A 60,948-nucleotide genomic window follows, 5' to 3' on the forward strand; every position below is an offset into this window, starting at 1 on the left:
ATAAATATAGTTAGTATTTAGTATTTCCACCTTTGGCAGAAATAACTGCCTCAATTCTTTTTGGCATACTTAAAATGCACTGTTTTATCATGTTTTTTATTTCTTCGTCTTCTGACCAAATTTTTTGAATATTTTTTTTTAGACAGTCTTCTGTCGGATTTGGAAATGAGTATACCTTATTTTTTAACATGCTCCATACGTTTTCCATAGGATTAAGGTCCGGAGAATTTCCAGGTCAGGGGAGCAAAGGCAGATTTTTGTTAGACAAAAATTTTATTATTGATTTAGCCCGGTGGCAAGGTGCCCCATCCTGCATGAAGGTGTATGGACCTTCTGTTGGGTCGAGTGTATGGTAGAAGGGCAATAAAATTCGTTCGAGGACCTGCTTATGGGAATTTTGGTTCATTGTTCCTTCCACGAAAAACAACGGCCCAGGTAAATTGTTAATAATACATGACCATATCATTGTTGCAGGGGGGTGTTTGATAACTTTTACCACACATGCCTCATTGTAACGTTCCATTGGTGTTCTCCTGACGAATCGACGGCTCTCTGTCACGGCTTCTAACCGGCACTCATCACTAAAGATGACCTGAAAAATAATGAAAATTTAAGTTTAATTCAAATATATAAGTTTATTTACTAAAATGATATGTTGAAAATTAAATTTAAATAAATACCTTTTTCCAATCATCCACCGAGTAATTTCGATGTAGCCTGGCCCATTTTAATCGATCCGCTTTCATTCGTGGTGTCAATTTTGGTACTTTTACAGGGCGCCTGCATTTCAGATTTACTTCGCAAAGACGTCGCCTCAGTGTTGATACCGATATATTTAAACCCTCTTCTTCCGATTTTATTTTTAATGTTTTTGCTGATGCACTACGGTTTTCTAAGGCACTTTGAACGATTTTTCGATCAGTCCTCGGTGTTGTTTTTCTAATCCTACGACAGTTCTTTCGCCGATTGCTGGTGGCGGGTGACTGATTTTTTATTGATTTTGAAATTCTGTCCACTGTTTGACGAGAAACGTTTTCTTGTTTTGAAATTTCTCTATTAGATAGTATTCCTAATTTCAGTATCACTATAACACTAGACTTTTTTTCCTCAGAAATGTCTTTACTTTTTCCCATTTTGCCTTTTCAAAAAAAACACTTGTGTTTGCAAAAAAAATTTATACTTTATGAACTAAAATTAAAAATTAAGTTTTTTTCACAAGACACGATAACTATATAACCTCTCTGAACAAAACAACAACCAGAACTCAAGAAACTTCACTAATAAATGAGATAGGACTATTTTTTGAACTTTCAACTCTCAGTCTACCTGTGCTAATTAGGGACCTTTCTCAGAAAAAGGGTTTGAAATTTTGTAAAGGCTTAAAAAATCCAGGTATATTTTACATATTATTGAAGGTAATACACATGACATTAGATGTCAATAGAAAACTTAAAGTATTTATGTAAAATAAATATAATAATCCAAAAGATTTCAGAGTATTCAAAAAAATAATGGGTGGCCCTAATTCATTGAGTAGATACTGTATATATATATATATATATATATATATATATAATATATTGAATAAATATCAGAGTGAAAAAATAACTTATATTTATTAAACCCACCTGGGAATCGAACCCGTGACCTCCAGAACGGTAGCCGAGCATGCTGACCATTACACTACAGAGGCGGACAAAGAAGAAGACACTGCAGAATAAAATAAGTTTCTTGACAAAATATGAAGTAAGCAAATGACGCAATTGAAAGCAGGATGTTCTAACTACGCACGCCAAATGGCACGGTATCCTAAAAAAGAGTCCACTGTAAAAACGATTGACCTTTAGACGCTCATACGCCGCGTGCAATAAGGATAGCGCCCTGCGCGAGCATTTTTGTGAAATAATGGCGTGTCTTGCTACCTACGCGCAGCTGTTATAAAATTAATTTTACCTCTAAAATTAGTCGTCCTATTTAGGTCAAATAAAAAGCGTTCTCAAAATAAAGGATTGTTTATAATTTACCGTAATAAAGCAGCTTGCTTTTGTTACGGTTTGCCTAATAAAACAACGCATCTACCGCGAGCCAACCTTGTAATGCAGGTATAAACACTAATATTACGTTTCTTGAATGTTTTTCGCAGATACTTTGTGGCACATTTTATAAACTTTATAAAATTAATCAACTTTGTTTTCACCGCTGAAAAACAGTGAAAAAAGTGGTGAAAACAAAGTTGATTAATTTTATGATAATAAAACCCTTATCCGCACCCCAATGATGCATAGGGCACTGCGTCATATAAACGCAGTGTTATCTTGATCGTTTGCACATGAAGGAAAGGTGATCAGCCCTCCGTTTCAGGTACCAGTCCAGGGTAATAATATTGAATAAATATTACAGTGAAAAATCACTTATATTTATTTTACCCCCCTTGGGAATCGAACCCGGGACCTCCAGAACGGTAGCCGAGTGTGCTGACCATTACACTACGGAGGCGGACAAAATTTTATAAAGTTTAAAAAAACTAATATTACGCATCGTGATTAAAATATTTATCAGAACCAAAAATGAAATAATGGATCGGTATCTCAAAAACATTATTTCCGTAAGCTAATATTCATATTTTGAATACTATTGTCATAAATCAATGTAATCCAATAGCGAAATGCATCGCAATCACCGGTCCTGTATGGGACCGATGGGCAATGAACGACGCAAATTCGCGGTCCTGTAAAGGACCACTGGGCGGCTAAAGGTTAATTGGACAATTTTTAACAGAGAAAATGACGCAGTTGAAAGCAGGACGTTCAAACTACGCACGCCAAATGGCACAGTATCCTAAAAAACAGTCCACTGTTAGCTTTTATGATTACAACACGTCAATTCATGGTATTGACATCATTCTCTCAATAGGATGTGGTATGTTTCGTTTCAAATTTTCAAAAAGATAATTGTAAGATATGTATTGTATATAACCTTAGCATTATTATATACACATAGTATTTTTTCTACGTTTGATAAACAACCTAATTTGTAAATTATATATATAATAAAAAATAATATCTGCAAATGCAGACTTCGATAAACCGAGAGACTTCAATCGGTTAGTCCATATCGCTCACTCCTTTCAAAAACGTCATATATCAAAAATCGTCAATTTTCAGTTGTGCATGTTTTTGGAATACCCAAAAATTGTACTATATCCCAGCAAAAGCGGCATATTTTTAACTTAATATTTACCCGCTACAGGGCAGAAAGTGTTGTTTTTGCATTTTGAAGAAAAGGTATTGTTTAATTATTTTTTTAAATATACTTAATATTTTTTAAATGGAGAAAAAACATTCTGGTTTTACCTAACAAGATCTGTTGCACAGTTAAAAGTTCAATAAGTGGATTGATATTTATTTTCAATACATTTCATTATATTTTTAAACCTTAAAAACGATCCTCCTGAAAAATCAAGTTTTTTGATTTATGACGTTGTTGAAAGGAGTGAGCGATTTGCGTTTTGATTCACAAGCAATGCGTTGAGATCATTAACCCTTTGACTGATGAGGTGTTAAACAGGGATGTGTAATGTCACCGTGGCTTAAATTAGATTAAACATCTATACATGGAATATCCGTGTATGGTGTCAAATGTGTCTCATCTAGGTTTGGTATCTCTAGAGGTGTTAAACAGGGTTGTGTAATGTCACCGTGGCTGTTTGACCTAAAGAATTAAACCCTTATCCACACCCAATGGTGCATAGGGCACTGCATCATATAAACGCAGTGTTATCTTGATCGTTGACACATGAAGGAAAGGTGATCAGCCCTCCGCTTCAGGTACCAGTCCTTTAATAAAATATTGTGAAAAAATCACTAATATTTATTTGACCCCTCCCCCAATGGGGATCGAACCGGGGACCTCCAGTACGGTAGCCGAGCGTGCTGACTGTTACACTACGGAGGTGGACGAGTCTACCAAGTTCTAACTCCAATTATCCAAATGGATTGGAACGAATGAGTGAGGAAAGAACGGTTTTTTTTTATGGAGTTATATTATTTTGTTGACATCTCAACATAGATGAAGAAGAATATGGAAGTCTGGCATTTACGGGGCTTAAATTATTAAGATTAAAATCCAGGATTCGGACCTCGCATGCAAATATAAGAGATTCTGCTCAACGAAAAGAGCTTCTTCGTCTCACCAATAGATGTCACTAGTGAAAATTCTAGTGATTCTTGTACAATGTTTCAAAATTGGATCACATATATATAGAACTTGTAATTTTTTTTTTAAATATTCAAGCACTATCTACCCCCTGATTGCAAACAGATTTATATGGTATCAAACGTTTTGACCAATATCACTAGTCTGTTTTTGGTTAGTTGTAAGATATTGCTTTTTAGCAATCAGCCCGCCGATGTACTTATTTCTTTTCTGTACATGAAGTTTAAACAAATAAACTTCTAAGAATTTGAGTAGTGTGGTTGTCAATCATGGGTAGAATTGGTGAATTTTACACGTATGTAAAATGATCACTTAAACCAGCCTATATGACAGTCGTAAGCCCTGTAAATACCCAGACTTCCATATTCTTCTTCATCTTTGATGAGATGTCAAAAGAAACTCAGTTTGAGCTGTTTCTCGGTCAGGGTGCCCATACCAGGCATGGGCAAATCCGCAAAGGCCTATTTTTTTTCCCATTCACAATATTACCGGCAAATTGGGCAAAGGGTTAATGTAAGAACGCATTGATTGCTTCGTGCAGTTGTATGGTATCGCTATCACGTGTAAAGAATATAATATTATACTAAGTATTTTGTACTAATGTCCTAGAATGTAACGTGTATTTTGAGAACTTCACATTTTGTTTTAATTTTTCATCACGAATGTACGCGATGAATGCCGTCGAAAATTCAATGCAATACTTTTGTTTATAATGTATATATCGCTCACTCCTTTCAAGAACGTCATAAATCAAAAAACTTGATTTTTCAGGAGAACGTTTTCAAAGTTTAAAAATAAAATACAATGTATTAAAAATAAATATGAAGCCATTTATTGAACTTTTTACTGTGAAACAGATCTAACTAACTAACTAACCATCACGCCGCTTCCCCGCAGGGGTAGGCAGAGAGAATCGAACGCCACACCACTCTGTCTTTGCGAACATTCTTTGCCTCTTCTACATTCATGCATCTCCTCATACATACCCGACGATTATTACGACTCCTGACCCGGCCGCTTTCAAGTATTTGACATACCTGATTGTGCCAAGTTTTCCTCGGTCGTCCTCTGCTTCTTTTTCCAACTACATTCGCTCCATAAATTTGTTTAACCGTTCTTTCTTCACTTATACGCTCCATATGTCCAAACCATCTCAACACACCTTTCTTAATTTTATCGATAATGCTTATCTCAGTCTTACATTCTTTCCTTATTTCATCATTCGAACATCTATCAAACATCGTTTTGCCACACATTCGTCTGAGGGATCGCATTTCGACTGCATTCAGTCTGCTTTCATCCTTCTTTTGCCAACTCCATGCTTCGCTTCCATACATAAGGGTTGGAACCAGAACTCCATTGTGTACTGCCAGATTTAGTATATTTCAAAAAATAATTAAAATTCTTCTAAATGCAAAAACAACACTTTCTGCCCTGTAGCGGGTAAATATTAAGTTAAAAATATGCCTCTTTTGCTGGGATATAGTACATTTTATGGGCATTCCGAAAACATGAACAACTGAAAATTGACAATTTTTGATTTATGACGTTCTCGAAAGGAGTGAGCGATATTATGTCGAAACAGCATTTTGAGTGTGTCCAAATCCTTCACAAATCTTGGCCCATCCACGTGGGAGTTATTTTTATCTCAACATGGAAAAAGAAGAATATAAAATTTATTTATTGATTTGGCGTTTAATTTGTAGGCCTCCATTTTATTTTATGTATTAATTTTAAATCTAACACTGATTTTTTGAGTCTAATAAGTTGTATTTTATTGTTTAAAACTAGACATTTGTTTGAAAATGCCGTAACTAGGCGAAACAAGTGTCACATAAATTTACTTTTATGCGTTTTATGTATTTACAACATTTTGAGTGTGTCCAAATACTTGTTCACAAAATCTGGATTATCTCCAATTACAGGAGTTATTTTCATATTATTTTTTGACATCTCATCAAAGATGAAGAAGAATATGGAAGTCTGGGCATTTACGGGGCTGACGACCGTCATAGGCTGGTTTAAGTGATCACTTTACACATTCACCAATTCTACTATTATTATTATTTTATTTATTATAGTGTGGTTGTCAATAATGGGTAGAATTGGTGAATGTTACACGTGTGTAAAGTGATCACTTAAACCAGCCTATGACGGTCGTCAGCCCCGTAAATGCCCGACTTCAATATTCTTCTTCATCTTAGATGAGATGTCAAAAAATAATGTTTTATTTATAAAATACAGCTTAGTAGACTCAAAAAATCAGTGTTTGATTTAACATTTAATACATAATAGGATATGAAAGTTTGGGCATTCACGGGGCTTACGACCTGTTCAATTGATCATGTGTATCACTCAGCATTCTACCCATGATTGACAACCACAATACTCAAAATTTTCTCACATTTGAAAGAATGTGTCAATATTATATACAACATTTTGAGTGTGTCCAAATACCTGTTCACAAATCTGGATTATCTCCAATTACAGGAGTTAGTTTCATATTATTTTTGACATCTCATCAAAGATGAAGAACAATATGGAAGTCTGGGCATTTACGGGGCCATGTTACATGTGTGTAAAGTGATTTATTAGACCAGCCTATGACGGTCGTCAGCGCCGTAAATGCCCAGACTTCCATATTCTTCTTCATCTTTGATGAGATGTCAAAAATAATAATGATGAAATGTTTTAAAAGTTCGAAAAAATTGTGTAGTGTGGTTGTCAATCGTGGGTGGAATGGTGAATGTCACACACTAAGGTGATCACTTAAATCAGCCTATGGCTTGCCGTAGGCTTAGTCACAGCTTAGGACAAGGTAAAAACCCAGAATTCCATGTTCTTTATCTGTTTTGAGATGCCAATGTATCACATTGAGGTTTGAATATATGAATATTACGTGAATGTTGAGAGATTGGTTGAAAAAATAAAGTGGCAATTAGGGATATTTTAAGTAAAAAGAGAGGGAGCTCAAATATAGAGGAAAAGGAAAAATATTGGAGGAATGCAAAATGACAGAATTTTAATCTAAGATGACGCCAAAGGCGTGTGTTGAAGGAAGAAGAGTGAAAAATGAAGGTTTTTGTACTAAAAGATGGAGATTTAGAGATGTGGAGAATGTACTGTTAATTGAAAGTAAGGATAATGCAAAATGAAGGAAATTGAATGAGAAAATAAGTCAATTTGAATCGAGGTAATGTGAAACAAGGAATCTTAAGTCGGGATGTAATTTGAAGTATTTTAAGCTGAGTAGGATGTAACACAAGGAATCTTAAACTAAGCGGAATGTAATTTGAGAGGATTTAAGCCAAGCGGAATGTAAAACGAGGGAAATTAAGCCAAGTGAAATGTAAAGCGATGGAACTTAAACTAGAATGTAATTTGAGGGAATTTAAGTTTAAACAAGGGATTTTAAACTAAGTAAAATGTAATTTGAGGGGATTTAAGACAAGTGGAAAGTAAAACAAGGGAAATTAAAACAAATGGAATGGAATTTGAGGGGATTTGAACGCGAGGCAATGTAAAAACGAGGGAATTGAAACAAGCCTCTCGATAAAAGCAAACACCACATGTACCAAAATGTATATATTGTTGGCTGAATGATAATTAGTGTCTGTATGATTCCACAGCAATTGAGTATGTAGCTCTATCGAGTATGTGAACATACACAAGTGCCCACTGTAACTGTATCCGCAACGGCTTTATCTGTTCACTGCCTATTACATTATGAATAAATGCATTTAATACCAAAAACTGTGACTTTTATTGCACCTGACTTTCAATTATTTATCATACACTGACCTTTTTCTATGTTTTACAGTGAAATAATATCTAATAAAGGATTTTAGTCAAATTGGACGTTTAATGAATCAAATTGGATATTAAAGAAACCATATTTAGTGTTTTACAAATTTGGACGTTTCACAAATCATTTTGTACTTTGAAAATCAAATTGGACGTTTAACAACTCAAATTGAATGTTAAAAGTCAAATTGAACATTTCAGAAATCAAAATAGACGTTAAAAGTAAAAATAAACGTTATAAGTCAAATTAGACATTTTAAAAAATCAAAATTGAAGTTAAAAAACAAATTGGACGTTTAACAAATCAAATTAGACGTGAAAAGTCAAATTGGACGTGCAACATATCAAATTGCACGTTTAAAGTCAAATTTGACGTTGAACAAATCAAATTGGACATTTAAAATCAAATTGGACGTTACAAGCCAAATTAAACGTTTAACAAACCAAATTGGACGTTAAAGGTCACATTAAACGTTCAAAAAATTAAATTGGACGTTAAAACTTAATTTGGCGTTTAACAAATCAAATTGGACACAACATCAAATTGGACGTTTAATGAATCAAATTGGAATTTAAAGAAACCGTATTGTTTTTAGTGTTTTACAAATCAATTTGGACGTTTCACAAATCATTTTGGACATTGAAAATCAAATTGGACGTTTAGCAACTCAAATTGAATGTTAAAAGTCAAATTGAACAATTCAGAAATCAAAATAGACATTAAAAATAAAAATGGACGTTATAAGTCAAATAAGACATTTAAAAAAATCAAAATTGCAGTTAAAAATCAAATTGGAAATTTAACTAATCAAATTAGACGTAAAAAGTCAAATTGGACATGCAACAAATCAAATTGCACGTTTAAAGTCACATTTGACGTTGAACAAATTGGACATTTAAAATCAAATTGGACAATTAAGAAATCAAATTGGACGGTACAAGTCAAATTTAACGTTTAACAAACCAAATTGGACTTAAAGGTCACATTAAACGTTTAACAAATCAAATTGGACGTTTAAACCAATTTGGTTTTTAACAAATCAAATTGGACATTTAACATCAAATTGGAAGTTTAATAAATGAAATTAGACGTTAAGTCATATTGGACGTTTAACAAATCAAATTGGACTATGAAAGTCATATTGGACGGCTTACAAATCTAAATTGGAGGTTAAAAAAACAATCAAAATGTATTAGGTAAATATTCCAATTTGTTTTGAAAATATTCAATTTTAATTGATAGGCGTACAATTAGGTAAAACGTCCAATTTGTATTGTGAAGAGTCCAATTTTAATTGTTAGGTGTCCAATTTGGTATGTATAGCGTCCATTTTTTGGAAAAGTTTAATTTGATATGTAAGCGTCCAATTATGTATATTACACATACAATTTGTTAAGGCAATTAGGCCTAAATTGATTAGGGCGTCCAATTTATATTAAAAAAGTCTAATTTGGTTTTAAAAAAGTTCTATTTGCAACATTTTTGAGTGTGTCCAAATACTTGTTCACAAAATCTGGATTATCTCCAATTACAGGAGTTATTTTCATATTATTTTTTGACATCTCATCTTTGATGAGATGTCAAAAAATAATATGAAAATAACTCCTGTAATTGGAGATAATCCAGATTTTGTGAACAAGTATTTGGACACACTCAAAATGTTGTTAATATGTATATATTATAACATGGAGAAGAAATTCTGAAAAAAGTACAGACTTCAAGGTTGATAACAATATATGAAATAAATCTATACTAACAAAAGCATTTGCTAACATGTGAAGCCGCGGAATCGGAGAAAACATGGCATAGTTTGCATTATAAATACTGCAAATACGAATTTTCCAAAGAAAATGATGAATGAAAATATGAATTATATCGGCTGTTATAAACACTTCACGAGTCTAACACAATCCTTTATAGGTTGAGGATATAAAATTAGATATTCCTCCCGCCTGACAATGATCCATTGGCACAAGATAATATATATTTTACAACTTTTACAATTTTTTGACAACTCAGTTCAATTCGATTTGCGATGCGTCCAATAGGTAAGTATAATGTCCAATTTAGTATGTTAAATGTACAATTTGACGTGAACAACCTGTACCGACATCAAATGATTAGAAACTGACCTTTTTCCATGCTTATGGGCGTTTGTGCACTACACGGAATTTGACCATCCGGCAGTCCGGTTTTGAAAAATGAAAACGTCTACGACAGTTTAGCGTGATCGAATTTACGCTCAACGTGTTCACGCGCCGATCAAGAGCTCCGATCCGAAGAAAGATGGACAAAAGCACAAGCCAATCCAAGCCAATCATCGTTTTAAAACACTAACTGACGTGCCGGACGATAAAATTCCGTGTAATTCTGTGTAGTGCACAAACACCCTAACAGTGTTAATATCAAACACAATCTAAAACATACCTTTTTGGTCCTTTGGTTCCTTTGAACTTTGAATATTGACCATCCCTAAGAATCAAACCCGAGGCCTCGGGTTTGATTCTTAGGGAGTAGTATTCTTAGCAAGTGCGGTAGCTTAATGGTCCAGGAATAAGGGTTTGAAGAATGACATATCTTTATGTACTATAGAAAAAATGAGTATTTTATTAAAAGAAATAAAAGGAAATTTTCAACTATAAATATTTTATTAAATTAAAATAATTTCATAACATTTTAAAATCAACCATTAAAAATACCATCTGTTGGTAATCATCAAATGTCAGTTGAAAGATATTTCTTTTAAATTGGTTGTATAACTGTGTTTTTCTTAGCAGGGCAGAGTATTACACGCTCTTACTGCACTTTAATAGCTGCAAGGCAATATGGATTTTCAATCGTAAAAATTGGAAAAGGATATTTTGACCATTTTTAATTTAAATAATAAATTTTAGCATGGTTATAAAAATTAATTGAATACACTGATGAATGTAACTACTATTGACTTGTTTATTGATTTTTAAATCAAACACAGTTTTTTTGAGTCTACTAAGTTGTATTTTATTAAAAAACACATAAAAATTAATATTGTGACAATTGTTTCGCCTAGTTATGGCATTCGTTTGAAAATGCCACAACTGTCACTATTTTTTATGTGTTTTTTAATAAAATACTTAGTATACTCATAAAATATGTGTATTTAAAAATTAATATATAAATTAAAATGGAATTCTACAAATTAAATGCCAAATAAATAAATAAAATAAAAGAATTAAATTGTTTTAGTAATGTTTGGACGGATAACATAAGATTTTTACTATTATCAAATATAAAATACATTTTTAATTGGAAAGATTATTGACCACTGTTTGTTTCAACCACAATTGTTGTCATCAAAAGGTGTTTTTAAGTCTTGTATTTTCACCCGTTGATCTGAGAACATCTGTAGTTCTCAAAACTAGTCGTCTTTGCACAAATAAACTCCAAAAAAGTGGTATTATACAAGCGCATTATTATTTTATATACTTTAAATGTTTTATGGTATATCAAGGCACATAATTTCATGGAAGTCCTTACTTTTTCTAGTTTTTTAAGTCAGTCTATTAATTTACACATAATATCCATTGCATACAGTCAATTTAGTTTTAAAAGTAAAATATATGTGCATTAGTGGTATCGCGACTTATGAACATTCATATATGTATATATGTATGTGGGTATACTGGCAAAAAACGTTAACACTAAAATCCCTGGTTTTGAAAGCTTCTAGCAGGAATAAAATACTTGCTACTAAATTTGTTGAATTTACTTGTAAAACCACATATCGCTCACTCTTTTCAAGAACATCATAAATAAAAAAACTTGATTTTTCAGGAGAACATTTTTTAAGATTAAAAATATAATACAATGTATTAAAAATAAATATCAAGGCACTTATTGAACTTTTTACTGTGCAACAGATCTTTTTAGGTAAAACCTGAAGGTTTTTTCTACATTTGAAAAATATGTAGTTTTAAAAAAAAAATTAAACAATACCTTTTCATCAAAATGCAAAAACAACATTTTCTACCCTGTAGCGGGTAAATATTAAGTTAAAAATATGCCTCTTTTGCTGGGATATAGTACATTTACTGGGCATTCCGAAAACATGCTAAACTGACGATTTTTGATTTATGACGTTCTTGAAAGGAGTGGGCGATATATATTTGACATTTCAAACTACTTATTGTATTTTACCAATTTATATTTTCGAGTTAACGTTTTTTGCCATATATATATAAATATGTATATATATATATATATATATATATATATATATATATATATATATATATATATATATAAATTGAATTAATTTCCATCATTAAACATAATGTACACTGTTTGGCAAGGATTGGAGCATTGTAGAAGTATTTATTAATAAGTAAATTAGCAACGTACAATGAATAATGTCGGATATAAATGAATCCAACGCGTAGCCCTGTGCATCACAGGATCAGTGAGCTATTTATTGGCTATTTTATACTTTGTCTCCTGTGAGTGAGCAATTTGGGAGATCCAACATTATTATTTGTCCGTGTCAATTCAATGAATACCATAAGGGCGTTTGTGCACTACACGGAATTACACGGAATTTTACCGTCCGGCACGTCAGTTAGCGTTTTGTAACGATGATTGGCTTGTGCTTTTGTCCATCTTTCTTCGGATCGGTAAGCGTGTAAATTTGATCACGCTTAACTGTCGTAGTCGTTTTCATTTTTCAACTGACTGCCGGACGGTAAAATTACGGGTAGTGCACAAACGCCCTAACAAACTAATATTAGCACCTTTTAAAACATGAGGTATAATTAGATAACTGCTAAATGAAATATACAAGATATGTTTACATATATACTGGGCTTTTTTTTTAACAAAAATGTCCCCAGAACCTACTTCGTGTCAATGCTTTTTACTAAAAAAAAAAACATAAAAATATAATTTAATTACGCAAGCACAAACATTGTTTTATCTAATTGATTTTGAAAAAAATATATATATATCCATTAAAAAAGGTACTGGAATGCCGTTCCAACGCGTTACATGGAAAAAAAGCCCTGCATACATCGCAAACTCCTTTCAAGAACGTCATAAATCAAAAATCGTAAATTTTCAGCTGTGCATGTTTTCGGAATGCCCAGAAAATGTACTATATCCCAGCAAAAGCGGCATATTTTTAACTCAATATTTACCCGCTACAGGGCAGAAAGTGTTGTTTTTGCATTTTGAAGAAAAGGTATTGTTTAATTATTTTTTTTAAATATACTAAATATTTTTCAAATGGGAAAAAAACCATCAGGTATTACCAAATAAAAAAAACCATTATTATCAAATAAAAAAAACCATTACTATATTAAAAAAACCATAGGTTACCTAAAAGGATCTGTTGCACAGTAAAAAGTTCAATAAGTGGCTTGATATTTATTTTTAATACATTGTATTATATTTTTATACTTTAAAAACGTTCTCCTGAAGTTTTTTGATTTATTGACGTTCTTGAAAGGAGTGAGCGATATGTTTTATTTACTAGTAGAGTAGAACCTCAATTATCCAGACTAATATTCGGAATGAAGATAGTACGAAGAAGGGAAAATCCAGACAGTCGAAAAAGTCATATTTGACAAAGAAAGATAAGAATATTCAGTATGAACACATACCTCTTTCGGTCAAAAGAACTTTGATTACTATGCAATAAAGTTGTACAACCTGCTTGCGTTATCCATAAAGTCCAGCTTAAAAAAGCTTTCATGATTCCGACATAGATGGCTGTTGTGTTAACTCACACGTACTGTGTCACGAGATTGATCAATACATCAGGAAATTTCCAACAATTTGAGTAGTGTGGTTATCAATCATGGGTACAATTGGTGAATGATACACGTGTGTAAAGTGATCACTTAACAAAGCCTATGATAGAGGTCTGAAGCCCTGTAAAAATGCTCAGTCTTTCATTTTCTTTACAACATTTTGAGTGTGTCCAAATACTTGTTCACAAAATCTGGATTATCTCCAATTACAATTATTTTCATATTATTTTTTGACATCTCATCAAAGATGAAGAAGGATATGGAAGTCTGGGCATTTACGGGGCTGACGACCTCTCTAGTGAAGTTCTAGTGATTCAAGAACAATGTTTCAAAATTGGTTCATATATATAGAAATTTCAAGAATTTGAGTAGTGTGGTTGTCAAGAATGGGTAGAATTGGTGAATGCTACACGTGTGTAAAGTAATCACTTAAACCAGCCTATGACGGTCGTCAGGCCCGTAAATGCCCAGACTTCCATATTCCTCTTCATCTTTGATGAGATGTCAAAAAATAATTTCATATTCTTCTTCGTCTATGTTGAGATGTCAAAAAATGTAAAAAGATAACTCCTATGAACAAGTATTTGGATACACTAAAAACGGTGTAAATACAAATAATTCAAAATTCAGATAATAGAGGTTCTACTGTACATAAAAATTATAAAATAAAATATCTATTATATTTATATACATGGCAATGAAAGCAAGAAGTACATGATCTGGATAGAACACATTATATATGTACAAAAAACATAATTATAGAGACAATTTTTCATTATTTATTATACCAGGCAACGGATTATTCACCCTAAGGATGATTTATAAATAAATATAAATCTATATCATTCACAAATTCTCAACTGATGGCAGCACAGTCTGCCAAAATTCCAAATCTATCAAAATTACAACTTGCATACAAAAGGTATCAAACAACAGTGCGTATATATATCTTTAAAAACATAATTCAATGATGGCTAAAAAGGTGAATGTTACACAAGTATATAAAGTGATCAGTTAAGCCAGCCGAATGCCAGGTCATAAGCCATGGAACGCTCAGACTTCCATCTCCTTTTGTATAAAAACGATAGATGCTTCATCATTGAAATATCTATAATATATCGCTCACTCCTTTCAATAACGTCATATATCAAAAAAGTTGATTTTTCAGGAGATCGTTTTTAAAGTTTAAAAATATAATAAAATGTATAAAAATTAAATATCAACCTACTTATTGAACTTTTTACTGTGCAACAGATCTTTTTAGCTAAAAGCTCAATGTTTTGTCTCCATTTGAAAAATATTAAGTAAATTTAAAAAAATAATTAAACAATACCTTTTCTTCAAAATGCAAAAACGACACTTTCTGCCCTGTAGCGTGTAAATATTAAGTTAAAAATATGCCACCTTTGCTGGGATAAAGTACATTTTCTGGGCATTCCAAAAACATGCACAACTGAAAATTGTCAATTTTTGATATATGACGTTGTTGAAAGGAGTGAGCGTGAACTAAACAGCTGCAGTATATGTCAGATTGATAAAACGGGCACAAATGTGTATCAACACGGACGGCAGCCACTTGACAAATTGTTAACGTCCAAATACAGAATTCAATCACTCAAAATAATTTTTTTTATTTAGTAAAAAGATCATTAAAAAAAAATTGGATGATTAATATTGCGCCGCCCTGAATCTGTTTGTAAACTGCAGCTGTCTAGTACACAAACGTCAAATTTGATTGACGTACGACGCTGTTTGCAAAAATTGTAACATTTTCCGGTAGGGTGATAAATTTTGTGCCCTCCTGCGTAAACAATACATAGTAACTATTAAGTACCATTTGAAATCAACACCTACAGACCTGGTGTACAATATAATACACATTATATTTTGACATCTATTTTCTTCTTCATCTATGTTGAGATATCAATAAAAAAATCTTGACATTAATATCTCCAAAACGGAACAAATACAGAATTTTTGAACAAAGATTTAGGCGCACTTTAAATATTTTGTTAATAAAAAATAAAAATAAATATATATATATATATATATATATATATATATATATATATATATATATATATATTCTGATTATCAATTATTTCTATAGTTTTAACTAGTAGCAGTTGATGGATTTGCAATATGAGTCAATTTTATGTGAAGGTTTCGTCGGCCAATCGGTGTAAGTCCATAAAAAGGTACATATAATATATTTTTCTTCTTCTACCCCTTATCCGCACCCCAATGGCGCATAGGGCACTGCATCGTATAGAAGCAGTGTTATCTTGATCGTTAAATACACGAAAAGGTGATCAGCCTTGCGCTTTGGGTACCAGTCCAGGGTCATATTAAATCAATATTAGACTGAAAAATCACTAATATTTATTTTGATCCTCTTTGGAATCGAACCCGGGACCTCCAGCATGGTAGCCTAGCGCGCTAACCAATACACTATGGAGGCGGACATTATATATATATATATATATATATATATATATATATAACGTGGTAATATTTTTCTTTTGAAAATTAAGTGTAAATAATATGTAAAGTGGGTGTATAATAATAAAATAAACAATGTGTTGCTTTGTAATTAAAGTTTATAATTAAAGTTTATTCTTAATTTATCTTTATAATAATTTTTATATCTATCTATCTATCTATCTGATTCTGACAGTTAACTATATTATCGGAAGTCTTTTGTTTAATTCTGTGCGACGCATGCGACATCTAGTGGAAGAACTGTTTTATGTAGGTACTATTTGAAAGTACTTAATAAAATGTATAGGTAGGTACCTAGTTATTTTATTACATCTCCCCCCTTGGGGATGAAAATTCATAGTAAAATTTTCACTCGTCCTCCGGATCATCTTCTTGTATTGAAGGTACTGGTAAAAGTTTAGTGATATGATAAAGTTTTTTTTTTTTTCTCTCTTTCTTTTTTCCTTCTTTTTTTTTCTTTCTTTTTTTTTTCTTTTTTTCCGTTCTCTTTTTTCTTTTTTTTTTTCTTTCTTTCTCTTTTTTTCTTTTTTTCCGTTCTTTTTTTTTCTTTCTTTTTTTTTGTATTTTTTTTTCTTGACCCTTTTAAAGTAGACACAGTTTTTCTCAATCCATTTGTTTTTTTCTTTTGAATTCCTTCATTTTTATTCAGATCTCTTAAAGTATCTTCTAATATAACCAAATGTACAACTTTTAATTGTTCATCTGCATTTTTATTCGATTCTAAAACTGGATTCCGGCTTAGACAATCTACTTCTAAATTCTTCTTTCCTGGAGTATATTTTATTTCATCTTTCGTAGAAGTTTTTTCTACTTTATTATTATTTTCATTCTTCAAGCACTGTTTCTGTGTTATTTGTATGTCTTCATTTTTATTCTGATCTTTGAAAATATCTTCTAATTTAACCAAATTAACAACTTTTAATTGTTCATCTGCATTTTCCTTCGATTCTAATACTGGATTCCTTTTTAGACAATCTGTTTCTAAATTCTTCTTTTCTGCAGTATATTTTATTTTATATTTTGTAGTATTTTTTTCTACTTTATTTTTATTTTCATTCTTCAAGCACTGTTTCTGTGTTATTTGTATGTCTTCATTTTTATTCTGATCTTTTAAAATATCTTCTAATTTAACCAAATTTACAACTTTTAATTGTTCATTTGCATTTTCCTTCGATTCTAATACTGGATTCCTGCTCACACAATCTGCTTCGAAATTCTTCTTTTCTGGAGTATATTTTATTTTATATTTTGTAGAAATTTTTTTCACATGATTTTTATTTTTAATTTTATCACTAGTTCTTAAATTTCCACGTCTTCTTTGATTATCTTCTAATCGTTTTCTTTGATCATCTTCTAATTTTTCTCTCTCACTCCGAACATATTGTAGTAATTGTTTTAATACATCTAATGTTTCATAATCCATTTCCAATTAACAAAATTGTCGTTTTATAACGTGGTAATATTTTTCTTTTGAAAATTAAGTGTAAATAATATGTAAAGTGGGTGTATAATAATAAAATAAACAATGTGTTGCTTTGTAATTAAAGTTTATAATTAAAGTTTATTCTTAATTTATCTTTATAATAATTTTTATATCTATCTATCTATCTATCTGATTCTGACAGTTAACTATATTATCGGAAGTCTTTTGTTTAATTCTGTGCGACGCATGCGACATCTAGTGGAAGAACTGTTTTATGTAGGTACTATTTGAAAGTACTTAATAAAATGTATAGGTAGGTACCTAGTTATTTTATTACATATATATATATATATATATATATATATATATATATATATATATATATCGCGTATATATATACGATCACCTTGCCTTCATGTAAGTAACAATCAAGATAACACTGTGTCAATACAATGCAGTTCCCTATGCACAATTGGATGCGGATAAGGGTTAGAAGAAGAGAAGATATATATATATATATATATATATATATATATATATATATATATATATATATATATATATATATTTATTATTCATGAAAAAATTACATACTTTGATTGACTTGTGAACTCTCAAGTTATGACAAAATTATCATAACATTTAAAAAAAATAACACATAAATTGGCTGTTTTTTAAGATAGCTTGTATTGCAACGTCATCGAAAATAAGCAGTAGCAATTTATTGGTATTGGTAGCTGCCAGCTAGGTCAACATAATTTCATGGTATTATTTTAATGGAATTCTTCACACTCCTGGAATTGATCGCCCTCTTTTGCAATCAGGGTAGCGCCTCGTCGATCCAGCGCAGAATGGACGGTTTGAAATTGAATTATTTAAAGAAATACACACGTGAATTTGGCGCTAATAGCTTTGCAACGAGTCATCGGGTATATAATCAATAATAAATATTTTTTCTATGAAAAAAACATATGTTTTTTTAACACACTAAGGACGGGGAAGGTATTTCTACCTCTTGGGTGGATAGATGCTTAAGGGCGGGAAGGGTATTTTTACCTTTTGCGCCGGCCTCATTTCAAAGGTAGAAAAAAAGGAATTATTTAATGTTTTCATATGAATATTATGTATCAATCTCTTTGTTAATGCCTTAACTATATAATTACATAGGTACATAATATAATAATGTACATATCGTAGTCGTATAGGAGAAAGTGACCAACTAACAAAACGTAAAATGTTCAGGAGGGCCATTTAAGTCACTTTTGCTTGGCAACAAAATAAACATCAATGCAGTTAGTCATTTTTAACTAGTCAATATATTATACTTCCAAGTTTAAAATCCTTTCCGATTTTTTCAGGGCAATATTAAGCTAGGAAGATATCAAATAGTCAATGATTACGTTTTTGTTTAAAAAATGCACTTGGTCACTTTCTCCTGTATGACTACGAAATGTACCATTGAACTTTGATGTGTTACTTGAGCCCAGTACAAAATTTTTTATTTAGAACTGTATTTGGTCTACAATAATGAACATATTGACATGATTCATTGTTTCCCTGACGGGTGACACTTATTGTCACCATACGTTCATTGCTGTCTACAATAACGAATTCAAAGTGTACAAGTGATTTTTTCACTCTACTGGTACATAAAGCGGAGGGCTGATCACCTTTCTTTCGTGTGTTAACGATCAAGATAACACTGCATCTATATGATGCAGTGCCCTATGCACCATTCGGGTGCGGATAATGGTCTACCAAACACAGATTTAAATCTCTTTTTTGTACTGGGCTCAAGTAACACATCAAAGTTCAACTAGCCGTTCTACGGTACATAATTATTGAATCCTATAGTCAGTGCTCTGCAGGCGTAAAAAACACACGTCCTTAGTGTGTTAATATATTACTTTTATGAAAAATATCTTTAGTGATTATTTTTTCCTAATGATGAGTCATACACAAGCTATTTGCCGTCTGGTTAGTATGTATTTCTTATTTTAGAATCGTGTACGTTGGTCTAGAATTAATAATTCCTGAAAGAAATATAAAGTTAATATATTTTGTGTTTTGAATATTGAAAGCATTAACTTTGTGCATCATATCGATATATTATTTCGAGAAATAAAAAGACTTTGTGTTTTTAGTTCAGTCATAAATTAAACTCTGTTCAGTCATAAATTAAACCCTGAAGAGGGCAACAGGTTGTTACCGAAACTAGTTGGTTAATAAAAATGTGAGTGGATCAAAACACAAAGTCTTTTTATTTCTCGAAATAATATCATATGTTTTGTATTTAAAAAGCATTTTTAACTTTGTGGTGTGGTAATATAACTTTTTTATCATTCATTGTTCACTTTAAGTAATACCACTTAAAAACTACTCATTCAAACCCTTATCCGCACCCCAATGGTGCATAGGGCACTGCGTCATATAAACGCAGTGTTATCTTAATCGTTAATAAATTAAGCAAAGGTTATCAGCCCTCCGCTTCAGGTACCAGTCCAGGGTAATATTAAATAAATATTAGAGTGAAAAACTCACATACAACTAACTCAACTCCCCCTCCTGGGAATCGAGCCCGGGACGTGCAGTACGGTAGCCGAGCGTGCTGACCATTAAACTACAGAGGCGGACTTAAAAACCATACTTCATGACTACCGGTTTTGGGAATAACAATTCTATCATCTATAAAATACCAAAGTGAACGATAAATGATAAGAAAATTATAGTGAAAATACCAAGGTTGTGGGCGTCTGTGTACCGGCCAACGTCGGGTCGGAATCGGATCTAGCTGACTAATTGAACTAAATACTAATCCCTTTCACTGCCTGCACCGGGGTACTTCTAGAAAATTTGGTGACGGATTTCCATACTTGTATTTATTTAGATTGGCAGTGACAGGGATATTGAAAGCATTTTAATGTAAATTCACAGTAAAATCAGGATAAAATTTTATATTGTTTCAAATTTTATGTTGTTTCAAATTTTGTCCGCCTCCGTAGTGTAATGGTCAGCACGCTCGGCTACCGTTCTGGAGGACCCGGGTTCGATTCCCAGGGGGGGTAAGAATAAATATGAGTGATTTTTTCACTGTAATATTTATTCAATATTACCCTGGACTGGTACTTGAAGCGGAGGGCTGATCACCTTCATGTGCAAACGATCAAGATAACACTGCGTTTATATGACCCAGTGCCCTATGCACCATTGGGGTGCGGATAAGGGTTTAATTATATTTTATTCAAATTTTCAATAAATTTCACAACTTAGTTAAAAAAAAAAATTCCTTTGCAAGAGCAGATCTGTCAGGAAGCCTAGATGCTGATCACCTTTCCTTCACATGTCAACGGATCAAGATAGCACTGCGTTTATATGATGCAGTGCCCTATGCACCATTGGGGTGCGGAAAGTTTCTATTATTAGTTAGTGAGTCATCAAGTGCTACCTCTGCTATCTCAGCCTGTTGCTGTCGGCGCCGCTCTGGCGCGCGGGCACGTGGAACTTGCCCGGGAAGGACTGCGGCTTGGCGAGGATGTCCCCGGAAGTGTCCCCGGCGCTCCGGCTGGAGCTGAACACCTTCCGCCGGCGGGGCTTCTTGCGCGAGCTGGCGTTGGCTGGCGCGGGGCCGTTCTCGTCCGAGTGCAGCCCAAACGTGTCCGGATTAATGTCTGAAACGCCAATTCATTGTTGGTAAAGGTCCCAGAAACCTGCCTTGTTGGGACACCTTTTTGTGGCTCAGCATACGATTAAATTATTCAATTGAATTAAATTTATTCAATGATTAATACATCATAGTCATACAGGTCATAGTCGTCCGCCTCCGTAGTGTAATGGTCAGCACGCTCAGCCACCGTTCTGGAGGTCCCGGGTTCGATTCCCAGGGGGGGTCAAATAAATACAAGTGATTTATTCACTATAATATTTATTCAATATTACCCTGGACTGGTACCTGAAGCGGAGGGCTGATCACCTTCATGTGTAAACGATCAAGATAACTCTGCGTTTATATGACGCAGTGCCCTATGCACCATTGGGGTGCGGATAAGGGTTTTATTATTATTTATTAGTCATACAGGAGAAAGTGACCAAGTGCATTTTTTACAAAAACGTGATCGTTGACTATTTGATATCTTACTAGCTTAATATTGCCCTGAAAATATCCCAAAGGATTTTAAACTTGTAAGTATAATATATTAACTTGGTAAAAATGACTATGAAGACTCTTGTTAGCCGTTTTGCTGCCACAAAGGCGTTAACGCGTTCTCCAATTCCGTGCTTGCCAGGCCGGCCATACAAAATGAGCGCTCTTCTTTGAGGTTGTCGCATGCCAATATCAAATCTCATTGCAATATATATTTTTTAATTAGAATATATGGACACATCTATTGGAAGATTAAGAAATACTAAAATATTACTTAATTTACAGATATTATCAAAGTTACAGTCATCTTTCTAAAAGCTTTCACATTTAAAAAAAAAAAATCAAGGCCTGCTGGGAAAGGCCATAATAATACCTTCCGGCATTGAAAGGGTTAAAGATGTAGAAGAATCCCATTCGGAATACTCCTTGAGACACATGGAACAGATCAATATCCAGTGTGATATTGTTCAACATAGCGGTAGCTCTTCCTACAGGCATAACCATCGGCAGGTTGGTTCAGTATATTATTTACTTTCTTATAACCCTTATCCGCACCCAATGTTGCATACGGCACTGCATAAAATTGAAGCAGTGTTATCTTGATCATTACTCACATGAAGGCAAAATGATCACTCTTGCGCTTCAGGAACCAGTCCAGGGTAATATTAAATAAATATTACAGTGCAAAATCACTAATATTTATTTTCACCCCCCTGGGAATCGAACCCGGGACCTCCAGCACGGCAGCTAAACACGCTGACCATTATAGGTCCTGTATATAGGAATGGGAAAAAATCTATGCCGACGCTGTCTTAGGTAACTATCGGGAACATACAGACCAATGCTCCAGATAATTTCAGGATTATCGCTCATACCGCGCAACAATGGATAAAAATGCGTAATCAAATACACATTCCTTCTAGTCTCTAAACTGTTCGGCTGTCCAAATTTAAAACACAGTAAGGGACATTTTTTTTGTAGTACGTTTTTTTTGCATTTTTGGACTAAGTAGATTCTACTTAGTCCAAAATGCAAAAAAAAACCTACTACAAAAAATGTCCCTTACTGTTTTTTGAGTTTGGACAGCCGTGTTGCAGCTAAGCATACATACTTTTTTTGTGAAAAGAACAAGAATAATATGAAAATAACTCCTGTAATTGGAGATAATCCAGATTTTGTGAACAAGTATTTGGACACACTCAAAATGTTGTAAATAAATTGTCTGGTCAAATTATAAGCTTAAATAATAAAAATGAAAATGGTATTTTCTGGCGTTTCCCATGTGTGTGATTATAATCCAGGATTCGGACCTCACATACTAATATAAGAGTTTCTGCTTAGTAAAAAGCTTCTTTACATCTCACCAATAGAAGTCTCTAGTGAAGTTCTAGTGATTCAAGAACAAGGTTTCTAAATTGGTTCATATATGTATACAGATCTTCCAAGAATTTGAGTAGTGTGGTTGTCAATAATGGGTAGAATTGGTGAATGTTACACGTGTGTAAAGTGATCACTTAAACCAGCCTATGACGGTCGTCAGCCCCGTAAATGCCCAGACTTCCATATTCTTCTTCATCTTTGATGAGATGTCAAAAAATAATATGAAAAGAACAAGCATAAAGTGGGTAAAAACCAAGTTGAAAAATAAAAGGATTCACCTTCCAAATTGGTTTCCAGGGCGCCTTGGTTGTTCCGCTGGTTGAACTCCAGCCTCCAGAGCTGGGTCTTGACCTTGGGCTGGCACTCCGACGCCGTCAGCTGGTCTCCGCTTTGCAGACCCTTGGTGTCCAAGCACAGGTTGCTCTCCACGTGGAGGATTTGGTTGGTCTTCAACAGCTTCCAGGCCTGGAGGAGAAATGATAGACTATGAATATCCGACCAACAGAGCAAGGCTGAGATAAGCATTATCGATAAAATGAACAACCACCTAAAATATGTTTTTATGAATTAGTTTTTTAGTAATTTTACACTTTATACACTAAAAAAATCAATATTTTACTAAAGAGAGGCAACAGCGCCAAGAGTAGGACAGTCCAGAGTTAGTCTACTTCTTCTTCAAACCCTCATCCGCGCCCGATGGTGCATAGGGCACTGCATCATATAAACGCAGTGTTATCGCGATCATAACACATGAAGGAAAGGCAATCAGCCTGCCGCTTCAGCTACCAGTCCAGGGTAATATTGAATAAATATTAAGTGAAAAAATAATTATATATTTTGACCTCTCTGGGAATCGAACCCAGGACCTCCGTGGTAGCCAAACACGGTAACCACTGCACTATGGAGGCGGACACCTTACCCCCATCTAAAGGCATCACACGGGATTAATGCAGTGCTAACTTGATTGTTGATAATTGCATTCATCAATCACATGCACTAGTAAGAGTTTCTTCTTCCCAAAATTGAACCTGAAACCTGGCGAATGGCAGCCAAACTTGCTTACCACTATGCTATACCATTATTAGATAATTCATTTCCTCACCTGGTCTTTGTGCTTCCGATGACAGTCATCCATTACCACTCCATGTTCAGAATCTTCGTCTCTAAAAGATAATATGCAAATTTATAATCTTTTTAATTTAAAACATTAAAAAGTTAAGTCGGGTTGTGGTCCCGTGGTTAGTGTCGCGGACTCATAAGTTAGAGTTTCTTGGTTGGAACCCACTCTACCACAATTTGATACCTATTTCTAATACTGAGCCGCTCAGGCTCACAGAAATAGTATGAAATTTAAATATTTGTATAAATAATAAAAATACAAATATTTATATTTTTAATTTTTTTTTTTATAATTTTCATTCCAATTGTAAGTAACTGACTAATTGCTACTAGACGTCTATAAGTAACACTAATCGTTACTAACGCTTACTTACCGTTACTAATGCTTACTAACCGTTACTAACAAGTGTAAGTACTAACATTAAGCAAGTAAGTACTAACAGTAACTAATGTTTACTTATGGTTACTTACGTTTACTAACCGATACTAATGATTACTAACCGTTACTAACGTTTACTTACCGTTACTAATGCTTACTAACCATTACTAACAAGTGTAAGTACTAACAGTAAGCAAGTAAGTACTAACAGTAACTAATGTTTACTTATGGTTACTTACGTTTACTAACCGATACTAATGATTACTAACCGTTACTAACGCTTACTTACCGTTACTAATGCTTACTAACCGTTACTAACAAGTGTAAGTACTAACAGTAAGCAAGTAAGTACTAACAGTAACTAATGTTTACTTATGGTTACTTACTTTTACTAACCGATACTAATGATTACTAACCGTTACTAACGCTTACTTACCGTTACTAATGCTTACTAACCGTTACTAACAAGTGTAAGTACTAACAGTAAGCAAGTAAGTACTAACAGTAACTAATGTTTACTTATGGTTACTTACGTTTACTAACCGATACTAATGATTACTAACCGTTACTAACGCTTACTTACCGTTACTAATGCTTACTAACCGTTACTAACAAGTGTAAGTACTAACAGTAAGCAAGTAAGTACTAACAGTAACTAATGTTTACTTATGGTTACTTACGTTTACTAACCGATACTAATGATTACTAACCGTTACTAACGCTTACTTACCATTACTAATGCTTACTAACCGTTACTAACAAGTGTAAGTACTAACAGTAAGCAAGTAAGTACTAACTGTAACTAATGTTTACTTATGGTTACTTACGTTTACTAACCGATACTAATGATTACTAACCGTTACTAACGCTTACTTACCGTTACTAATGCTTACTAACCGTTACCAACACTTACTAACAGTAACCAATGTTTACTTAAGGTTACTTACGTTTTCTAACCGATACTAATTATTACTAACCGATACTAACGCTTACTGACCGTTACTAATGCTTACTGACCGTTACTAACGATTAATAACTGTTACTAACACCACTAATATTCCTGGCTTAGTTGGTAACTTACTAACCGTAACAAAAGCTTTCTAACCGTTAGTAATATGTACTAACCATTACAACAGTTAGTAACAATTAGTAATGGTTAGTAACGTGTACTAACCATTAGTAACGCGTACTAACCGTTAACAACGCGTACTTACAATTAGTAACGGTTAGTAACGCGTACTAACGGTTAGTAACGCGTACTAACCATAAGTAACGCGTACTAACCGTTACTAGTCGTTACTAACTGTTATTGGTCGTTACCTCTTGTACTGGATGAGGGCGCACTTCTCCTCCGTGCGCAGCTGGCCGTGCACCGTCAGACTGAGGTGCTGCGAGGCGTACAGCTGGTCGTGGCAGACGTACACGCCCAGCGCGGGGAAGGTCTCGTCGCTGCTGGCGCCCATCGTGTCCAGACAGAGGTGCTTGGAAGGGTTCATTATCCTGGAATATTTCAATTCATGAAATCATGGTGTAATTTTTATTAAATTCATGTTGTATAAAAATTTTAAGCATGGTGTAATTTTTTTGTTTTTTTTTTTTAAATTTATTTTCCGCCTCTGTGGTGTTATGGTCAGCGTGTTTAGCTACCGTGCTGGAGGTCCCGGATTCGATTCCCAGGGGGGGTGAAAATAAATATTAGTGATTTTATATATAAAATAAAACCCTTATCCGCACCCCAATGGTGCATAGGGCACTGCGTCATATAAACGCAGTATTATCTTGATCGTTTACACATGAAGGAAAGGTGATCCGTAGTGTAATGGTCAGCACGCTCGGCTACCGTTCTGGAGGACCCGGGTTCAATTCCCAGGGGGGGTATGAATAAATATGAGTGATTTTTTCACTGTAATATTTATTCAATATTACCCTGGACTGGTACCTGAAGTGGAGGGCTGATCACCTTTCCTTCATGTGTAAACGATCGAGATAACACTGCGTTTATATGAAGCAGTGCCCTATGCACCATTGGGGTGCGGTAAGGGTTTTATATTATATATATATATACAAGGCCACGCGCAAATTTGTAATTTTTTTAAACATACATACATACATTTTTAGATTTTTGTCACATTTTAGATTTATATTTGATTAGCTGTATGTAGGTACAAGGTCACGCGCAAATTTGTCAATTTTTTAAACATACAAACAGCAATTTTTAGTTGTACAAGGCCAAGCAAAAAACTAACTAACTATCACGCCGCTTCCCCGCAGGGGTAGGCAGAGAGAAAAGAGCGCCACACCACTCTGTCCTTGCAAACATTCTTCGCCTCTTCCACGTTCATGCATCTCCTCATACATACCCGCCGATTGTTACGACTCCTAACCTGACCACTTTCAAGTATTTCACTTTTAAGGCCAAGCATAAATTTGTAAAAAATTATACATACCATACATGCTACAATTTTAGATTTTATTGTTATTTTATATATATTTATTTTTGCAAAGCTGTAGGTACAAGGTCACGCTTAAATTTGTACATTTTTTAAACATACTACAATTTTAGATTTTGTGTAATGTTTTGGATTGGCTGTAAAGCATGCTCAAAAATCGACAATGGTTGACTACCTACAGTGCTCCGAGCGCGTCTGAACAGGTTTGCTTATGAGCGTGCTAGTATTGATGTATGTGAATAAAAGTATGCTTATCTTAAGCAAATGTAAACAGATAGAGAACATGCTCAAAAGCATTCTTAACCATCAGTCTATCAGCCGCCAACCGTTGGCGGTAGGTATGTTTTTACATTTGCAAATCAGCCGCCGTTTAAGCCGCGCCCCCGTCCGTGGTAGTTCATATTATAAAGATACTTTCGTGTGATATCTACAAATCAGTAAAGAAAGCTTTTTGTAATGCATTATTTCTTATAATTTTAATACAAACTTATTGACGACACTTGACCAAAGTTGTCCCTGTAAGGATAGAATTATCCTTTTGATTGAAATGTCAACTAAAATCAGTGAGAAATCAAAACTGTACATTCCAGGAGTAATATTTTATTGAGCTATTTTTTCAAGTTTCCATGTTAATTTATCACATTTCTGATCTAGACACACGATTAAATACGTGCATAATAGTTATATGTACCATATTTATTGGTAAAACAGCAAAAGTTATAATTTTATGAGATAGTTTATTATTATAACTCGGTTGAATTTGAACGCCGTTGACGCCGCAGCCATGCGCGCGGCGTGGCTGCGTCATTGGTCGGCTGTTGGACCGCGCGTGTGCGGGACCTTTTTCTGCATTAAAGATTATTTTTGTTCGCCTCCGTAGTGTAATGGTCAGCATGCTCGGCTACCGTTCTGGAGGTCCCGGGTTCGATTCCCAGGGAGGTCAAATAAATATAAGTGATTTTTTTTCACTGTAATATTTATTCAATATTACCTTGGACTGGTACCTGAAGCGGAGGGCTGATCACCCTTCCTTCATGTGTAAACGATCGAGATAACACTGCATTTATATGAAGCAGTGCCCTATGCACCATTGGGGTGCGGTAGGGGTTTTTTTATTTTTTTATTTAAAGATTATTTCTATGTTTGTTCTCGTTTTATCAGGTGCAAAATATTAGCGCCCCCTTGTTTGACAACCCATATCACCTCCCCTCCGGGCGGGGCAACTTTCTTACTTGCGGGGATACATTCAATTAGTGTCTTTATATACATGTTTTGAAAAAAAAGTGATATGCGGATGGGTTAATTAGTAGTGTAGTAGTACTCACCTATGAAAATTAGCATAATGCAGTCCTCCTATTTTTGTTAGATGCGATAAAAAATAAACAAAACTGTTGTTAAAATTAATATAGAGGATATTATTTTTTGACATCCCAACACGGATGAAGAAGAATATGGAAGTCGGGGCATTTACGGGTATTACGACTGTCATAGGCCGGTTAACACATCGCTCACTCCTTTCAAGAACGTCATAAATCAAAAATCGTGAACTTTCAGTTGTGCATGTTTTCGGAATGCCCAGAAAATGTACTATATCCCAGCAAAAAAGGCACATTATTTAATTAATATTTACCCGCTACAGGGCCGAAACTGTTGTTTTTGCATTTTGAAGAAAATGTATTGCTTTATTATATTTTTAAAAAAACTAAATATTTTTCAAATGGAGTTATAACCTTCAGGTTTTACCTAAAAAGATCTGTAGCACAGTAAAAAGTTCAATTAGTGGCTTGATATTTATTTTTAATACATTGTGTTATATTTTAAACTTTAAAAACGTTCTCCTGAAAAATCAAGTTTTTTGATTTATGACGTTCTTGAAAGGAGTGAGCGACATGTGTAACATTCGCCAATTCTACCCATGATTGACAACCACACTACTCAAATTCTTGGGACTTCTTTATATATCGTTTAAATTCAAAACATAGTGCTTGAATCACTAGAATTTCACTAGAGTCATCTATTGCTCAAAAGATCACCTCATCTCACCATATAAGTATATAAAGTGATTTGTTGGGTAATATATCCAAAATAAAACAAGGTTTGTTGGATTGAATTCTGCATTTATTTATGTATATGTTAATACGTGAAGCGTTTCGTCTTCTTAGGACATTGTCAAACATTCTTAGAAACTTAGGCTTATCTTAACATTCATAGAAATCCATATTACCCACCGAAATACCCACCATTATATGTACTCTTAGACGTAAGAATAGCAATTATTATTAGTATATAAGGACATTTTGTAAATGTTTTTGGCCAGTGTTTGATGATGTCCTAAAAAGACCAAACGCGTCACGTATTAACATATTGCTCACTCCTTTCAAGAACGTCATAAATCAAAAATTGACAATTTTCCGTTGTGCATGTTTTCGGAATGCCCAGAAAATGTACTACATCCCAGCAAAATCGGCATATTTTTAACTTAATGTTTACCCGCTGCAGGGCAGAAAATGTTGTTTTTGCATTTTGAAGAAAAGTTATTGTTTAATAATTTTTAATAAAAAACTGAATATTTTTCAAATGGAGCAAAATATCTTCAGGTTTTACCTCAAAAGATCTGTTGCACAGTAAAAATTTCAATAAGTGGCTTGATATTTATTTTTAATACATTGTGTTATATTTTTAAACTTTAAAAACATTCTCCTGAAAAATCAAGTTTTTTGATTTTCGACGTTCTTGAAAGGAGTGAGTTATATATGGTACATAAATAAATGTAGAATTCAATCCAACAAACCTTGTTTTATTTTAGATATACTACCCAACAATTCAATATGGAATTCTACCAACTGTCTGCAGTTACAATAAATAATATAAAGTTATTACTAAAGCCTGCTAAATTACCAAGTCATAAGCCCTGGTATGTTCAGAAATTCTTCTTCTTTTGTACAAAAAAAAGATAGATGTTTCATCTCGAATTAAGACACCTATAATCAAAAATATATTAATAAAAGTTTGGAAAACGTAGGCAAGCTTCTCCAAATACCTGTAGTAGAATAAATGTGCCAAAAAAGAAAACTAACCTCCCGTGACCGATAACATTCTCTCCCGGGACAAATTTTTCCGGATACACATTCTCCAGGTACCACTTGAAGGGCTTGCAGTTCAACTTTTCCCTCAGCATCTTCCTGTGCGCGACGTCCTCTTCACTCACAATGTCCTAAACAAAAAGATCAAATAATTTTAGTAAAATAAACAAACTACAAATACAAGACAGTAAACAAAACAATTAAAACAAACTAATTATAGGTCTTCACAAATAGATACATGGTATATAACAAACATTAATTCACAAACAAATACACTTGCACACACATCGCGCACTCCTTTCAACAACGTCATATCGCTCACTCCTTTCAAGAACGTCATAAATCAAAATACTTGATTTTTCAGGAGAGCGTTTTTAATGTTCAATATTATAATACAATGCATGAAAAATAAATATGAAGCCACTTTTTGAACTTTTTACTGTGCAACAGATCTTTTTAGGTAAAAGCTGAAGGTTTTTTCTCCATTTGAATAATATTTAGTATATTTGAAAAAACAATTAAACAATACCTTTTCTTCAAAATGCAAAAACAACACTTTCTGCCCTGTAGCGGGTAAATATTAAGTTAAAATTATGCCGCTTTTGCTGGGATATAGTACATTTTCTGGGCATTCCGAAGACATGTACAACTGAAAATTGACGATTTTTGATTTATGACGTTCTTGAAAGGAGTGAGCGATATATCAAAAATCTTCAATTTTCAGTTGTTCATGTTTTCAGAATGCATCACATTTTTCGCTTTATTAAAATATCTAATGATTAGACTTTAATATCTCCCTTAGTTCCCTACAGATTTCAATAAGAATGTTACCGATAGTCTGGTGATTTTTTCATATTAATTTATTAGCCAATAATCCAACATCGTGACTAAAGCCTATTAGTAAAACTTTGCCATAAATATGAATTCTGTTTATAATTAGTAATGTCAGGGTTAGGAGCTACCAATGGAGAAATCCGAAGAACTGTGCGACTGAAACAAGTATGATTGGGAAGATGAATGGTCTTTAGCATTGTCACTACATTATCATATCACCAACACACTTGGGCCTGCCCCCCCCCCCCCCCCCCGACGAGCCCGCCCATTCCAGCCGCCCGCACACAGACGCTACTTAATCATAAGTTAAGTGTAATATTAAGTTAAGCGTGTTGCTTTCCTAGGCGCAATGTAAGTATTTGATAGAAATGTAAGTATGCACATAGATATAAGAATAAACAAGTAAATTCACTACCTGAGTAAAATCAAGAATTAAAATCATACACCTAAGTAACTTCACTGCTAACTTAGAATCATTGAAATGGATAAACTCATAGCTAATGTATAAAGTCTAGCGAGATAGCGAGTGTTTTTGCCTAGAATTTTCACTCATGAATTACATGAAATTATTTTTCATTCAAACCCTTTTCCGCACCCCAATGGTGCATAGGGCACTGCATTATAAACACAGTGTTATCTTGATCGTTAACACACGAAGGAAAGGTGATCAGCCTTCCGCTTCAGGTACCAGTCCAGGGTAATATTGAATAAATATTAGAGTGAAAAAATCACTTATATTTATTTGACCCCCCCCCCTGGGAATCGAACCCGGGACCTTCAGAACGGTAGCCGAGCGTGCTGACCATTACACTACAGAGGCGGACAAAATGAAATTATAGTAACTTTAAACATAAAGAGTAAATCCACTCACAAGTAGGCATAGGCTGTGAAACTTATAAAACTGAAGCCTGAGTAGGGACATGATAAACAATGTTGCATAAGACGTAGCTAGATTTCAGTGTCACTTGGACGTTAGGTAATTCAAAAAGGTCTTTAGCATGGGTGGCCGACCTTTTCAGCAGCCGGGCCAAATTTAAGAAATGAGATTTTCTACCGGGCCGTAAAAAAAAATATCTTTGATTATTCAAAGCAAACATGAAATATACTGTTTTTTTTTAATAGACTGTATAAAAAATGATAATCAAACATTTTTACTAAATTAGGGACAGGCTTATTTTTGAGAAATTAGTTTTCTTTTCTGGGCACAGAATTTTAACGACACTCTCCAAACATTCCTCAACCATTTTACAATCCGAAGATTGGTTCCATTTTTTTGCTAGTATCATGGCTATGGCGTAACAAGCTTTTACAAAGTATTTTGACCCTTGAGCACTCTAGTCAGTCGGTAATAGCAGCATCAATGTGTGTTTAAAAGTCTATCGTAAAATGTTGTGATTGTTTGTTGAAACGAATACACCATAGAAGAAATTGTCGCGATAATGAAATACTACCTATGGATAGGAAACGAACTACGTACGATGGAATGTTCTTTTGGTGGTTTTATGAACATGTTTTGAATATTGAAAGCATTAACTTTGTGGATCATATTGATATATTATTTCGAGAAATAAAAATACTTTGTGTTTTGATCCACTCACATTTTTATTAACCAACTAGTTTCGGCAACAACCTGTTGCCCTCTTCAGGGTTACATTTATTACTAAATATATATATAAAACAAAACAGTGTACAAGTTGTTGGGTTTCAAAAGGGTAGGGGTGGGGGTAATGGTGTTTTAAGGAGGGGTAAGAGCAAGGAAGGGGATAACTCTGTTTAGGTTGGGTTTGATTTTATGGGAAAAATATTAAAAATGGGACTTTGACTAACGTTTATTTGGTTATTAATTATATTTAATTTTTGTTTAACCGCTTTTTTTTATTTCTAACACCTCTAAATTATTAATTTGGCTAGTTCTGTTATTGCAATGCAAAATTTTTATCCCATCTTCAAAATTGAACGAATGATTATTAGATAAGATGTGGTCCGTGAATTCCGAAAAATTGTTATTATTAAGACATCTCATGTGTTCCTTAATTCTAATGTAATATACATATATATTTATATATAAATTTAGTAATAATTGTAACCCTGAAGAGGGCAACACGTTGTTGCCGAAACTAGTTGGTTAATAAAAATGTGAGTGGATCAAAACACAAAGTAGTTTTATGAACAATTTAAAAAAATGTGTGACATGCTCCGCGGGCCACAAGAAGACACCCGGCGGGCCGCGTGCGTCCCGCGGGCCGCGGGATGGCACCCTTGGTCTATAAGATGGTTAGACCATAAAAAACCAACTGTATATAGTGATGGGCTTATTAATATCAAAATCACCTGCAGGTCTTGTCTTTCTTGGAAGAAGTATTTGGCATACTCGTCCATCCAAACTAGTGCCAGTCGCGCCGTATTTATTCCTATAACAAACGGAAACATTATATTACAGAAAAAATTGTTTTTAGATGGATTTAGATAGATTTAACCGGATCCACGTGGCTCGCATAACCGTATGTGTTTTCAGAAAACATGCCACATACGCGGCTGACATAACCGTATGTGTTTTTACTTTGCTCCAAGTTTCGAACCTCAGTTCAACTTGGAGGGATTTTTTCATGGTGTGGAACTTTGGATGAAATAATACGTCAATCCTTGGCCTTATGACATCTGTTGAAATATCTGACTAATAATCGTTTCTTAACTAAATACATGATAAAAGTAATCATTTAAAAAACGGCAAAATACGGCCCGTCGCGCACGGGCGTCTCTCAGGAACAAAGTTAACGCGGTTAAAAGGTTAAAGGGATATTTATAAACTTGGTACATCATATAATCATAATTTATTAGGTTTTTTTTTTCGGTTTTCTGAACCGTTTAGTCATGAAACGAACCCTGAAGAGGGCAACAGGTTGTTGCCGAAACCAGTTAGTTTTAATATAAATGTGAGTGGATCAAAAAACAAAGTGTTTTATTTGTCAATATTTAGATTAGGTTAGATTATCAAAAAATCAAGTCACCGTGTGTGTCCTGGTCGTTGGGGAATTTGTACGGATGGAATTCCCGGAAGACGTGGCCCACTCGGGAGCAAGGAATGGTCTCCAGACTGCCGCCGCCTGGAAAAATATGAAACTCAATTAATACGAGACGAAGCTTACTCACTCGCAGGTGCAGTCTAGTTTGCAAGGACTCGCTCGCCCAAAAATTAATCCAAATTCAAATACGGTGTTTGAAAATGATGGGGAATGCGTCGAAACACGTGTCACAGTAGATTTAAGAAATAGTGATATCTACTAAGTAATTTTTTAATTAAAAATGGATAGGTTTCACCACAAAAAGACTGCCGAATCAATTAATGAAATTTTGAAAAAACGTATCTGAAATGTGTTTTTAATAAATGGCGCTATATAAATTATCCAATATTTCTTCTTCTTCACACCATTATCCGCACCCCAATGGTGCATCATATAAATGCAGTGTTGTCTTGATCATTAACGCACAAAGGAAAGGTGATCAGCCCTCCGCTTCAGGTACCAGCCCGGGGTAATATTGAATAAATATTAGAGTGAAAAAAATCACTCATATTTATTTGACCCCTCCCCTGGGAATCAAACCCGGGACCTCCAGAACGGTAACCAAGCGTGCTGACCATTACACTACGGAGGTGAAATTATCCAATATATAAATTAATGTAAATATTGAATCGCAATTCGCTCACTCCTTTCAAGAACGTCATAAATCAAAAAACTTGATTTTTCAGGAGAACGTTTTTAAAATTTAAAAATATAACATAATGTATTCAAAATAAATATCAAGCCACTTATTGAAATTTTTACTGTGCAACAGATCTTTTTAGGTAAAACCTGAATGTTATTTTTTAACCATTTGAAAAATATTCAGTATATTTAAAAAAATAATTAAACAATACATTTTCTTCAAAATGCTAAAACAACACTTTCTGCCCTGTAGCGGGTAAATATTAAGTAAAAAATATGCCTCTTTTGCTGGGATATAGTACATTTCCTGGGCATTCCGAAAACACGCAAAACATAAAATTGACAATTTTTGATATATGATGTTCTTGAAAGGAGTGAGCGATATGTGTAAGTATACTGACACTGCCATATCCTGAAGCTCATCTCCAGATTCTCTCCTCCCCATCCATCCATGAGTTCATCATACGACCCGACCTCCCAGAAGTATTTCCTGTCCATCGCGAACAGACCTCCAGCCATGGTCGGCGACCTGTACAGCACGGGCAAAACGGTGAGCGTCACACAAGCGTACATAGTGATCTTTTTATTTTTTGACATCTCATCAAATATGAAGAAGAATACGGAAGTCTGGGCATTTACGGGGCCGACGACCGTCATAGGCTGGTTTACGTGATCACTTTACACACGTGTAACATTTACCAATTCTACCCATTATTGGCAACCACTTACTCAAATTCTTGGTAGTTCTATAAATATGAACCAATTTAGAAACCTTGTTCTTGAATCATTAGAACTTCACTAGAGACATCTATTGGTGAGATGTTAAGAAGGTTTTAACAAAGCAGAAACTCTTATATTAGTATGTGTGTGATTGAAATCCAGGATTTGGACCTCACATACTAATATAAGAGTTTCTGCTTAGTAAAAAGCTTCTTTACATCTCACCAATAGATGTCTCTAGTGAAGTTCTAATGATTCAAGAACAAGGTTTCTAAATTGGTTCATATATACAGAACTTCCAAGAATTTGAGAAGTGTGGTTGTCAATAATGGGTAGAATTGGTGAATGTTACACGTGTGTAAAGTGATCACTTAAACCAGCCTATGACGGTCGTCAGCCCAGACTTCCATATTCCTCTTCATCCTTGATAAGATGTCATAAAATAATATGAAAATAACTCCTGTAATTGGAGATAATCTCTGGATATTTTGTGAACAAGTATTTGGACACATTCAAAATGTTGTACATAGTGATCAAGCGAGCCGGCCAAATGCCAGGTTAAAAGCCCTGGGTGGCCAACATTTTCAGTAGCCGGGCCAGATTTTAGAACAAGAGATTTCCTACCGGGCCGTAAAACAGAATTTACTTTATCATTCAAAGCAAACAAGATAGATATAAGGTACTTTTTGCATATTTGCATGCTTAGCCTCGTAATGCCGTTTAATGTAATACATTTTCAAGATGGAAACAGAATCATTGCATATCAGCCATGTTGGCTTTGTTTTAAATTCCACAAAAAATATTTTATATTCCATCTGTCTTAAAAACTTCTCAGTTCTTCTGTTACTCTTCTCTACTTTAGTCCAACGTCTTTACTACTTGACGCCATTACGGGTCTTGAAATTGTCAGGATAGTGAAGTAGTCTCATGTATGGGGTATGATACGAACTACGCACGGTGGAATGTTCTTTTGGTGGTTTTGTGTACACTAAAGGAAAAAATGTGTGATTTGCTCCGCGGGCCGCGGGTTGGCCACCCTTGGGCTGGAGCATTGTTGTTTCATCAGCTTGTGTGTGCGTCAGGAAGGGGATTGCTTTGAACGGGACCCAGACATGTAGCTTGTAAATAAAGTGCATTTTGTTTCATGACGTCAGTCTGCGTATTAATTGAACAGCTCACGGAAAGGGTAAACATACCTAGTGGGGGATATATCACTCTCCCGTCTAGCGAGGTCTGCTTCCATTATGTCCACCCATGTAAAGTGGCCGGAGAAAGTGAATCCACCGACCTGGAAAAAAAGAAACAATTTATAAGAACGAAAGGAATCCTGAAAAGAAACTGAGCGAGACAAATTGTTTATTATTCTTCTGCTTGGTAGGCCTTGTGGCCTGTTTTTAAGAGGGATTGGTCTCCTGCGATGTCGATTCCCAGCTGACGATTTATCTCTTTGGTAGTCTGCCCGGGAGACGTCTACCTTGGGGTTAGCCGCAATGCAATGTAAGGGAGTCTGGGTGTTTCCATTCTCCTCACATACGCCTCCATAGTGTAATGGTCAGCATGCTCGGCTACCGTTCTGGAGGTCCCGGGTTCGATTCCCAAGGGGGGTCAAATAAATATAAGTGATTTTTTCACTCTAATATTTATTCAATATTACCCTGGACTGGTACCCGAAGCGGAGGGTTGATCACCTTTCCATCTTGTGTTAACGATCAAGATAACACTGCGTTTATATAATGCAGTGCCCTATGCACCATTGTGGTTCGGATAAGTGTTTGAATGAAATGATCTTTATATATACATTATTAAACAATAATGGCACGATCAGATCAATCAGAATCTAGAGTCATATTTCGTCTCGTTGACCGTGAAAAATCAAATATTCCAATTCGGCTAGTCATTATTTGATTTTAGACTCGAGAGAACGTGTGAAGCGCTATTCACCAATCAGGTGGCCACCTGCGCATGGCTACGTGGTCAACGTGTGACAGTGTCAACAGCCGGGTGTGTGAACAGCTGCCTGAATTCTCCCGCGTGTAAACAATTGCCATACACACTGACTGTGCATAAATCATATTACATAAATGGTCTCTGTTTGCGTAGTTTGATCTGTAACTGGATGTGTGAAAATTGGTCTTCGAAATCAACATATTATATCACAAAATTAATAATAGCACTAGCCTACAATTTAGAACTTTTATTTTGTAACTTGTATGGAAATACCTGATCTTTATGTACTTTGCATAGCTGAATTAAAAAACGAAAGTGAAAAAAAAGTAGCACGTCAGATTTTTTACTGATGGATATTTTTATTGGCATATCTGGCTCTGCTGTAGAAGGAGGACTCACTTGGAAACTGTGGCTAGCTATGTGTGGCTGTTACTAGCTGTGCTATAGAAGCAGGACTCACCTGGAAGCTGTGACCGGCCGTGCTGTAGAAGGACTCACTTGGAAACTGTGGCTGTGGCTAGCTATGTGTGGCTGTTACTAGCCGTGCTATAGAAGCAGGACTCACCTGGAGCTGTGGCGTACCAAGCTGTAGAAGGAGGACTCACTTGGAAACTGTGGCTAGCTATGTGTGGCTGTTACTAGCTGTGCTATAGAAGCAGGACTCACCTGGAAGCTGTGACCGGCTGTGCTGTAGAAGGACTCACTTGGAAACTGTGGCTAGCTATGTGTGGCTGTTACTAGCCGTGCTATAGAAGCAGGACTCACCTGGCTGTGGCGTACCGTGCTGTAGAAGGAGGACTCACTTGGAAACTGTAGCTAGCTATGTGTGGCTGTTACTAGCCGTGCTATAGAAGCAGGACTCACCTGGAAGCTGTAGCGTACCGTGCTGTAGAAGGAGGACTCACTTGGAAACTGTGGAAAGCCATGTGTAGCTGTTACTAGCCGTGCTATAGAAGCAGGACTCACCTGGAAGCTGTGACCGGCCGTGCTGTAGAAAAAGGTCTTGGCATCGATGACGTCTATGATGGGCACCACGGCCGCGCGGCGCTCGTCCTTGATGCGCTGCAGCAGCGGGCGCAGCCAGTCCACCACGCACTCGCAGTGCGCGTCCAGGAACACCAGAACGTCGCCGCGCGCCGCGCGCGCGCCCGCCAGGCGCGCCCGGATCAGGCCCGACCTGCGGGGGGAACGGCCATCAGCGGATACTTCACACATCAAAGATAGATTCACAACACTCTGCGTGTGTCCAAATCCTTGGTTCACAAATATGGGTAACTGCACTTAGGAGTTATTTTCAACTCCATGGTGTAACGGTAGGCGTGTTTGGCCAGCGCGCTGGAAGGTCCCGGGTTCGATTCCCAAGGGGGGTTGAAAATAGCGATTTTACACTTAATATTTATTTTTCTTCTAATCGTTATCCGCACCCAATGGTGCATAGGGCACTGCATCATATAACACAGTCTTGATAATTAACACATGAAGTAAAATTACCCTGGACTGGTCCCAGAAGCGCAAGAGAGATCCCTTGCCTTTGTGTAAGTAACGATCAATATAACACCGCATCGATACGATGCAGTGCCCTATGCACCGTTGGGTGCGGATAAGGGTTAGAAGTGTCATCACAGTGTGTGAAAATTATGCAGAATGCATCGAAACACGTGTCAACACAATAGATTTTATAAAAAGTGGTATTTACCAAGTAAAACTTGAATTCAAAATAAAATACCTACGTACGTTTGAACATTTTTGAATCCGTAGGCCATTTTTTTTTGTATTTACAACATTTTAATTGTGTCCTAGTTCCTGTTTTACTAATCTTAAATTGCTTGTATGGCTTGACTACACTTGGATGACTTGACTCTGGCCAATATCTGTACCCGACGGATTCTCCAGTTCTTTGGACACGTTGCGCGTGGCAACGAGGATAGCCTGGAACGACTAGTTGTGATCGGTAGCCTGGAGGGAAAGAGAGGGAGAGGGAGATCCCCCACACGATGGACCGATCAAATTAAGGCAGCAGCAGGCACCTCGGTGGTTGGAGCGCTACGTGCAGCGCAGTCAAGGGATAACTGGAGAAGAGTCATTGCTTCTGCAAGGGTCACAACCCTCAGCAATGAGGAATAAGACGGAGAAGAAGAAGAGTATTAAATTAGCTATTTTTTAATATTCTTGACATCTCAGCATAGATGAAGAAGAATATAGAAGGCTTGGTATCTACAGGACCTACGACCTGTCCCGTTTGTGTAACATTCACCCATTCTACCCATGGTTGACAACCACACTACTCTTGGATAAATTTTTCGAACTCCTATATATACTCATCAAACTCGTGACCCAGTACATGTGAGTTCACAACAGCCACCTATGTTGGAACAGGGAAAGCTTTTATTAAGCAGAGACTACTTTTATTTGAGTATCACCGCTTCAAGTCCGAGTTGGCGAGAATCATGAGTAGAACAGTGAATGATCATTCACTATTCTACCTGTAAACATAAACCAGCCGATGGCAGGTCATAAGCTCAATAAATGTGCACATTCCGTTTCATCTATGTTTGCTCAAAACAGATTCAAATAAAAACATGTTTAATTAGCTAGAAGAAACAAAAATCCACTAAATGATCTATAAACCTTGTACATAATACGGCTGTCCACAATCAAAACACAGTAAGGGACATTTTTTTGTAGTACGTTTTTTTTTTTGCATTTTTGGACTAAGTAGATTCTACTTAGTCCAAAAATGAAAAAAAAACGTACAAAAAAAATGTCCCTTACTGTGTTTTAAGTTTGGACAGCCGAATAAGCAAGGTAAATAATAATAAATGCGAATACTATCTAAAAATAAAATAAAATAAAAATAAAAATCGTCGCGCTGCACTGCAGCAGAGGGGCCCACCTCTCGGGCAGCCTGACGACGGTGACGCCGCGCCCGCGCAGGCGCGTGCGCACGTAGTAGTCCAGCTTGCCGTGCAGCTCCACGTTGGACGAGCAGTCGTCCACGAGCACGACCTGCTCCACGTGCCGGCCGCCCGTGCCGAGCACGCTCCACACGGTGCGCAGCAGCACGGACAGCGGCTCGTTGTGGTACACGATGATGACCGAGGCCGAGGGTAGCTCGGCGTCGTACTGGACGTGCGCGCACTTGGGCTCGCGGTAGTCTGGAATAGGAGAGAAATGTAATGTGATAAACATCGTGTAATATGGTTAACATCGTGTAATGTGGTAAACATCGTGTAATATGATAAACATCGTGTAATATGGTAAACTTTGTGTAATATGATAAACATCGTGTAATATTATAAACATCCTGTAATATTATAAACATCGTGTAATATGGTAAACTTTGTGTAACATTTTAAACATCGTGTAATATGGTTAACATCGTGTAATATTATAAACATCGTGTAATATTATAAACATCGTGTAATATGGTAAACATAGTGTAATATGATAAACATCGTGTAATATGGTAAACATCGAGTAATATTATAAACATCGTGTAATATGGTAAACATCGTGTAATATGATATACATCGTGTAATATGGTAAACTTTGTGTAACATTATAAACATCGTGTAATATGGTTAACATCGTGTAATGTGGTAAACATCGTGTAATATGGTAAACTTTGTGTAATATGATAAACATCGTGTAATATTATAAACATCGTGTAATATTATAAACATCGTGTAATATGGTAGTGTAATATGATAAACATCGTATAATATGGTAAACATCGTGTAATATGATATACATCGTGTAATATGGTAAACCTTGTGTAACATTATAAACATCGTGTAATATGGTAAACTTTGTGTAATATGATAAACATCGTGTAATATGGTAAACATCGTGTAATATGATAAACATTGTGTAATATGGTAAACATTATATACCCCATTATGTAAATGGTAGACATGTTAACTGACTGTCATTACGTAATATGATAAACATATTAACTAATTAACTGTAATTATGTAATGTGGTAAACATTTGAACTAACCAACTCATATAATATTTTGGTCAGGCGTGACGAGTTTCATTCATTGATTGGTGCAACGTGTTTTTATAACTGTCACCTTGTCAAATACGACACGACTTGTTAATGGCCCGCCCGGTCCGGTTGACCTCACGCCGACAGTTATGCATTACCTGACCATGTCAGCAAGGTGGGGGTCTGCACTGCGACCATCCCACAATCAAAATGTTCAACATATCGCACACTCCTTTCAACAACGTCATATATCAAAAAACTTTTTTTTCAGGAGATTTTTTCAAGTTTAAAAATATAATAAAATGTATTAAAAATATCAAGCCACTTATTGAACTTTTTACTGTGCAACAGATCTTTTTAGGAAAAACCTGAATGTTTTTTCTCCATTTGAAAAATATTCATGTTTATTTTTACAAAAATAATTAAACAATACATTTTCTTCAAAATACAAAAACAACACTTTCTGCCCTGTAACGGGTAAATATAAAGTTAAAAATATGCCGCTTTTGCTGGGATACCTATAGTACATTTTCTGGGCATTCCGAAATCATGCACAACTGAAATTTTACGATTTTTGATTATTATATTATATATATATATATATATATATATATATATATATATATATATATATATATATATATATATATATATATATATATATATATATATATATATATATATATATATATATATATATATATATATATATATATATATATATATATATATATATATATATATATATATATATATATATATATATATATATATATATATATATATATATATATATATATATATATATATATATATATATATATATATATATATATATATATATATATATATATATATATATACACACACACACACACACACATATGAGTTTGAGTAGTGTGGTTATCAATCATGGTTAGAATTCTGAACGTTTCAGCCCATGACGGGTCGTAAACCCTGCAAATACCCAGACTTCCATATACTTCTTCATATTGCTAAAATCGCTAAAACACCGGCGACGCGGTGCCCTGCGCACCGCTGCATGCGAACACAGAACGCGTGGCAGAAGGCAGGCAGTCGGCAGGAAAAAGTAATCTTATCGGAGGGCATTAAAACGTATCACAAGAGTTGTAAAAATGACAATTTTATGATCTTTTGAAAGCGGCTCACAGCGGAGCTGTAAATAGCGATGTGACAATTTATGACACTGATAAGGTTTAATTATGGTAGCAAATTCAGTGGCGGTACTTCCCTAGAAGCCCAAAAGCCCGAAAACTCCAAATAAAAATGAATAAATCTAGACCAAATGATTAAAAATACATAATTAATGTGTGACTGTTTTTAAATTATCGTGCGATTATATGTTTATTAAACACTACGCATGCTATTATATGGTGATGGTACTTATTGGTGATGGTTGATATCTGAGGAAGATATTTTATTATAGTGAACATTTTCTTTGTTTAAAGGTGATGGCTATACCTTACAAAAGTTACATGTATGCATATTTTTACAATGATTACAATACATTGTTTATATTTATAATACTTTCTGGGTGCTTACTATATACTGGGAATGATATGAGGCGAAGAAATTATAGGTACATCATGTATTCACGAATGTGAAAAATAGTGAGTTTGCCTTACTGGTAAACCCTAGGCACGCCACTGGTAGCAATATACGCGAAAATGGCGATATAACAAGCCTTACTAACTAACTAATCATCAGCCGCTTCCCCGCAGGGGCAGGCAGGGAGAATAGAACGCCACACCACTCTGTCTTTGCAAACATTCTTCGCCCGTTCCACGTTCATGCATCTCCTCATACATTTTCATTCGTTCAAACTATTCATTTTGTATTTATTTATTATTTATATTTTATTCATATTTTTTTTGTATTTGAATTCATGAAGAGGCGAAGAATGTTTGCAAAGACAGAGTGGTGTGGCGTTCTATTCTCTCTGCCTACCCGTGCGGGGAAGCGGCGTGATTTTTATGATTAGTTATAATAAAAACACAAATATTTATGGCCACCTTCAATTTCAAAAAAATGGAAAAATGGACACGATGATTGTTTGAAATCGAAAAGTAAAAGCGGTCAGTACATAAAAGGAACACTGTCTCTTTCACTCGTACCTGCCTGATAACAATGAAGGTGAAAGTGATAGCTGCAAATAGCAGTGTTTATTATTTGCGACATTCAAAGATCAAATAAAATCAGTTGCTAACTCGCTGGACCAGATCAGAATCGCGTAAGAGTAAGAGAAGAGAAGTCGGAAGTGTAATTGAAGATTTGGGTATCATCTTTGATGATAATATTGTTTCAAAATTCTTCACCATTGCTTTCCATTTTTCCTTTGTTTTCAAACTCCGTCCCTTGACTAACCCCTTCCCCTTACTTTCCCCTCTCCTTATTTATAGAACAATTTTATATTTTATATTTTAGTTATTATACAGACCTGAATGATGGAAGTTTAACTTCTGAAACATGTAGTCTGTAATAAAACTCAAGTGGTAAAAAACATGTGTTTTCTTTAATCATTGTAACATGTCTTACCACAAAGTTAATGCCGAAATAAATAAAATAAAACTCTTGGTTTTGTGATTAGGGCAACAAGGGATTTTAAATCTATTGATGCATTGAAGGCCCTGTACGTTGCCGTAATCAGAAGTCAGTTGGAACACGGCTCCACAGTCTGGTCTCCTCATAATGCTATACACGCTGACAGCGTACAGATAGTACAACACAACTTCCTTAGATACATTTATTTTAAACTAAATATACCCATTGTTGAGTTAGATTATAATTGGATAATGAAGCGGCTGAAATTGATAAATCTTAGTGATAGAAGGGTAATTACTGATCTGGTTCTGTTATACAAAATTCTTAACAATTTTTTGGACAGCCCTGATCTCCTAAATCAAATAAATATATATATATATATATATATATATATTTATTTATATATTTATTTATATATATATATATATATATATATATATATATATATATATATATATATATATATATATATATATATATATATATATATATATATATATATATATATATATATATATATATAAATAAATATAAATATTTAATATTTTATTATTCAATAATCTTGGCTAAGCCAATCATTATCCCGGATTGACACTGTATTTGACAGAGCGCATTTTTGTCAACTTTTTTTTCTCCAATGCATTTTAAATTGAAATTCAAGTTGATAAGATTATTATTAATAAAAATGCATGAATAATTTTTAAAAAGGCGTACCAGACACTTGTCCATTAGAATAGACGAATATATGTCGCTCACTCCTTTCAAGAACGAAATAAATAAAAAATCGTCAATGTTCAGTTATGCATGTTTTCGGAATGTCCAGAAAATGTTCTATATACCAGCAAAAGCGGCATATTTTCAACTTAATATTTACCCGCTACAGGGCAGAAAGTGTTGTTTTTGCATTTTGAAGAAAAGGTATCGTTTAATTATTTTTCTAAATATACTAAATATTTTTCAAATGGAGAAAAAACCTTCAGGTTTTACCTAAAAAGATCTGTTGCACAGTGAACAGTTCAATAAGTGGCTTGATATTTATTTTTAATACATTGTATTATATTTTTAAACTTTAAAAACGTTCTCCTGAAAAATCAAGTTTTTTTATTTATGACTGGGAATCGAACCCGGGACCACCAGAACGGTAGCCGAGCGTGCCGACCATTACACTACGGTGGCGGACAATATTAAAAAAATTAAAATAAACATTTAAAAAATTAAATTAAATTAAAACTAAATTACACGTTGCTCACATCTCCCTAGCGGACGAACCGAAAATTTGTGAACGAAATTTTTGAAACACTCAAAATTTTGCGAGTACTTTTTTTACGCGGTATCGCGTGGACCGCATTCACCGTGTAAATAAAGGGTCGAGTGCATTCATCGAGTAGAATTTGAATTAAAAGGCCAATCATTTACCGGTCAACAGGTCGCCCTATATAATTAAATAAATTAAACATATTTTAATCTAACAGCCGCGTTCCACTTTTGTTGAAAATTGGTCAAAAAAGTCACCAGCAGGAATTACGACTAAAAAAAATATAATAGCAATCAAAAACAAGTTTGACATATGAACGTTTATGAGGGTCGTTCTAATAGAGCGTGAATGTATTATTCAATTTAATTATGAAATTTATTACTGCATTTTATATAATTCGCCTCAGTAGTGTAAAGGTTAGCACGCTCGGCTGCCGTACTGGGGGTCCCAAATTCGATTCTTAAGGGGGGAAGGGTCAAATGAATATAAGTGATTTTTACTCTATTATTATTAAATTTATTAAATTATTAGTAAAACAATCAAATACATGAAAATTAAAAAAAAACTAGCAAATATGTACTGTATGAGTTATACGTTTAAAAGAAGAAGGTTTGAGATCTGTTTTTTTAAATAAATAATTTAAGCAATTTTTTAAATCGTAGATAATTACCAACATTTTGAGTGTGTCCAAATACTTGTTCACAAAATCTGGATTATCTCAAATTACAGGAGTTATTTTCATTTTATTTTTTGACATCTCATCAAAGATGAAGAAGAATATGGCAGTCTCACCATTAGATGTCTCTAGTGAAGTTCTAGTGATTCAAGAATAATGTTTCAAAATTGATTCATATACATATATATATAGAGCTTCCAAGAATTTGAGTAGTGTGGTTGTCAATAATGGGTAGAATTGGTGAATGTTACACGTGTGTAAAGTGATAATTTAAACCAGCCTATGACGGTCGTCAGCCCCGTATATGCCCAGACTTCCATATTCTTCTTCATCTTTGATGAGATGTCAAAAAAATTAATAAATAATGAATGTCTTACATATAGTCTTTGTGTAATGAATTTAACAGTTAGATCTGTTTTTTTTTTTAATAAATAATTTAAGTAAATTTTAAAATCGAAATAAACTTAGATAACAAATGTCTAACTGTGACATTTATTATGTTAGACTCTAACATATGGTCTTTGTGGAATGAATTAAAAGGTTTAGGAGCTATGAAAAATGAGTGTCTGCGCGATTCTGGATTTGCAAAAAGGGATTTCTAGTAAATTATTCATTCTTTGGCTAGAACAATCACATTTTTCGGAAATAAATCATCAGACATGTTGACAGCCAAACCACGACTTGACTGGGTATACATACTATTCGATAACTCCTTTCAAAAATGTATATAAAAAATAGTCAATTTTCAGTTGTGCATGTTTTCGGAATGCCCATAAAATATACAGCCCAGCAAAAGCGGCATATTTTTAACTTAATATTTATAGAAAGTGTTGTTTTTGCATTTTGAAGAAAATGTACTGTTTAATTATTTTTTAAAAAATATGCTTAATATTTTTCAAATGGAGATAAAACATTCAGGTTTTACCTAAAAAGATCTGTTGCACAGTAAAAAGTTCAATAAGTGGCTTGATATTTGTTTTTAATACACTGTATTATATTTTTCCGTAATACACTGTATTATATTTGTCCGCCTCCGTAGTGTAATGGTCAGCACGCTCGGCTACCGTTCTGGAGGTCCCGGGTTCGATTCCCAGGGGGGGTAAAATAAAATATAAGTGATTTTTTCACTGTAATATTTATTCAATATTACCATGGACTGGTACCTGAAGCGGAGGGCTGATCACCTTTCCTTCATGTGTAAACGATCAAGATAACACTGCGTTTATATGAAGCAGTGCCCTATGCACCATTGGGGTGCGGATAAGGGTTTTATTATTATAATGTATTATATTTTTAAACTATAAAAACGATCTCCTGAAAAATCAAGTTTTTTGATATATTATGACATTGTTGAAAGGAGTGTTCGAATTGTCGATAGCCTACAGAACACCCCTCCCGTAGCGATAACGCCTTGTTGCATCACAAGACAGTACTAGCACTAAGCCGAGATAATGTTCGACTCGATCATAACCTCAATAGCTATTTCAATATTATTCATGGACAAAGCAAAATTATTACCCTATGTATAAATTTAATTATTAATTATTTCTGTATATTTGCATATTTCTTGAGTTGCATATTTCTGGTCTAAATTCGGTTAGTTGCAAGGCAAAACGATGTATGGTAGATGTTCCGATAGTTATATGAGGAAAGAATGCAAGGCTGAGATGGGCGCTATCCATCAAATTAAGAAAGGTGTGTTGGGACGGTTTGGTCATGTGATCGAATGAGTGAAGAAAGAACCGCTAAACAAATTTATCAGGCGAACATATCGCTCACTCCTTTCAAGAACGTCATAAATCAAATATCGTCAATTTTCAGTTGTGCATGTTTTCGGAATGCCCAGGAAATGTACTATATCCCAGCGAAATCGGTACATTTTTTTAACTTACTATTTACCCGCTACAGGGCAGAAACTGTTGTTTTTGCATTTTGAAGAACAGGTATTGTTTAATTATTTTTTTAAATATACTAAATATTTTTTAAATTGAGAAAAAACATTTAAGTTTTACCTAAAATGTACTGTATCCCAGCGAAATCGGCACATTTTTTAAACTTAATATTTACCCGCTACAGGGCAGAAAGTGTTTTTTGCATTTTGAAGAAAAGGTTCTGTTTAATTATTTTTTTAAAAATACTTAATATTTTTCAAATGGAGAAAAAACATCCAGGTTTTACCTAAAAAGATCTGTTGCACAGTAAAAAGTTCAATAAGTGGCTTGACATTTATTTTCAATATACAGTATCGTGTTATATTTTTAAACTTTAAAAACGTTCTCCTGAAAAATCAAGTTTTTTTGATTTATGACGTTCTTGAAAGGAGTGAGCGATATATGAACATATACATATATTTACAAATTGCTGCAATGTCAGCTGGAGTGTCCCTTAGAGACAAAATAAAGACCCACTCATAAGAAATAAAATAATAAAATAAAAAATTAAAATAAGAAACAGCTCCTACCCCCTCTTCAACCTTGAACGTCCCAAGGACCCAACAAACAAACAACCCTAGCTTTTTTTTTTTTAAAGTGTTAGGAGGGGAAGGCCTCGATCAATTTGTGGCGCCGAGATTTGCGTTCGCCGGAGACCATAACTCAACCGGATGCAATCATTCGCTCTTGCAAGGTCGCCGAAGACATGATGAGCTAATGTGACATGACCCCGTGTGAACGGAACATTTATAAAATGTGTTACAATATGGCAAAATCGTGAAACTAGCTGTTGTATTCAAATAGTGATGTGCCTAATCGTAACTGTTACTTTTTCGATTACGCGATTACGGCGGTATCCGTTACATTTTGTCGGTGACATTTTTTTAAAAATAATTTTATTTATATGATTTAAATCGTAGTCATACAGGAGAAAGTGACCAACTAACAAAACGTAAAATGTTCAGGAGGGCCATTTAAGTCACTTTTGCTTGGCAACAAAATAAACATCAATTCAGTTAGTCATTTTTAACAAGTCAATATATTATACTTACAAGTTTAAAATCCTTTGGGATTTTTTCAGGGCAACATTAAGCTAGTAAGATATCTAATAGTCAATGATCACGTTTTTGTAAAAAAAAAGCACTTGGTCACTTTCTCCTGTATGACTACGATATTTGAAGCACTAACTTTGTGATTTTCCATTTTATAATAAGAATGTAACTTTGTATTAAAATCACTATGAATATTTTATTATAACTTAATTATAATGCCTTCCGGATTCGAAGGTAACCGCTTCTTTATCAAGACTGATTAATACTAGCTTAATTAAAGCTTCGAAACCGGTAAACATTATAATTAAGTTATAATAAAATATTTATAGTGATTTTAAAACAAAGTTACATTTATATATAATAATAATAAAAAACCCTTATTCGCACCCCAATGGTGCATAGGGCACTGTGTCATATAAACGCGGTGTTATCTTGATCGTTTACACATGAAGGAAAGGTGATCAGCCCTCCGCTTCAGGTACCAGTCCATGGTAATATTGAATAAATATTGCAGTGAAAAAATCACTTATATTTATTTTACCCCCCTTGGGAATCGAACCCGGGACCTCCAGAACGGTAGCCGAGCGTGCTGACCATTACACTACGGAGGCGGACAAATATTTATATTATAAATTTAATTCATCACCTTTTTAAAGAAATATATTCACTACTACTAATATTTATTCCATATTACCCTGGACTGGTACCTGAAGCGGAGGGCTGATCACCTTTCCTTCGTGTGTTAACGATCATCGATAACACTGTGTTTATATAATGCAGTGCCCTATGCACCATTGGGTGCGGATAAGGGTTTCAATTCAATTCAATAGCTGATCAATCAGTGCACCATTCACTGTTCCCAGCATTCATTCTCCTTTCTTCATCTTTATCAATCTTTCCATCCCTAGAAAACATCGAGGAAAACTAGGCATGCTCAAGTGTTTCAAACACTCCAAAGTGGTCAGTCAGGTCAGGAGTCGGATAATCGGCGGGTACGTATGAGGAGATGCGCGAATGTGGAAGAGGCGAATCATGTCTGCAAAGACAGATTGGTTTGGCGTTCTATCCTCTCGGCGGGAAAGAGGCGTGCTAGTTAGATACTTAATTTTTTTTAACTATAATTATTATTTTAAAGGTTGTGATAAAATATATCTTAGTAATTAAAAAAAAAAAAATAATATATATATATATATATATATATATATATATATATATATATATATATATATATATATATATATATATATATATATATATACATATATATATATATATATTAATGAGTGCTTTAATTGCAATATCACGAGCTTCGACTAACGGTATTAAAATACACAAACGCGTTAACGTTTTATTATTTTTTTGTTTAAATAGCGCGTCAAAATTTATTTTATTATTCCAGCTAACTAACCTAACCTGACCACTTTCGAGTATTTGGCATACCTGATCGTGCCATGTTTTTCTCGGTCTTCCTCTGCTTCTTTTCCCACTAACATTCGCCTCATAAATTTGTTTTACCGTTCTTTCCTCACTCATTCGTTCTACATGTCCAAACCATCTCAACACACCTTTCTTAAGTGGTCAGGTTAGGAATCGTAACAATCGGCGGGTATGTATGAGGAGATGCATGAACGTGGAAGAGGCGAAGAATTTTTGCAGAAGGACAGAGTGGTGTGGCGCTCTATTCTCTCTGCCTACCCCTGCGGGGAAGCGGCGTCATGGTTAGTTAGTTAGTTAGTTAGTTAGCCGAGCGTGCTGACCATTACACTACGGAGGCGGACTACTACTACTATTACAGCTCTATAAAGCAGATACATAAAGGGGTACGCCCCATAACACACCCGATAACGTAAAATTTGATGACGTATAGCGGTGTCCGTGTTTCGTTTTATTAAATTATGTTAAGTTTAAACCTTCACATCTCCCTTACTTCTCTACAGATTTCAATAAGAATGCTACCGATAGTCTTGTGATTTTTCATATTAATTTATTAGCTAATAATAACAAATCATGAGAATGATCCATTCTTAAATAAATGCAAAAAAAAGTTAAGTATTAGCGGATGTGGTTGGTAATAGAACCAGAGGAAGACCGAGAAAGACTTGGCATGTTCAGGTATTTCGAATACTTGAGCGTGCTCAGGTTACGAGTCGGAATAATCGGCGGGTATATCGCTCACTCCTTTCAACAACGTCATATATCAAAAATCGTCAATTTTCAGATGTGAATGTTTTCGGAATGCCCCGAAAATGTACTATATCCCTGCAAAAGCGGCATATTTTTAACTTAATATTTACCCGCTACAGAGCAGAAAGTGTATTTTTTGCATTTTGAAGAAAAGATATTGTTTAATTATTTTTTTTTAAATTTACTAAATATTTCAAATGGTGAAAAAACATTCAGGTATTACCTAAAAAGATCTGTTGCACAGTAAAAAGTCCAAAGTAAAAAGGCTTGATATTTATTTTAAAATACATTTTATTATATTTTTAAACTTTAATAACGATCTCCTGAAAAATCAAGTTTTTTGATACATGACGTTGTAGAAAGGAGTGAGCGATATGTGGAAAATATACCCGCTAAGGGCTGATTCATTTAGCTTGCAAATTTAGCGGGTAAATACCCGCGCTAAGTAGCGTATTACTTAATTTGTTTGTAAATCTAATTATGGCGTTCTATCTCTCTGCCTACCACTGCAGAGAAGCGGTGTGAAGGTTAGTTAGCCTGTTATTTTTCGGTGAGAAATATGTGCATTTTCGAATGAGAAATTCATTATTTAATGCAATTTCGCTGACGGAAATTGATATTCCCAAAGAAATTAGACAATGCATTGAGTGTACCAGTTCACTTGGCAATAGAACTGTACTCTACAACTTTCAAATACATTCTACTTTACAAGTTATTAATAAGAAATAAAGATATACGGCAAATTTTCGCGATTCGTTCGCTCCCGTATTCGTACAACCCGCCATTCGCACAACCCGCCATTCGCCAAGCTCGTAATAAAGAAGTTTAGTTTATTTATTGATTTGGCGTTTAATTTGTAGAACTCCATTTTAATTTATGTTTTAATTTTTTAATCAAACACAGATTTTTTGAGTCTACTAAGTTGTATTTTATTAACAAAAACACATAAAAAATTAATATTTCGTTTGAAAATGCCATAACTAGGCGAAACATTTGTCACAATATTATTTTTTTATGTGTTTTTGTTAATAAAATACAACTTAGTAGACTCAAAAAAATCTGTTTGATTTAAAAATTAATACATAAAAAAGAAGTTTAGTGCTCAAAATCTGTATTGATAATAGTAGTATAATTAGCTTATTGCCGAAGAATTCATAACCGGCATCCATGAAAATCAAATGGAATATTCTTCCAACCAAAATGTTCTAAATAATATTATAACGAACCGTCACGCCGCTTCTCCGAAGGGGTAGGCAGAGAAAATATAAAGCCACACCAATCAGTCTTTGCACACAATCTTCGCTTCACATGCATCTTTTCATACATCGCTCACTCCTTTCAAGAACGTCATAAATCAAAAATCGTCAATTTTCATTTGTGCATGTTTTCGGAATGCCCAGAAAATGTGCTATATCCCAGCAAAAGAGGCATATTTTTAACTTAATATTTACCCGCTACAGGGCAGAAAGTGTTGTTTTTGCATTTTGAAGAAAAGGTATTGTTTGATTATTTTTTTAAAATAAAATAGTTATTTTTCAAATGGAGAAAAAACCTTTAGGTTTTACCTAAAAAGATCTGTTGCACAGTAAAAAGTTTAATAAGTGGCTTGATATTTATTTTTAATAAATTGTATTATATTTTCAAACATTAAAAACGTTCTCCTGAAAAATCAACTTTTTTGATTTATGACGTTCTTGAAAGGAGTGAGCGACATATACATCGATTATTCCGACATCTGACGTAACCACATTCAAGTATTTGAAATACTTGATCATGTCAAGCTTTTATCGGTTTTCCCCTGCTTCCTATTACTAAACACATTCGTTTCATGACTTTGTTTAAGGCCCAGTATTCGTCAAGTCGCAACTTAATTTTCTCTAAATCCAGGTAACATTTTACGCAATTGATTGTTTTCTTAAAACACCGTTTTTGCATTTAAAATAAATTAAATTTAAAAATTTTTCTTCGAAATAATTACATGGTTTTGAAAAGAAAAGAGTTATTGAAAGGCTATGAGTTAAAAAATATATACATCTAAAAATTATGTATTGCATTGTATACCCATAACTAACCTTTCTTCACTCATTTGATACACATGCCCAAACCATCTCAACACACATTAATTAGATAAGTTTGTTAATAATTTATAGATATTTTTATGTTTTACTTATATATTGTTTTATGTATAAAAGTTTTATTTTAAACAAACAATCATAATATAGCTGTCTGAATCAGATCAATTCCGAAAACACAATAGATTCAAACACGAATAAAAATGGTTCGGTATTCGTACAACTCCTGAAACGAATACTCGAGATTCTACTATACAAATTTTTTGACAGTTGAACGCCGTGTCATATGTTTAATAAATAATTAATTAATGAAATAAACACTTGATAAAATTAGTTTATTTATTCGCCTACCTTCTAAAGTCCGAGTGAACGATATTTTCTTGCTGAGGCATTCGTTCAGCGCAATCCTCTTGAGATCCTCTTCCCCCTTAGCATGCTCTTCACCCTCCAAAATGACTTCTTCCCCCATATCACCGAGTCCCAACACTATATTGGCTTCATCTTGCCTTATTTCCTCTTCGTATAACCTATCCTCGGCCGTCACGGGCTCGTCGCTCTTCAAAAACATCATCTCGTAAGCATCCTCCTTTTTGCGCGATTTGAATATTAGAAATATGGATGAAAACAGAAAGAAAAACACGAACGATTTGAGGAGGAAGGAGAAGCGTCTCCTGAACAGCCACCTTTTCAACATTTTGGACCGTTTTGTTGTTAGAAATATAACTTAAAAAACTATTGAAGGTAGAGCTAGCGACACTCACACTCCGGACGGTATCGCGACCATGTTTGACGTTGTTATTGTTCACAAAATGTTCGAATGACAATCGAATGTTGACACGCCGCAACAGGTGACGAGTGTTGCCACATGTAAAATATAATAATGACGTGACCAGCGTACTAGAAGCCTAAGTAGGTACTTTGGTTCAAATATAACTACCAGTTTCGTCAATGTTTTTGTCTAGATTTTTTCACTCAATAATTACATGAAAGTAAAGAAATTTTACGCATAAAGAGTGAACCAACTCACAATTATGGAAAGGCTATAAAACTTTTAAAGTTTGAGTCTATGTAAAAAGATGATAAGCGGAATTGCGTAAGTTGTCTAGCAAGTGTTTTTGCCTAGAATTTTTATTCATGAATTACATGAAATCATAGTAACTCACATCCACTCACGAATAGGCGCAGGCTTTAAAGTTGAAGCCTAGCTTATAAAACACCGCTTATCATAAGATAATCGGTGTTGTATAAGCCGTAGCTAGATTTCAGAGTCACTTGGATGTTAGGTAATTCACAAAAAATCCGTAAACTGTAGCTAGATTTCAAAGTTACTTGGACGTTGGGTTAGGTTTGGTTGGGTTTGATATAATTCAGAAACCAAATGGAAAAAAAACATATTTTAATTAAGTCTTACTTTATTTATTTATCTTTTCATACATAATATAGATATTCAGGGTTTTAGTTTTAAAATTTACAGATCGGATATATATTTTTTTGATCGATTAAAAAGCTGCGAAAACATCCTTATTTTGTATTCAATTTTATACTATACTCATATAATGCAGTGGCCTATGCAACTATGATCGCTGATACGGAAAATTAAAATAATATATGGGTTTGGTATGATTGTTCGATTCATTTTTACATCTGGCAACACACTGGTGGCGCTTCACTAGCGTTGACGCCAGTCATTTGAAAATATATTCACTGAAAATGAATTTATGTATACATCAATAATAAAGCTTTAAAGATAAATCAATAGATGTCACTATGCTGTTTATTGAAATTAGGATATCATGACATTGTGCGTCGATACAGCCTTCGAAAGGGAATTTATCGCTAGGGCGATGTGATTATAATTATTTGAATGAATTGACCACACTACTATATGTATTTTTTCGAAAATTAGCCAAAAAAATCACCTTATTTTCTACAGAATTATGAAAACAATGTTCGTTGTATTGTACACCTGACAAATTTTACCATAATAAGTGCATTTAGGATGGGTTTAAGCGCTTATGTAATTTCAAACTTTGCAAACCATTGTAAACAGTATACATTGTTATTTTTTGTATATTATTTTTTCACTATCAAGAGTTACATGAAAGAATAATATTTTAAAGTATTTTTATTGTGATAAATTTTAAAACATGGAATACACAGACCCATGTTACAGTTGAGACAATAATAGAGAGATACTCTTCTAATTTTTTCCCGCGTTCGTCCGTTTTTGCGTATCTAGCACGCATTAAATATTTTGGAAACAGATATTTTTCTCATGCGCGTACGTGATACGGTTAGCGCGGAATGGTGCAGAAAAAACGCGCGTATCACGTACGCTCGTATGTGATGGACAGTTAATGAATGTCTGCCTTCGTGTAGTGGTTAGTGCGATTGACTACCAAGCTGGAGGTCCCGAGTTGATTTTTTAAAATATTTATTAGTTGCCATAGAAAATTCTCCTTGCCTATGTACAAGGATTTATAGCATATTTAGTTTATATGTCTTAAAAATAATAGTGGATGTGTAGAATTCATAATTCAATTAATAAAGTTGATCCCTAAAAAAACAATACAATATACCATATACGACAATACAATAGACACAATGGATTCAATATCTTATATCAATTAAGATTTGTCACAAAGCTCATTTATTTGTCTTATTCGTCATATTTTCCAACCCAATTGGTTGCAGTGTGGTCATGGCAACTGGGTAGACCGGGTTGACATGCTAACAGGGTTGACATGGTTACAGGGTTGACATGGCAACTGGGTTGAGGTGGCACAGGGTAGACCGTGTTGGCATGGTAACAGGGTTGACATGGTTGCAGTGTGGCCATGGCAACTGGGTAGACCGGGTTGACATGGTAACAGGGTTGGCATGGTTGCATTGTTGACATGGCAACTGGGTAGACTGGGTTGACATGGTAACAGAGTTGACATGGTTACAGGGTGGACATGGCAACTGGGTTGCCGTGGCACAGAAATGACCGATGACATGGTTACTGTGTTGACATCGCAACTGGGTAGACCGGGTTAACATGGTAACAGGGTTGACATGGTTACCGGGTTGACATGGCAACTGGGTTGACTTGGTTTACATGGTAACAGGGTTTACATGGTAACAGGGTTGACATGGTTACCGGGTTGACATGGCAACTGGGTTGACTTGGTTGACATGGTAACAGGGTTGACATGGTTGCCGGGTCGACATGGCAACTGGGTTGACTTGGTTGACATGGTAACAGGGTTGACATGGTTACCGGGTTGACATGGCAACTGGGTTGCCGTGGCACTGAGTTGACAGCAGACATGGATGCAGTGTGGAAATGGCAACTGGTTAGACCGAGTTGACATGAAAACAGGGTTGACATGGTTAAAGGCTTGACATGGCAACTGGGTAGACATGGTTACAGGGTCGACATGGCAACTGGGTTGCCGTGGCACAGAGTTGACCGAGTTGTCATCCATATGATGGCCACCTACTGTTTGAGCCCTCAGCAAAACTAGCCTACTAAACTCTATGCTAGAAAGTCATAAAAATGAATTTTTTATGTGATAAGTGACTAATGTATGTAAATTTTACAATAAATACTGAAATCCATGTTTTTTCTTATAGTAAATACTTATCCATGCTTTTGTGAAATCTAGTAGTAATAGTTATAACGTAAAAATGTGTACAAATTTGAAAGTTTCTATTATTTAATGTAGCAATCTCAAAAAATATATCTGATAGACAAATTCTGAGGTGTATTTCGAATTCTGCCAAAAATTAAATAGGAACAGTTAAAAATTGCGGGCACCAAAATATCGCTCACTCCATTCAACAACGTCATTTATAAAAAAAAAAACTTGATTTTTCAGATCTTTTTTAAAGTTTAAAAATATAATAAAATGCATTAAAAATAAATATCAAGCTACTTATTGAACTTTTTATTGTGCAACAGATCTCTTTAATACCTTTTCTTAAATGCAAAAACAAAACTTTCTGCCCTGTGGCGGGTAAATATTGAGTTAAAAATATGCCGCTTTTGTTGGGATATAGGATATTTACTGGGTATTCCGAAAACATGCACAACTGAAAATTGACGATTTTGAATGTGACGTTGTTGAAAGGAGTGAGCGATATGTGTTGGCCTGTGTTATCGATTATCTATCAAGGTCTAAGACGTTTCACATCAAAAAGTGTATCCTTGATATGATTTACGAACGTTTTTTTTTTATGATATGATGATGTTAAATTCTGTTATGACTGTTTTTATGTGATAATAATATTATAATAATTAAAATATATGCAGATCAAACTTAACAAACCTGTTATTTTAATAAATAATCTAAAAAGGCGAAACTAGTTAGGTAGGTACTTGATTCATCTTAAAGCCATCTCGTATTTTTTCAATTTTGAATAATAAATAGTTCAATTGTATGGGCGTAATCTAGATTATGTCATTTCGCTCACTCCTTTCAACAACGTCATATATCAAAAATCGTCAATTTTCAGTTGTGCATGTTTTCGGAATGCCCAAAAATGTACTATATCCCAGCAAAAGCGGCATATTTTTAACTTAATATTTACCCGCTACAGGGCAGAAAGTGTTGTTTTTACATTTTGAAGAAAATGTATTGTTTAATTATTTTTTTAAATATGTATCCTAAATATTTTTCAAATGGAGAAAAAACGTTCAGATTTTACCTAAAAAGATCTGTTGCACAGTAAAAAGTTCAATAAGTGGCTTGATATTTATTTTTTAAACATTCTTTTATATTTTTAAACTTTATAAACGATCTCCTGAAAAATCAAGTTTTTTTTTTATATATGACGTTGTTGAAAGGAGTGAGCGATTTGAGAAGCGAGTACTTTTGACATTTATCTCGTACAAAAATAAAATAATTAAAATCAATGTTTATTTTTTAAAACTAACCCGCATTATGCTGCAATGAAAATTACGAGTTAGTTTCTTTAGCATTATATTCACGTTTTTCGTCTTCTTCTAGCTTGTGTCCGCACTCAAGGGGTGCATAGGGCACTGCAACGAATCGACGCGTTAATGACTGGTATTTATCTTGGTTAGTCCGCCTCCGTAGTGTAATGGTCAGCACGCTCGGCTACCGTTCTGGAGGTCCCGGGTTCGATTCCCAAGGGGGGTAAAACAAATATAAGTGATTTTTTCACTATCATATTTTTTCAATATTACCCTGGACTGGGTACCTGAAGCGGAGGGCTGATCACCTTTCCTTCATGTGTAAACCATCATGATAACACTGCGTTTATATGACGCAGTGCCCTATGCACCATTGGGGTGCGGATAAGGGTTTTATTATTATTATTTATTATTAATAAATCAAATAATTGTTTTTTTTTATTTGACATTTCTTGGTGGAACTACATTTCATATCGCCTGTCTTAAAAACGAATTAAAAATAAATATCAAGCCACTTGTTGAACTTTTTACTGTACAACAAATCTTTTTAGCTAAAACCTGAATATTTTTTCTCCATTTGAAAAATATCTTAAATGACGAAATCCGGTATCTAGTCAAATAATAGAAATGCTGGAAAAGTTGTTATGTGTGTAAAGTAGGTGATTTTATAGATGGGAGTGGGTTTTCTGTTACTTTTAGGTAAAAACATGTTTTATTTGAATCTGTGTTGGGAACAGGAGGGATAATCTAGTGTGGGCCAATCGGGAAGTTGTCAGCATTTGCTCATTGCTGGGAGGAAACCACGTTGCACTCCTCAGGAGAAGCCGGACTGCTGACTGTCCTCAACAGGCCTTCCGTTCCACTAGAAGAGGTTCCGGCATTTTGTGTCCTAGCTTGGTTTATGGTACCATAACCTTCACTAATTTTATCATATCGCTTACTCCTTTTAACAATGTCATATATCATGAAACTTGAATTTTCAGGAGATCGTTTTTAAAGTTTAAAAAAATAATAAAATGTATTAAAAATAAATATCAAGCCACTTATTGAACTTTTTACTGTGCAACAGATCTTTTCAGCTAAAACCTGAATATTTTTTCTCCATTTAAAATTTTTTAAGTATATTTAAAAAAAATAATTAAATAATACCCTTTCTTCAAAATAAAAAAAACAACACTTTCTGCAATGTAGCGGGTAAATATTATGTTAAAAATGTACCACTTTTGCTGGGATATAGTACATTTTATGGGTATTTCGAAAACATGCACAACTGAAAATTTACGATTTTTGATATATGACGTTGTTAAAGGAGTGAGCGATATATATAGATGATGACTAAAGAACGATGATTAGTACGTTGTATACTTGAAAATATATTCGGCATGGATGAAATTGGGTCTGTGTTGTCATTAATGGTCACCTGTGTCAGGTTTGTAAGGGTTAACTATATTCTCGGATGACCATCAGATTCACAAAGCAGTGGTTTTGTTTTCAAACTGAAAAAAATCAATGTCCTTGGTTTGATGATTTAAATTCAAAATATCTAAGCCAATTATGCTATGCGGAAAAAATGGGGATTATTTATTAGTATTATTATACAGTTTTTTAAGCGTAATAATAAAAACTTTAAGAAAAACTGACCATCAAACCGCTTCCCGAAGGAGTAGGCAGAGAAAAAAGAACTACACCAATCTGATTGAATTGAATTTACACAAATATTTCAATTTCATACTATTTCTGTGAGTCTAAGCGGTTCATTATTAGACATAGGTATCAAATTGTGGTAGAGTGGGTTCGAACCGAGAAACTCCGATGCAGTGCCCTATGCACCATTGGGTGCGGATAAGGGCTATAAGCAATAAAAAAGTAATACCTTGAATTGTTTCCTTAAATCACAATCGGAACATCTACCATACATGGTGTTGCCGCACTGAGAGATCGCATTTCGACTGCATTCAGTCGACTTTCATCGCCCTTTTGCCAACTCCATGCCTCACTTCCATACTAGATTTGTGTCACAATAGTGTATCGATTACATTTGAATAGAATGTAAATTATTTGATATCTCATGAAAGATGAAGAAGAATATGGAAGTCTGGGCATTTACGGGGCTTACGACCGTCATAGGCTGGTTTAAGTGATCACTTTACACACGTGTAAAGTATTTGGACACACTCAAAATGTTGTAGAATGTAAATGTTGAAACTGAATGCAATAAGGTATTATGTATTTACAGGTTTAATATTATTTTCGTCCGCCTCCATAGTGTAATGGTCAGCACGCTCGGCTACCGTTCTGGAGGATCCGGGTTCGATTCCCAGGGGGGGTAAAATAATTATGAGTGATTTTTTCACTGTAATATTTATTCAATATTATCCTGGACTGGTACCTGAAGCGGAGGGCTGATCACCTTTCCTTCATGTGTAAACGATCAAGATAACACTGCGTTTATATGAAGCAGTGCCCTATGCACCATTGGGGTGCGGATAAGGGTTTTATTATTATTATTTTATTATTAAATTAAACACTTGAATAAACTACTTTAATGAGTTTTATTTATATTTACGACTAGTTTCGAAAACGACAGATGTTTTCATCTTCTGGTACAAATTAATTCTTTAAATTAAGTTTTAATTTTTACCAGAAGATGAAAACATCTGTCGTTTTCGAAACTAGTCGTAAATATAAATAAAACTCATTAATGTGGTTTATTCAAGTGTTTAATTTTAATAAAATAATCATGTCATTCCACAAAGTTAATGCCGAATCAATAAATAATATAAGAATTTTATAGATGTCTTGTGATTTTTCATATTAAT

General features: G+C 34.4%; 1 protein-coding gene and 1 long non-coding RNA gene across 2 annotated transcripts; both read right to left on the reverse strand.

The window, feature by feature from the left end:
* Positions 1–405: 405 nt before the first annotated feature.
* LOC148310046 (uncharacterized) lies at positions 406–1,560 on the reverse strand. The gene is made up of 2 exons (XR_015837441.1): positions 681–1,560; positions 406–592 (listed from the first exon to the last, which is right to left on the reverse strand). It is a non-coding gene; the product is annotated as an uncharacterized LOC148310046 (long non-coding RNA).
* Positions 1,561–19,467: 17,907 nt separating this feature from the next.
* On the reverse strand, positions 19,468–54,046 carry LOC148310047 (polypeptide N-acetylgalactosaminyltransferase 1-like). Its single transcript, XM_088259072.1, has 13 exons — positions 53,560–54,046; positions 40,379–40,640; positions 38,452–38,662; positions 36,735–36,826; positions 35,220–35,347; positions 34,123–34,218; positions 33,446–33,525; positions 30,275–30,411; positions 26,068–26,247; positions 24,352–24,412; positions 23,528–23,714; positions 21,174–21,396; positions 19,468–19,761 (listed from the first exon to the last, which is right to left on the reverse strand). The coding sequence occupies exons 1-12, from the start codon at positions 53,900–53,902 to the stop codon at positions 21,179–21,181; spliced, it is 1,995 nt and encodes a 664-aa protein (XP_088115198.1). The 5' UTR covers positions 53,903–54,046; the 3' UTR covers positions 19,468–19,761; positions 21,174–21,178.
* Positions 54,047–60,948: the final 6,902 nt, after the last annotated feature.

The sequence above is a fragment of the Brachycentrus maculatus genome, unplaced genomic scaffold (assembly GCF_059751285.1).
Source record: "Brachycentrus maculatus isolate JH-2025_06_01 unplaced genomic scaffold, ASM5975128v1 h1tg000109l, whole genome shotgun sequence".
Lineage (NCBI taxonomy): Eukaryota > Metazoa > Arthropoda > Insecta > Trichoptera > Brachycentridae > Brachycentrus > Brachycentrus maculatus.

Coding starts and splice junctions, on each gene's coding strand:
- LOC148310047 (XM_088259072.1), bottom strand. CDS start 53,902: ATGTTGAAAAGGTGGCTGTTCAGGAGACGCTTCTCCTTCCTCCTCAAA. Junction 40,641..53,559: donor GTTCACTCGGACTTTAGAAG/GTAGGCGAATAA, acceptor CTCCTATTCCAG/ACTACCGCGAGCCCAAGTGC. Junction 24,413..26,067: donor GCCCTCATCCAGTACAAGAG/GTAACGACCAAT, acceptor ATTATCTTTTAG/AGACGAAGATTCTGAACATG.